Below are 72,089 nucleotides of genomic sequence, written 5' to 3' on the forward strand. Positions count from 1 at the left end.
CTAACTAAGGGACCAAGAGGTTACCTTCACTCAAGAAGGGGTGATGCCATCTGGAACCGCTGGGTCCGTGGGGAAGGCACGAGGCTCGTGTCTGCTGGTCCTTGTTCTTGATCTGCAGTTTCAGCTTCTGATGCCGAGGTTTCCTCTCTACACATCTGTAGCTTCATGTAGTTCCTCCAGGACACAACTCTAGGTTCTGACTTGCTTAGACTCTCATGGGAAGGCACATGGCCATGTCCGCTGGGCTCTGCCCATGTCTGGGCATCTGTTTTCTCTGTCAGTACTCCAAGCATCCCCAAACATCTGTGTCTCTGTCAGCTCTGAAGCAATTATTCTCCAAGCATCTGCATTGGCTCTGAGTTTTTCTCAAAATGTTTCTTCTTTTAAAGGACTCCAGTAAACTAATCAAGACACACGGTGAACAGGCCAAGTCAAATCTCCATCTAATCAAAAGACCATACCCACAACTGGGTGTTCCATGTCTTCATGGAGATAATCTTATCAAAAGGTCATGCCCACAGCTGGGAGCGGAGATAATCTAATTAAAAGGTTTCCAACCTACAACATTGAATCAGGGTTAAAGGGCATGGTTTTTCTGGAGTACACAACATTTTCAGACCAGCACAAACAGTAACAGATGTACCACATCAGTGCTAGGGGTCAATGATGAGGGAATAAGGGATATAGGATGTAGGTTTTCTGTCTCTCTCTTTGGTTTTTTTGGAGTAATGAAAATTTTCTAAAATTTATTGTGATGATGAATGCACAACCATGTGATGATACTGTGAACCACTGATTGTATATCTTGGATGGGTTGTATGGTATATGAATATATCTCAATAAAATTACATTTAAATATATATCTGAGTTTCTGATTTTTATGTGTCTAACTTTCTATTTGTTCCTTTGCTTGTTCAATGTGTATTTTTATACCTCCAGATGGCAATAGCAAATTAACTAAAAAAAATTCTTAAAAGAACTTTATTCAAATTGCTTAAAGATGAATAAACATGTATATCAATTAGTACTCCTGGAGTCCCTGAGAAAAAGGAAAAAAAAAGTAAAAACCCATTAGCCACCAGGGTTCAAGGCCTTAGTACCTGCAATTACTGTAAACAAACCTGGAAATTGGAAAGAAACTGCTGCCTGGAATTTCCCGGAGGCAGCAGATGACTGACTCAGGAACTGGCAGACTTTTCCAACTGTCCAGGTCATACATAGCTTTAGATGAAATAGGGATAATAACTAGAAATACTTAAAAGAAGGGCATAGGAACTCTCACCAATACTAAAGCCACCTTAGTATTAAATCCCACCAGTCTTAAATCTCCACTGCCCTCATTTAAAACTTTTAAGATCAAATGCAACAGACCAGGCCTCATGCTTTCGGTCTCCTGTATTCCTGCCTCCAGGGCCTCTTAAACCTTGGCTGACTATGCAGGAACCAGTCAGGGCAGCTATAGGAGAAGGGCTGGGTACAGAAAAGATGGGGGAGTGGGAGGTTTGACTTAAAAATTCTTTCTACCAGGCTCAGAGATTAGAAGTGATAGAGACAGAAAGAATGTTACAGAATAGACTACGTTTTGCATAGTTTGTCCTGTAATTCCCCAATTTAAAATTCTTTTTCTTCCTAAGAATATCTCTGTAACAGTAGTCACAGAAGATAAATCATTATTTAAATTTGGGATGAAGGTAATAGAATAAAATCCAATTACCAAATTTAAAAGCTCTAATAAGAAAAGAAAAATGTCCTTGAGAACTATGGAAATGTTTTCCTGGATTAATGCTTGGGCCAAATTAAACAATTGTAATATATTTTCCAGACCTAGACAGTCAATATGCTTTTGAGTTTGTTCATAATTTTAGAATACTATGAAAACAGAGTTTTCTTTAACCTCCAATAGAAGGGAAAAAACCCAAATACAATTGCAAGAAATGCAGGGACAAAGTCATTCTATTCTTGTTTTTAATAATGACTTGAACCAAACAAACAATTTTATCTTACTTAGGTATGTTCTCCCTAAATTTATACAAGTTTACTGATAAAATAAGCTAGCATTATACCTATTAGATCTTTAAGATGGTGAAAAATGTAAGTCTATGTTCAATGAAATTGTTATTTTGACAAACCTTATTTTAAGAATAATTATGTTTTCTAGGATGTTTAAAGACAGTAAGAAAGGTCTTTTTAGTAATTTAAGATATGTGGGTATGTAAAGTATACAGAAAATGCTTTGTTAAGGAAAGGAGTGTAGTTCAGTCCTTGAAAATGTATGGGACAAAGCCTGGGTGAATATGGAAAGTTGTGGAAGTTTGTGGAAGTGAATTTTGTTTAGTCAATGCTGATTGAAATTTGATAAGCTTGTTGAAAGGAGTATGGTTTTGTCCCAAACATAAAATGGCAGATTCTAACATGCAAGTGAGACCTGAATGGATATGGAAAATTGTAGAAAGCTTTTGAAAATGAATTTTGTTTGTAATAGTCAATGCAGACCAAAATTTTGATAGGCTTCTTTATAGTTTTTTTTATATTAAGAGCTTTTGTGTCAAACTGTGTATTCACACAAAACTAGAGTTTGGTTTTTTCTGTTAAAATAAGCCCAATTTTTCAAAGGTTATAAAGTTTTTCTTCATCATCTGAGTATTGTTTAGAAGACAAAGATTCTATGTCATATCAGAATAATATCTTTGTTGATGTTTATGTTGACCTTATCATCCTTTATTTTAGAGGACATCTTTTTAAAGGAACTAAGTCTTTTTCTTAAAATCATATTAACTTTTAAAGGAACTAAATTTTCTTATAATTATATTAACTCTTATTTTACTTTTTGTTGTTAATTTGGTTAAATAAGGAACCACATTGTTTCATGGTAGCCAATTTTCCTGTTTAACATAATGTTCAAACTTAACAACTTTTGACATTTTACCCTCACAAAATCAAACAATAAAAGATATTGTTTTATTTTGAATTGCTGAAAAGAATTTGTTCTTTCACCTTGTAAAAGTGATGTGCTATAAATAGTTTGATGTATTATATGGAAAGTGCTATAATAATTAAAAGGGATTTTCTAAACTTCTATTGGTTAAATTTGTATGAGTGATATGTTATTCATATATTTAGAGATTTTATAAAATTCCTAGAAACTTGACAATATTTTCACTATCCATTTATATCCTGATACTGATCTGCATGATGTTAGACAACAATATGGTATTGTTAGTCATGGTTTTAGTTATTCTTAGTAGAATGTTACAGATCATGGAAATGACCAAACTTCTTTGTCAGCTGCATTATTTTGCTCTAATGCTTCTCCAAGATTACATGTGGTTAGTTACAAGTCAAAACTTTATCTTTAACAAAAAGAGACTGTAATAGAGAAACAATTGTATAAATTATGTTCTACTTATTGAATAACATAACCCTGGTAAACATGTAAAAGTGAGACAGGACAAAACTTCTCCTATGGTTTGTTGCTGATGACCCCGATATAAGTCAATTGTGTTTATTTCTGAAGATAGCTTCATCTAGGAAATGCTTATAAGAAAATCAAGGCCTAGATTGTAAGCTCTTATAGCAGCCACATTTATTCCCTCCCTTTAACTGTTATTTCTAAATTCTGAGATGCTTTGTTCTTTGTGTATAACCTGGTAGTTTCCTGGAACTTTGGTTGTCTGTGTGGCACCTGTGACTAAGACTCAGAATTTTCCAGCTCTGGAAGTACTAAAGGAGCAACATTACTCCATACAGCAACTGTTAAAGAAGCTGAAGAAGACTAGACTTCAGTTAGGAATGTGAATGAGGCAAAGCTGGCTAGGAATAAGGTAAATTTGAATAGAAGATAAAAGTTGATTCTGTCTGTATTTTTAAGACTTTAAATTCTGTGTGAGACCAAAGGAGGAGAGATTTATTTTGTTCAAAATTTAAATTTTCTGTAGCACACTATGTGATTTAACCTGCCTGGTCAGTTTATTTAAACAACCTAATTCTGCTTTATTTGACATAGAACCTAAAATAAGGAATGAAATCTTGATGTTATGTACAGGTTGATGTAATACCTTGAAGCATTTCAGAGTGTTTTGGGCAGAAAATGAAAAAGTATTTACAAATTCCCTTGAGAGACTAGAGACTGAACACATGGAATTATTAAACATCCCCACCTGGGGAATTCCTGCTATTCTCTCAAGCAATAGGGGCTCCCAAGTTAATAAGCCAAGTCCTCAATATTTTTTTAAATACTTTTTTGACACATCTTTGCACACATACAGTCCATACATGGTATACAATCAAAGGCTCACAGTATCATTGCATAGCTGTGTATTCATCACCATGATCACTTTTTTGGGGGGCGGTTTATGGTCTGGGAATCAAATCCAGGTCTCTTGCATAAAAGGAAAGCATTATACCACTAAACCACCCCTGCACCCCCACCATGATAATTTTTTAGAACATTTGCATCACTCCAGATAAAGAAATAAAAAGAAAAAACCCATATATCCCATATTCCTTACCCATCTCTCTTTTTAACCACTAATATTTCCATCTACCTAATTCATTTTTATCCCCCCTATTATTTATTTATTTTTATCCACACTTTTTTTTTACTCATCTGGCCATGTCATGGATAAAAAGAGCATCAGACACAAGGTTTTCACAATCACACAGTCACATTGTAAAAGTTATATTTTTATACAATCATATTCAAGAATCAAGGCTACTGGAATAGAGCTCAACAGCTTCAGGTACATCCCTCTAGCCACTCCAATGCTAGAGTGGCTAGCATAAACTAAAATAGAATAGCTATATAATGCATAAGAATAACCTCCAGAATAACTTCTTAACTTTGTCTGAAATCTCTCAGCCACTGAAACTTTTTTGGTCTCATTTCTCTCTTCCCCGCTTTGGTCAGGAAGGCTTTCTCAACCCCATGATTGAGTGGCTCATCCCCAAGAGTCAGATCTCACATTGGCAGGGAAATTTATACCCATAGGAGTCATGTCACACATAGGGAGGAGGGCAGTGAGTTCAGCTGTCAAGCTGGCTTAGAGAGAAGCCACATCTGAGCAACAAAAGAGGTTATCTGGGGGTGACTCTTAGGCCTAATTTTCAGTAGGTTTAGCCTATCCTTTGCAGGAAGATTAAGAGCTTGGTCTATTGATTTTGTTGTCCCCACTGCTTGGGAGAATATCAGAAATTCTCCAAATGGGGAGGTTGAATATTTCCTCCTTTCTCCCCAGTCCTGCCAATACTTTATTCAGTGGCTTTGCAAATACTTTATTCACTGCCCAAATTACTCTGGGATATATCAGGGCATCACACTAACCTGGACAAACCATCAAAATTTCAGACTCAAGATTTCATGTAATCGTGGTGTTCAACTAATCTGACTGTACAGGTTTAGTTAGGTCATGTGCTACCCAAAATATAAATTTTACACCAAATAAACATCTGTCCCTTTTGTCTCACACAGAAGTTGATGTTTTAAAATATGGATGCTGTCATTCTTTACTCTGTATTCTGATCTACCTTAGTCCTATCCATATCAGCTTCCTTCATATCTCTAGTCGATGTCTGATCCATTTTTCAACTTTTTAAACAGTTTCTATATGGGGTAGTGCTGACTTTCATAGCTTCAGAGTTTCATGTGCACATAAGTCCTCTGAGTCTCATGTGTCACATAAATACCCGATGTTTCTAGGAATGACTAGGTTATATACAAATAACCCAGTATCTCAGAATTTAGAAAAAACAGTTACAACTCCTGAATATATGTGACTAAGAACTTATAATCTAGGACCCTCTACGATAGACCCCAATCTGATAACCCATGTTCTTGATTTCAGTACACTAAGTTTTTATATTATAGTTAGTCCATATGAGTGAGGCATGATAATATTTGTCTCTTAAGGTTCAACACACAGTCCTTAAGGTTCATTCACCTAGTTGCATGCCTCACAACTTATTCCTTCTTGCAGCCACTCAAGAGTCCATTGTATGCATACACCACAGTTCCCCCTTCCATTCCTCAGTTGTTGTACCCTTAGGCCACCTCCATCCATTATGAATCATGAACACTGCTGCCATAGACACCAGTGTGTAACTCTCCATTCATATCCACACATTCAGTTTCTCCAGATATATATTGAGTACCGGGATTTCAGGGTCATATGGCAATGCCACCCCCAGCGTCCTGTGGAACTACCACATTGCCATAGAAGGGGCTGCACTTCTTAGTTTCCCTACTGACAGTGAATAGGTACAGCTCTTTCTCTACCTTTTCTCTAGCACTTGTTTCTCTGTGTTCATTTTTAAACAGTTTTATTCATACACCATACAATCTAACCTAAGTATATAGACATGACTTCATCAACATAATCTATATGAAGACTTTCTTTCCTTCCGCAAAGAATCCATACTCCTCCCCCATGCCTGCCCCCACCCCCCCACCAGTTGACATTTAGTTTTTCAAGCTCTCAGTCTTAAGGCTTGCACTTATGAAACTCGTTTTTGTAATGGCAAAGCTAAATCCAGTTATAATTAATGCTAAAAGTTACTCCCTGAAAACCTCTTCTGTTGTTCAGATGTGGCTTCTAAGTCAAACTCTGCAAGTTAACGCCTACCTTCACCCCTGCATGGGGCATGGCTTCTAGGGGTGCAAGTCTTTCCGGCAACATGGAATATGACTCCCAGGGATGAGCTCTGCCCTGGCACCGTGGGACTGGCAATGCTTTCTTGAATAAAATGGGGAAAATAAATAAAACAAAATAAAGTTTTATGGCTAAAAGACTTCAAATAGAGTTGAAAAGTCATTCTGGAGGTTATTCTTATGCAGATTTCAGCCAGATATTGCAAATTGTCACAGTATACCAAGCCCCAACCAACAGTGTTCCTGAAAACCCTAAAGAATACCCCAGGCTCTAAGGTTTACTTACTAAGTTTATTTTTCAGAGAGTTAACGCCTCTGCTCCTATACCAGTTAAGCCTTGACATTTCTCCAGAGTGTCTCCAGATAAGAGTTTCATTCCTCTACCTATATAGTTGACACCCCTTTTCAGCATAAAGAAGTTAGAATGGTCATTGCCCAAGTACTCCTTAAGATTGAAGAATGAGCAAAAAAAAAGAGAGAGAGAAACTGTAAATAATAAATTAAGAATTAACAAATAATTTTGATGAGTGAATCATTATACAGATGCTCTTCCTACTCTCTAGTCTATTGGAATTGCCAGAAGGAAATATATGAAATTAATGAACTGCAACCCAGCTGTCTCAGTCTTTGGTAATGATTGTATAACTATATAACCTTTATTTCGTGATTGCAAAAACCTCGTGACTGGCATACTTGTACTCCTGATCTTGTTTTTCAACTTTAGAGTCTGATGATCACAAAAGACGGCCCTAATGTTTATTAATGAAAGAACCCGAGTCAGCCTAGAATGCACCCAGCCCAGTTCCTAAACTATCTTGTAAGACAAAGCTGGATCTAACCAAAATTGCTTAAATGGAAACTTGTAAGTGACATATACCTCCTTATGACACTAAAAATCACACCTGTGATTATATTAAAGCCTCCAACTTCTTACATATGTTCTGTGACTAAGCTTGTAATCAATCTGCACATGCTCAATAATTAGATCATCTTTAACTTTGTCATCTTGAGCCACTGTTCTCATTATCCTAAAACCTGCCCATCTTCTGATACTATAAAACTATCAGGGATACCGCAGTTCGGCGAGGGGGAGTGGCAGGGGTCAGATCTTTAGGCCAATAGGCCATCTGATCTCCTAGGAAAAAGCTTTTTCTCTCTTTGAAAAACTGTCGTCTCAAGAATTGGTCATTTGAGCACATTGGGCAGGGAATACCCTGCCTTTGATTGGTATCAAAGCCTTGGGGCAGTGATGGTGCAGAGGTAGGGCAAGAATCCATATATATTGATGTGAGAGGTGCAAAAGTGAGCCTGTGATGCAGATTTGGGGTGCAGAGCCACCCCTTACATCCGTGGGGAGAAAGCTGGCAGAATGCTTTGGGCCAGAGAAGGCTGGCTTTCCCTCAAGTGTGAGGCAAAACAAAGAAACCTCCAGGATCAAATGGAAACTCAGCTCTTTTTCTGGCAGTGGCTGAGAGACACCTTTAATTGTAAAATTGAAGACTGGCCTTTGAAATTGCTGCAAGGCCAGGCCATATGGGAACATTTCTTACATTTTTTTCCTTTCCTGGCTGGAAAAACAGGCATCTGCAAATGACCCTTAATTGCACCTTCTGAGGGAGCTGTCCCTGGGCAGGAAGTGGTTCCCAGCTCAGTGCCCACAGGCGTAATCTGACCTGGTTCCAGATCACCCCCAGAGGAGGCAGCCTGGAAAGGACATTGCCTGCTCCTGGGCAGAGTGACCCCAGGACAGCTTGTGCCCTCTGTTGATGTTCTCCTTTGTTTACTCAGGCCTAGAGAAGGGCTAAATTCCTAAATTTCTCCTAGGGTCCAGGGTCCTGCGCAGGGCATTCTCGATTCATTTAATCTGTGCAGTTTCCCCACACTCATGGGGTCCCCTGTTAAATGGATAAGAAAGGGTGGGCCACGGTGTCTCAGCAGGCAGGAATGCTTGCCTGCGATGCAGGTTCGATTCCCAGTGCCTGCCCATGTTAAAAAAAAAAAAAAAAAAAAAGGACAAGAAAACAAAGCCTCTGGGAATTTATGCAGTGTGTCCCACATGTCATATGGTGAGACTGAGATTCACACCCAGGCTGTGCAGATTGAAAAGCCTGAGGTGCAATGCCCTGCGGTGTCCTCTACTATTACTGAATGCCTGTGCCCCTCTTTAACAAACACCCCATCCCCTGATTCTGTCTGCCTAACTCTACCCTTGGTTCTCTCTCTCTTTGGTCACTTTTCTCTCCTATGAGTAGCCGAGTAAAGAGGGTCTGGATGGGAAAGGGCTATTTTTTCATAATTTACAAATAGTTTTGTTTCCAAAAACATATTAGAGGTGTCCTGCAACAAAAAGCACTTATAATAGTACTGTGAATATGAAAATAAAAACGAAAAACCATTTAGCGGACCCAGCCATTCCCTGCAGGGAGCAGAGGGATTGAGTTACCCCAGGGGGGCTGCTGTCACCTTCATCTTCATTGTGGTGGCCGTCGTCACCTTCGTCTTCATCGTAGCCTTCAGCATCACCACCCCCACCAGCATCTTGGGGATTGATGGTGGCCTATAGCGTCGGCTTGCTGGTACTTTGCTCTTCTCAGGAGCACTGGGAGGGAGCTGAACCGGGCGGAGGCACAGGTTGACTTTCTCCTCTGGGCTCCCCTTCACTTCTGTGAAACGGGGATAACACTTCCTGCCTCATGTGTTTTTGCTCTGAGAGTGAATGTTCTTCGTGGGGCACCTGGCCCGTAGCAGGCACTAGTCCCCACAGCTGTCATTACTTTTTGAGCTCTCCCTGCTAAGTGTGTCGTGATCTGAGAATGTACCAGGGGTGAGGCGTGGGTCCTGCTCTTGCTTCTTCACCCAGACACACAGGGGCAGGCCTTTACCTTTTCTACCTTTCAGCTGAGCTAAAGCCTTCTGAAAAATTGTCTGATGTTATGGGGGTCATTTAACATCTTGGATTTGCCAGAGCAGGGTCGGTTTCTTAGACTGCATCCTCTCTGCCTTATCTCCATGCTCAATAAACCCATGTCAAAATGAAAGAGATCCTTTTCTACAAAGTCGGAAAAGAACGCCTCGTTTCTAGGATTAGTGTCCCTTTTGAAAGAGATTGCATTCTAGGAAAGCCCCTTGTGCACACACTGAGTGTCTTGTGCAAGTGTGCATTGTTCTTGAACACACTGTTCTCTGTGCTAATGAGCATTGTCTGTAAGCCCAGACGGCCCTGCTTCTGCTTTGATGAAGCCAGAGGGAGTAGGAGGAGGATGAGGAAGAACAGAGAGGAAGGGGAGCAGTGTCCTCATAGGGGGAAGGGGAGGCGGACCTGACGCTGGGGGCCCGTGTCTACTCAGAGCCTGCAGCTGGCTCCCAGAACATGCAGACCCGCCTGGCGTGGTGCTCAGGAATGACCTGCCAGGGGTAGGGGGCAAGGAATTGCTAGTAGCAAAGCTCTTCCTTTGCATAACTGCCTTCAAGCTTGTGGGACTTTCCTAGGAAAGCTCTTCCCTGTATCTGTGGGGGAAACCATTGGCCAGCTGTCAAATGGGAACATGCCAGAAGAAGGGCCTCTGTAGCAGACACTGTCCACCTCTCCAGCTCCACCTTACCTGCCACATTGTGCTGAGGTCACTGCCCACCCGACCTGGGATTCTGCTTTGAGGTCTTCCTGGAGGTGGCACCCAGGGAGTGGTGATGGTGGTGTTGGAGGTTGTGGGCTGAGCAACCGCCTGACTTGTTTACTCTGAGGAAGAGAGTAGCCCTGCTCTACAGATGAAGACAACTGAGGCTCAGATCACACAGCTAGGAATTTGAGCCTGAATCTATCTGAGGGCAGTCTGGGCTATTTTCTCTGAACACAATCCAGCATTACCAGCTTTCAGATCCTCCGGTTTGTACTGTTTTCTCAGGTTCTAACTTCATGGATGAAAACCACCCACAGAGTTAATGCAAGCTCACAGGGATCCTTCAGGCTGTCTGAGCACGTGGATTCTAAGCATTGCACTCCCCAGCCCCAGAAAGTAGAGAGTTAGTAAAACGTGGAGTCTGTGAAACAAGTGAGTTCCAGTTAGATTGAGTGCTGATTTCTCATCAGAAAACACGGAGGCACACAAATGTTTGCAGCCAAGATGCTCTCCCATAGATGAATGGATTAACACACTGTGGTACACCCATATGTACAATGGAATATTACTCAGCCATAAAAGCAAATGAGCTCTCAAGCCATGAAAAGATATAGAGAAACTTAAACGCATATTGCTAAGTGAAAGAAGTTAGTCTGAAAAATCTTCATGTTGTATGATTCCAACTATATGGCACTTTAGAAAAGGCAAAACTGTAGAGACATAAAAAATATCCACAGTTACCAGAGGTTCAGGAAGGTAGGGGAGGGACAAACAGGAGGAACATAGGGGGATTTTTAGGGCAGTGAAACTATTCTGCATTGTATTGTAACGACAAAATGAAAATATGCATTTATCAAAACCCACAGAACCATACAGGACACAAACAGCCCTAAGGTAAACTAGTGCCTTATGTTTAAGTGAATAACATAGTGAATAATGTTTCACTATGGGTTCACCAATTGTGGCTGTCAAGACCCCCTCCAAATGGCCCATAACAAACCTGCTTTACCCAAGGACAAAAGTCAAGAAAGTAAACAATCTCCCCAGAGGGGGTAGAATGTACATGGCTATAAAAGTGGATTGAGTGTATCGTAAACATTAATCTTAGTAAAACATAAGGTCTTAGGCCCCTTTAGTGATTAAACTATAGAAATCACATAATGCCCTCCCCTGCACTCCTTTTCCTTGTGGAGCACTAGATGTCTGGAGTGCTAAATGTCCAGAGCGGTCACCATTGGTGAACCTCTCCTGTTTGTAAGTCCCAAAAAATCTATGTCTGCTTCTGTACCTGGTGTGTTTTTCTGTTTTGCAGCACAACAGTCTGTGCTCTGCATGAACTTGGTCTGGGCCAGAACAATCAATTGTAATAAATGTACCACACTAGTGCAAGATGTTAAAAACAGGGGAACCCATGTGAAGTGGGGGAGAGAAGACGTATATAGGAACTCTGTGTTTTCTGCTCAATTGTTCTGTAAACCTAAAACTGCTCTAAAAAATAAGCTCTATTAATTTTTAAAATGTCATGGAAGTATATTTGTTTACATAGTGTAGAGAAAAATTTGTGCCTCACTGGAAAAGTAGACATCATATAGGACATTGTATGGGGGTTGCTGATTCATATTCTCTGGGGGCTCTTGCATAGCCTTTGGCTCATGCTTTTAGTCCATTCTGCCAATCTGTGTCATTTGACTGGAGTGTTTAACAGCCTTTGAGCTATTTTACAATAATGCAAATAGTAATGAACTGAGAGCACTGTAACTAATTCCTTACATATATATATATATATATATATATATAAATACTGCTGGTGGAGCCTCATTTGACTTCCTTCCCCAAAGAAGCTATTTTTATGTCCATTTCGGTATTCCTGATGTATAAATTTCTCTGCCTTTTTTTAAATTTCTCCTTTGAATGAGTTGTAACATCTTACTGTTTACCTCATTAATAATAAGTTAAATAAAAATCTTTCACATCTGTTCTTTTCATAGCTTTAGGAGAGTCATAACTCCCCTCCCCTTTTAGGGGAGTTATTTTTTAACATAGAAAGGAACTTGTGACGATTACTAAATGACAAAAGTAAGTTACAAATAGTATGTTCTGTGCCACATTTAAAGAAAAATGGCACATGTATCAGTTGGTGCACAGAAATAAAAAGTTCAGTGGAGCGTACACCAACATGTTAGGAGTATATATCTAAGGATGGGTTTAAAGACAAATTTAATTGTCTTCATGCTTATCTGTACCACTTAGGCTTAACCTGCATTACTAGTGAATAATAATATTTAACTCCCTTCACTCCAACCCCCGCTGCCCCCCCCCCCGCCCCCGCCAAAAGAAAAGGAACACCGGAGAATCTGGAGACATGACATCCTTTCAAATCAAATTCCTGTAGAATCCAGATCCTTCTTCCTTCCAATCTGTCAGGCTTAAAATCCCAGAGATGACTTTTCTGGAATAATCCTGCTTTGCTATTGGGGAGGACGATGCCACTAGCAATTGGGGGCGTTTAAGTGTCTTTGGGGTAGGGCCCCTGGCTGGGTTCTGGCAGGCTTGGAGTGGTCTGTCTGGGTGGCTGAAGCTTTTTCTAGGCTGTGGCTACACAAAAAGGAACCCCTGGTTTGTATGGAGAGGCTTTGAAAGAGTAAGATTTTAAAAATAGTGAATGACTTACACATGCCTGAATCTCTGGTTGCTGGGGTACCAGATAGCCAGTCTTTCGGGAAATACTTATGGTCGGTGGGAGCCACGGGATGGTTCGAGCTGACAACGGTTCAAAGTTCACATGCTCATGGGAAGAAGCCAGTGGGCCCCCGAGAGGGGTGGGTGGCTCCCTGAAGACGGGGGCGAGGTCACAGCAAGTGCCTCCAGGAGCTCCCTCAGCCCAGGAACCCAGCTATTCGAAGCCCCTTTGTTTTGGGGAGAGGGCAGGAGAGGTACCATATTGTTCCGAAAAGCTGCTCTATCCTCTGAGAACCAGGGTTCCCCGAACTGGGCAGCCTCTGCCAAGAATGAAATGCATATCGTTTGCCCTTCAACTCCTGTTCTATTTCCAGACCGATTCATAACTAAAACACGAAACATGAAGTGGAAGCATTTAGCATTGTCAGACACTTGCTCAGCACACGTTCTTTTCCTCCCTCCCTTCTCCTTTTCTTCTCCAGAATCTCTTCAGGGCCGGACAGTAGGCGCTGACTCTCAGACTGTCTTGTTAGAGGACTTGCTTTTGCAGGTAATTGCAGAGGCAGCCTGCTCCAGGTCCAGGTCCCGGCGAGGGTCAGCCCGGGACGCTCCCCGGCCGGCCGTGCTGCGGCCCGAGAGGGTCCGCACGTGACCCGCGCGCCCTCTAGCGGCCAGAGCCCCCGCACGTTCTCAAAGGGCGAAGGGTCTCTCCCACGTGCGTTCAGCCCATCCGTGTCCGCTGGGGAGCTTTCCATGTGGGTCCAAAGGTTAGCAGTGCCTCAACGTCACTTGCTAAGGCAGTCAGTAAGAAAGGAGGGCGTGTGGAGCAGGAGAGGGATGGGGAAGCCTTTTCGGACTTTCTTATAACACGAGAAAGACTCTTGCTCCTTTCCCCCTAGCTGTCTAATTTTTAAAATTTGTTTTTACTGTGCTAACACACACACATATATATAACATAAACTATGCCCCCCTTTTATTTTTCTTTCTTTTTTTTTCTTTTTACCATTTTGAGGGTACAATTCAATGCTATTAACTGCATTCACCATGTTGTGCTAGCATCACCACCATCCATTACCAAACAGGAACTCTCCCCATTAAGCAAAAATTCCCCCACTGCTCCTTTGTGGGTTCACACGATATTTCCCCAAAAATATAATGACAATTTTCAAAGATATTAAAAGTTTGAGGAATTCATCATCTAGATTCTTCCACTAATATTTTTCTTACTTGGGTATTTTTTTTGTATGCTGTATAGCTGGAGTCACATTTAGTTATTTTTCCACTGAGTATCCCATTATTGCAGCACCGTTTGTTGAATTTTGTTTGTTTGTTTGTTTGCTTGTTTGTTTTGGGAAGTGCGTGGGCTGAGAATCGAACCCACATCTCCCACATGGCAGGTGAGAAATTCAACTGCTGAACTACCCTTGCACCCCCTTGCTTGCTCTGTTATTTTTTTTATTGCATATCTGTCCGTCTAATCATCCTCCTCTTTGCATCCATCAAGCTATTTTATTTTTCTGCTGAATTTCAAAGTAAGTTGCAGACATAAGGACACCTCCCTCTGAACACATCAGCACGCACAGCAACCCTCAGCTTTTAAAGAAATGTGCTGAAGAGGTAGGTAACATTTTTTTTGTCACCCAGTTTACAATTCTATTTTCAAGATTTGTTCTTATAATCCTATGAGGCATGTATTTTTAAGTTCATTTTTCAGATGAAGAAAGTGAGGCTAATTTGATGGAATTGTGATTTAATCCATGCCTGCCTTCAAACAGGTGTCCTCTCCTCCTTTCTTTCTGTAGAATAAAAGCCAAATACCCACCCAGGGACCAGGGGCCCTGCTTCACCTCTCCCCTTCCTACCTTACCAAAGACATTATTCTCCTTGGAGATACATTCCCAGACCTCCCTACTCAAGGTCACTTCCACTGATGATGCTGTGTTATCACTTTTCACACTCTGGAATTACCTTGTTTATTTATTTGCTTGCTAATTATCTGATTCTGCCCAAGCAGTGTAAGGATTTCCAATACCTAGCACTGGGTCCAGAACAGCACTGAAGAAATACAACTACTGAATGGATGAATATAGCACATTTACTTCTCTTGGTAGCTTGCCTTCAGGGTGAAATGGCTAGATGAAAACTTTTGGCTAAAATAATCATTGTGGTCATCCACCTGGTAAGTGTTGAAGAAAAAAATGGGGGTGGGGGGTGGGGACAGGAAGGAAAGGTGACTAGTTCCTATTTTGCTCCTCTGGAAATGAGTCTTATGAGGTTCCTGAATGTATTAAGTTGTGTTGAGGTCCTCTAGTTACCATTTGTAGTAAATACTGCTGTCTCCCTAACATCCATTCCACTCTTGTTATTGTTTCACAGCCACCATGGTGTGGAGTACTCCCAGCTCCGGGCGGGGCTGGTCTGAGCCAATCATGAGACACATCCCTTACCACGGCAGAGGCTCAGGGCACAGCAGGTCTGAGCCAGCCAGTGCATGGCCTTGTCTTGGACACATGGATTCTTTCAGGAAAGGGCCTGGAACATGGTTCATGTAGCCTGTGGGACAGGAAGAGATGCTTGGGTGGTTCTGTAATGGAAGCTTCCAGTTCTTTTGAGACCTTTTGGAAGTCACCCTCTCTTTTTCTAGGAACATTGAGGTACACAGATGTTAGACCCAGGTGTGCAGCAACCATCTTGCTTCCTGTCTGAGGAAAGGGCCAGTCCAGAGAAGGGAGGAGCCGAAAACCTCTGAGGAATGTAGCAAGTACCCCGACTGGACCTCCTGGTTCCCCACTCTCCTTCAGGAATCCTCTCTCTTGTATCAACCCAGCACCATTAAAGGATTAACCTTGCCCAAAGAAAGATTGGGACTTTGCTCCCAACTCCTGGGAGGTAACCTCTAAGCCCTTGGGAGGTCCTGTCTGATCAGACTTTGTTTTCCTGGAGACTTTGGGTCATGCCAGATAGTCTGTGCCCACAGAGATTTACGGTAGAGGCCTGGGCCCATGCAGTATCAGCTTGACCCCTGGAGGGCTGGAATTAAGGTCAGCTACCTGGGCGGTCAGTCATTCCATGTGACTAACCTTCCAAAAAGCTCTGGACCTTTGCCATGCTAAACCATATGCCGGGGCATAAAATAAGTCTCAATAAAATTCAAAAGACTGCAAAAGATAACAACTTAGCAGTGCAGATTGCTGCACTCATTGGGTCATGATCTCAAAGCAAATATGGTAGAGACGTATGGCTGGAAATGGACATTGAAGTGTCAGCAGTTGTTTCAGGTAGCATTTTGCATAAGAAATGAGTGGACATCTGGATTCATGGAAGCTGGATTTGCAATAAATCCCTCATGTCCCACCTGTCTCAGTGCTGAAAATATTTCTCATAATTTATTTATCCCTGATTTGGGAACAAAGGGCTTCTAATTTCCAGCTCTAGACTTTCAGCAACTGGGAAGATACTAAGCACTTGTAACGTAAACAATCGTGTTGAGAAACAAAATTAAATAATATATGTTTTATTAAAGGAGCTCACTGGTTTATAAAATGTGACACTGAGTATTTCTCGATATGTAGGCCTTCAAACCTGTGTCTGTAATTAGACCCTGTGCTGAAGACTCATTTAACCATCTGAATGAATTCTAGTTTCTATCCAGACACTGACTGATACATTCAGGATGAGGGATATTTCTTCCATTTTAACTAGAGAGAGAGAGAGAGGCAAATGATGGAGATGCAGATATGTTTGGTGGCAGGTTCAGGCCACCATCCGGACATGGCTCCTTTTTGCTGAAGTCAGGGTGTTCTAGTTTGCTAGCTGCGGGAATGCAACACACCAGAGACGGATTGGCTTTTAATAAAAGGGGATTTATTTTGTTAGTTCTTCAGAGGAAAGGCAGCTAACTTTCATCTGAGGTTCTTTCTTACATGGGAAGGCACAGGGTGATCTCTGCTGGCCTTCTCTCCAGGCCTCTGGATTCCAACAACTTTCCCTGGGGTGATTTCTTTCTGTACCTCCAAAGGCCTGGGCTGAGCTATGAATGCTGAGATGAGGTATGCTGAGCTGCTTGGGCTGTGCTACGTTGTGCTCTCTCATTTAAGCACCAGCCAATTAAGTCAAACGTCATTCATTGCAGCAGGCATACCTCCTAGCCGACTGCAGATGTAATCAACAGCAGATGAGGTTCACGTACCATTGGCTCATGTCCACAGCAACAGAATTAGGTGCCTTCACCTGGCCAAGTTGACAATTGAATCTAACTACCACACAGGGCTAGGTGCTTTACTCAGATTGTTAAGGTGTTTTTATCCCATTTTACAGATCGGAAAATGGAGACTCAGTGAATTTAAGTAATTTAAAATATCTCACGTAGTAAGTTAGTCATCAAGTTATTGAGACTCCCTGCTCTATCTACCTTACTCTGCTATCTCTAAGTGCCCCGACCCGCGGGACAGACGAACCTGGACCTGAGGGAGGGAGTGAGAATTGGGGGGACAAGAGACACAGAGAATGAAGACAAGACAGGATTCTGATCAAGTCTCGTTTATTGAGGGCGAATCCAGGGTAATTATACAGCAAGAAAGGGGAAGTGACTTGTATTGGGTGTTAGCAGAGGTTGGGTGTTATTCTGCGGTTAAGCAACTTAATCGCAGAGGCTAAGCTGGGAAAGACAGTTGGGAAAGGCAGATTAGCCAAGGCTCGTCAGCCGATTTTGGGGAATGGGCAGAGCAGAAGTGAGAGAAGAAGGGACTTAACTTGAGATAATACTTAAGGTGGCGTCAGACAACAAGATAACCGGCACACTGCCGGTGCCATAAGCAGTTTTTCCCCACATCTAAGCAGTAAAACGGAAGTTTGTAAGTTTGTTGATTACAGAAGTCAGTTGACTTGGCCTTTGATTAATTATGACTCGTTAATTCCTGGCAATTGTGACAATCCAAGCCACAATAGGCCCCAAGAAAAGATATGAGTCTGTAGGGCCCTTACTTTGCACTGTTTGTGCATTTGATCATCTTTGAGGTATCCAGTGTTGTTAACCCCATTGTTACCAATACAATAAACCCTAGTCCATCTATAAACTCGTACTGCCATATATATATATATTCATGTTTGATTATTTTTGCAAAGTGTTTAAAATGGATGTGATCTGATTCAGCTGCTCAAAGCCATACAAATAAGCAGAATGTATGCTCTAAAAACTCTAAAAATTCAGAGTTTCCAAGCTTAAGGGTGCTTCTTCCTTACTGTGGTGTATTGAATTGTGTAGTCTAGTGTGGGCATGTTCTTGGGCTTGGTCTGTATTCTGGTGGGTGTGGACCCATTGAAAATAGGATCTCTTGAAGACAGTACTTCAGTAAAGTGGCCCAACTGAATCAGGCTGGCCTTTAATCTGATTACTGGAATTATTTATATGCAGAATGCAATTCAGACAAGGAGAGAAAAAGCCACAGGAAGAAGCCAAAGAGGCCGGAAGTCAATGGAACCTGAAGAGAAAGGAGAAGACATCGCCATATGTAGTGTCATTTGACAGAAAAGCCAAGGACCAAGGATCATCAGCAGCCAGCTCCATAATGCCTTCAGGGAGTCTTCAAGGAGAAAGCATCACCTTTCAGACATCTCAGTTTTGGACTTCTGGCTTCAAAGTATAAGGCAATAAATTCCCACTGTTTAAGCCAACTGTTGTATGGGTTTTTTTTTGTTTTTGTTTTTTTTTAGCAGAAGGGAAAATGAGACACTTACCTTATACTACCTGTCTTAAAACTTCCCTGTCTTGATTCTACTTTAGCATTTATTCTTGCATCGTTCTTCATAAAGAAAATACAAGGTAACAGTTGTGATCTGCCCCTACTTCCCATCCATTTCATCACTATCTAAAACATATCTGCATCTCCATCATTTGCCTCTCTCTCTCTCTCTAGTTAAAATGGAAGAAATATCCTTCATCCTGAATGTATCAGTCAGGGTCTGGACAGGAACTAGAATTCATTCAGATGGTTAAATGAGTCTTCAGCACAGGGTCTAATTACAGAGGTGTGGACAGGGTTTAAAGGAACAAACAAAAGATGCTGAAACACCAGAGCTAGCATATGAAGGCTATAACCACCATAGGGTTGAAGAGACAAGGGGAGGAACTACTATCAACAAAGTCCCTGAGAGCTGGAGGTATGGGAAGGGATTATGGCCATAGAAGGACAGGGCTGTTGTCAGGGGAGTGGGCCTGAGGCAGGTCCAGGCCACTGTCTTGACAGCCCATGTGGTACAGTCTGCAGGGACCTATCTGCAGGGAGCCTGGGCAGGGCAGGGGTGGGATGGGGTGGAGAATAGATGGAGAATAACTAGTATAACTGGTTTACTAACTGGAGGGAAATCTGTAGGAAAAACCAGGAAACTGGTTTATTTTTTCCCCTTCACTACCTTCAATTACACTCTGACTGATTTTGGGCAAAGCCCACTCTTTCTCAGCCACTTAGGGGCCTCATTTTCCTCTTTTTCAGGTATTAATACCTGAGCCAATCCAATCTACAAGACATAAATTCTCAGCCAATTCAGACATTCTTCCCACCCCGTCCAGCTCAGGATTTGTCAGCCACCAGCAGGACATGGGCATATGGCCAGTTCTTTCACTCTCCTTGACCCATGTCACAACCTCTGCTCCATTTCTGGCTTTTTCAAGAGGGTGAGGCAGCAGGAGGGATGAAGGAACCCTGGTGCACAGGTCTTTTTATTTAGCTGGCACTTTTCCCTTGGCTGTTGAATGTCTTCTCCTTGGCACATATGCAAAGGCTGCCTCTTCTGTGGGGCATGCTACCTGGTTCCTCTGAGACACCCCCACGGACACTCTGTATTTCATTTCCAGAACTAAATGACTGATGCTGAATGATCTCTTCTGATGCTCCCCGATCTTCTGTCCCCCTCACAGCCGCCTCTGTTGGGGTTCCCTCTCTGCAGCCAGTTAACTTGCTTAGGGTCTCTTTAGGGCAGCTCTAGCCCAGTTCTTCTCTCCAGTCTCCACCTGGCCTGGGGGAACCCGAGTACCCTTGTCTCCCAGATGGTAGAGCTGTAGGTGACCCTTCTACTGTCCTCTTCCTCAACCTTTCCTTTCCTTAGTGGAATGCTCCAGACAGGTGAGCATCAGACTCGACTCTCTGGACCCCCCAGATGCCAGGGAACAAAATGCCACGCACTCCTCTCTACTCCTGCAAGTTTCTTTAAAAATTTCTTTCCCACTTGAAGGAAACCATCTTTGGATTTCTGGTCTTGTTTCACATAGACCACTGAGGGCGAACCTGGAGAGCTGACGTTTGCTCTCTTAAACACGTGGGGTGGGAGACCACGCCCCTCGGAGGGCGTGGCCAGCAGCTGCCGCTTCCGCTTCCGGCAGCTGGAACTGAGCGGGGCAGGACAGAAGAGGCGGTGGCCTGGTGGGGACTGCGGTCCCACGGACCTGGGCGGTGTGGGAAGTCGCCTCGCCCCTGGGAGTTTAAAATCGCAGACACTTCTCAATTCACAAGTTCCTGAGAGCACGGAACAGGCACAGGGACTCGCAGAGGTCTTCGTGGAAACTTAAAATCACACAGTCCTTTTCAGTCAGTCCAGAAGCAGGGTCGGTGGCTTGTTGCTCCAGAATCAGCCCCGTAAGCTCAAGACGGCCTGTCTGGACAACCTTTGCCCAGAGATCCAGGCTCTGATTCCAAGCCCAAGGACGGTTTGAAGATGGGGAGCTTGAGAAAGGGCATCTTTCAGTATTGACCTCCACACCTCACTGCAGCTTGCAGGAGGACGTTCACAGCTCAGGGCTCGGGCAGAAGCTTCCAGAAACCACACGGGCTTCCTGGGGATCGACAGGCAGCCGGGTCTAACCTGACTCTCGGGCCCTGGGGACCCTGTCGCCTCGCAGCGCCCAGCAGCGGCTGCCCGGGGCTTCTCCAGCCCCCCGGAGGGCTGAAGTGGGATGACTTGAGTATAACCTCCACTCTTGACTGCTTCACACCGTGGGGTTTGGGCCCTCAGGGATTGTGTTTCATGTCCGAACTTCAGAGCGTTTACAGTTTTGAAGCTGGCAGAGGAGAGAAACCAGACTTACCTGGCTGGAAGAAGAAAAGGCCCTCCCGACCAGTGTGTTGTGAGAGGCCTTGGCAGCGGGCTGACCCCGAGGTCCAGCGGGAGCTGCGGCCGCGCGAAGCCCGGAGGTGGGCGGGCAGGCCGGCGCGGCGCTGCGGAGGGACGAGGACTCGGAGTAAGCGGGCCCGGCGCGCTCCTCTGGTTACCCCCAAGTAAGGTTTCTCCGTCTTGGGCCAGACCTTGTAGGTGTGAACACCCCGGCGTCGCCCCGGCGCGCGCTGGGCCCCTGCCGGGCTCAGGGCTCCTCAGAGGGGCGTTTGGACGGCGGCGAGTCTCACCTGCCGCGGCCGGCGCGGGGTGAAGCCGCTTTGGTTTTTCTGAAGGGAAATGGCCGGTTTTCTTCACGATTTGGGGGTTTTTCTTTGGGGTACGTGCTAGCTGTACGTGAATTCATGACCCGGGCCTCTCTGGGTCAGGCTGGGGAAAGAACACAGCTGGCTTTTAAAAGTCATGACAGTTTTGTGTCGGCAGCTGGCTCAGGTAGACATATTCTTATTTTCTTTCAGAAATAACTATTCCTGGTCAGTGTTTAGAGGAAATGATCTTTTTTTTTTTCCCTTGGGTGACTTCACTTTTTGAGCCTGAGTGCTCTCGATTGGGAGGTGTGGATACAGAACCTACCCGCCTCATGGGTTTTTTTTTTTTTTGAGAAGATTTAATGAGAAAATTATTATAAAGAGCCTGGTGGTGTCTGACACATAGTATGCCTTCCAGTAAGTCAGCTGGTATTAGTAGCGCAGTCAGATGAACAGGTGCAGATGGTTCCTCAGGCTGCTTCTCTAGAAACGACTACAGAAACTTAGTCCTGCGGCCACTGATGCTGGTAGTTCAGGAACCAAGGAGCTTCCTAAGTCATCAGAATTGCTATCATGTTTTTCTCCAATTAAGAGTGTCCTTGATGAAGTGGTAAGAATTATTAGTTATATTAAATCTTGACCTTTGACTACATGCTGTTTCCCCCTAACCTTTTAAAAAACTTTATTATAGGTAAAAACATACAGCATAAAATGACCCATATTAACCACGTTAAAGTATACAATTCAGTAGTACTCATTACTTTCACAACATTGTGTTATCATCACCAATATGCATCACCTCTACTTTTTTATCACCTCAGTAGAAAACTCTGTACCTATGAAAAATATATGTATATGTATTCTAGAAGCAGGACCAGGGCTAGGGTGGGGTGAGTAAGGCACTGGCCTGGATGCAAATTTTAAGGGGGTGCCAAAAAAACCCTAGTAATCAAGATAAATAAATTTTAATGCAATATTCAAAAATTGAAATTAATGCAAAGAATCCATGGTGAACAAAATATCAAATTTTAAAATAAAGACAGAGTTGGAATGGCTGACTTTTCCCTTTCCCCTTCAATTTTGCCATAGGTTCAGTGCCTCACTTACCTAACCCTAGTCTCTGCTCTGTGCAGAAGACACCCATCACCACTGTGCTGGAGTTTGATTCTTTAGCCAAATAACTGGAAAACAGTTAAATTAGCCAACCCCCCTTTAGAGTTGGGCCACAGTTCAATTTTCCAGACTGTACTTCCTATGCCCTTGGTCTGGCTATGCAGTGTTGTTTATATTGCCTGGACACACTCTGCCCTTTCTTGCCTCAGTGTCTTTGTCAATGCTTTCCACACTGTCTGGAATGCTTTCTTAAACTTCTCAGCTTTTAAAATTTTTCTTTATTTTTTTACTCATCTGTCCATACCCTGGCTAAAGGGAGTGTCAGATACTAAGTTTTTGCAGTCACACAGTCACATTGTAAAAGCTGTATAGTTATACAGTCTTCTTCAAGAATCAAGGCTACTGGAACACAGTTCAGCAGTTTCAGGTACTTCCCTCCAGCCACTCCAATACACCATAAACTAAAAGTGATATCTATATAATGCTTAGGAATAACCTCCAGGATAACCTCTCGACTCTGTTTGAAATCTCTCAGCCACTGAAACCTTATTTTGTCTCATTTCTCTCTTTCCACATTTGGTCAAAAAGACTTTCTCATTCCCATGATGCCAGGTCCCATCTCATCCCGGGATTTCTGTCCCACATTGCCAGGTGGATGTACGCTCCTCGGAGTCATGCCCCATGTAGTGGGGGAAGGGCAGTGAGTTCACCTGCCTACCTAACTAGGAGAGAGAGGCCACATCTGAGCGACAAAAGATGATCTCTGGGGGTGACTCTTAGGTATGATTATAAGTAGGCTTAGCTTCTCCTTTGAGGGGTAAGTATCATAGGTCAAGCCCCAAGATTGGGGGCTCAGCCTATTAAATTGGTTGTCCCCACTGCTTGTGAGAATATCAGGAATTCCCCAGATGGGGAAGTTTAATATTCCTCCTCAGTGCCACAACGGGACTTTGCAAGTACTTCATTCATGTCCAGATTACTTTGGGATATGTCGGGGCATCACACTCATCCGTACAAACCAATAAGATTGGATGCCCTGTCCAAGATTCCATGTAATTATGGTGTTCAAATAAACTGACCAAAAAGTTAAGTTAGATAGTGAACTACTGAAAATATAAGTTTTGCACCAAATGAACATCTCTCTCTCTTTGGTCTCACACAGAAGTTGAAGATTTAAAATATGGACCATAACATCCTTTGCCCTGTCTTCCAATTTACCTTAGTCCTATCCAGATCAGCTTCATTCATCTCTCTAATCAAAGTCTAATCCCTTTTTTCAGCTTTTTAACAGTTGCTGTATGTTCCCCTCAGCTTTTAAGAATGGCTCCATCACCTCCTTTGTAAGGCCTTCCATGATCACAGTCAGAATTAATCCTTGCCCCACTGGACACCCAGTGACCCTGATTAATACCTCTATTTGTCAGTGTTGACATTGTGGAGATGTATGTTGTTAGGTAGTTAGGACTACCTATTCATTTTTTGTGGCTGCTGTAACAAATTACCACAAATTTAGTGGCTTAACACATTTTTCCTTGTGGTTCTGGAGGTCAGAAGTCTAAAATCAAGATGTTAGCAGGGCTGTGTTCTGCTCTGGAAGCTTTAGAGGATAATCTGCTTCCTTGCCTTGTCAGTTTATAGAGGCCAGGTTGCCTGCGTTCCTTGGCTGCTGGCCTCTTTCTCTCATTACTCCAAGCTCTTGTTTCCATTGCCACATCTTCTACAACTGACCGATCCACCTGTGTTCCTCTTACGAAGACCTATAATTTCATTGGACCCTCTCGGATCCTCCACGATAACCTCCCCATTTCAGGAGCCTTAACTTAATCACACCTGCAAGGTCCCTTTTACCAGGTAAGGTAACATTCACAGGCTCTGGGAATTAGGATGTGGACATCCTTGGGGGCCATTATTTAGCTTGCCACAGTTGATCTATCCTGTCATGATGGCTGGGTCAGGATTTTATTCATTGTTTCATTCTCGTTGCTAGCATAAGGCTGAACATGAAGTTGGTTCCACAAGAGTCCCTGCTGAGTGGAATGGAATTTGCATAGCCACTCAAGCCTTCTTCCTTAGAAGAAATTCTCAGATCGCAGGTTTGGAGCTCCCTGGAGGCCAGAGTTGGTTTTTCTGGTGAATGTGGACTTGAATAGCATCCATTGCTGAAATCTCTCCCCACCTGGGGTGGGAGTGAGGCGAATATTGCAGACTGCCCTGTCTCCTCCATCTTATTTCAGTTTCTTTTCCTGGATTTAATCATGTTCATTAAAATCCACCTCATGTTTCCAGGGTGTTAAAAATATGTTTGGTTTTATGCTATGCATGTCTTCAAAAACTGAGGGGACAAACCTCACACTAAACAACTCTGAATCAATAATATGGTTTTACATTCACACAGGAAATAGAGTTCTGAGGAGCTCAGGCTGACTTACCCAGCCCTATAGAATAGACAAATTCCGTAATATCCCCATGCCACTCATCATCCCCCTGTCTCTCCAAATTGATTCAGCATATGTTTACAACAAAGGAGGGCAGCTTCGCCTGTGATTTCTGGGTGGGCTGGGAGGGCAGGAGCCTGCTAACTTGGGCAGAGGGTGATTCCAGCCCCTGGTCCAGGCAAGGCCCTTCTGGGTTTTGGGTCTAGCCTTCCTTGGTCAATGCTGAAGAAATGTGGAAATGGAAGCCACATTAAGTGGTTGAGGGTGATTAATGTTCATGGAAATATTTGCATGCAATGCCAAATTAATGGTTTTTAAAAGATTTATGTATCAGCTAAATATTTTGACAGAGAAGTGAAAATAACTGTGAAGACCACTCCATCTGGCTGATTTTATTTTTTTATTGCTTGAATATTTATACTGCTGCATTGGAAATTTCACTGATTTGAGAATTAATGTACAGAAAAAAATTCTGCCTCCTTACCAGGGTAGGAGGCAACTTTTTGCTCTGTGAGTTGAGGATGAGAAGACTGCAGCACAACTTCACTTCGTCCTTGGTTCACTCCCAGAACTACTGCAGTCCCCCATTCCCCAAGCCCTATAAGAATGTGCTATTCTTATTTTTGTCAGTTGTAGATGTGGCTGTGGGAATAGTGGCTGGCTGCGATTGAAAAACCTTGAACAGGTGCCAGCAGACAGTACAAAAGAGAGAGAAGACATTGTTCACAATGTCTTCTGTGGTTTGAGGGAAAACATACAGGATATTTATTGAATGTCAGTGTAATACAAATAAGGGAGGGGAAGCAGTCAGGGAAGTCTTCCTGCAAAGGGAGTTTTGAGGCAAGCTTAATAATGTTTAAGAGTGAAGAATCTGTTTGAACACTTCCAAGCACTCTGAACTAGTAGAGGCTTCCCAGCATACCTGCTGGCCCTCACCTGTGTCCTTGTGCTTGCCCTCCATAATCTGAAATGCCCCACCTGGCGAGCTGGCAGCTCCCCCTTACCCAGTATCAGCTCAGATGCCTCCTTTGTGAAGCCCCCTGATGTCCTCAGGCCTACTGAAGAGTTCCTTCTCTGCGTTTTGAATGCACAGGTCTGCAGACTATCTACAATCCTTAAGCCACAAAAGTCCCGAAAAATGAGAATATTTCCCTTTTTGGTTCTAAAAGTCATTTAGGGGAGATCCTGCCTGAACGTGCATCAGGCTTTTGATTGTCTCTATTTCACTTTACTTATAATTTTACTGCAGATGTGTGGGTGTGATGGATTAATGGGTACTGCCCCAGGCACTACCAGAAATATTATGAAATATATAACTTATAGACCATTTACCTTCATCAAGTCCAGCAAATTCCATAACCCATCTGGCCCAAGGGTTTGGATATGTCTCCCTTACAGCAGTTGTTTCCTGCATTCCTGTGCTCTGTTGACAAATCTGTCTCCCTAGAATACTGTGAACTTAAGAGGAGTCTACATTTGTATCTTTATATACCATAACCTTCAAATAGGTCATGCTCAGAAGCACGATGAATAGGAAGTGGTAGAATAGTATTTGGAGAAATTTTCTGAGGGTTTCCCTGTTTGACTTGTATCACCTGGCAGTCATCGTTTCAAGGGAGGGCAATCGGGCTGAACAGTAGGGGGTGGCTCTGGCCTGAAGAGGCCCTATGCTTGCAGATGGATGTTCCAGCATTCTGCCCCAGGGTCTTGGCCCTTGAGGAGCAAGAAGGAGGACTTGTCTGCACAGGGAAGTGTAGACAGATAAGGACATTGAGGATGAGCTGCTTCCCAACCCATTCTGCCTGTCTTAGTTTACCAAAGCTACTATAACAAAATACTACAGTTTGGTTGGTTATAAAAACAGGAATTTATTGGCTTACAGTTCTGGAGGCTAGAAATCCAAAATGAAGGTATTGGCAGGTTTTGCTTTCTCTGAAGTCTGGAGCATTTTGGTGTTGGCTTGCTGGTAATCAATTTCTCCCTCCATCCTATGGCCATCGATTTCCTTGGTCTAATCCTGTGGCTTACTTCTATGTCCAAATGTCCTTTGCTTTTAAGGATTCTAGTCATACTGGGTTAAGACCCACCCTGTTTCAGTTGGCCTCATCTTAATATCCCATTTACAATTGAATTCACACACACAGAACTGTGGGTTAAAACTTGAATATGTCTTTGTGGGGGACATGAGTCAATCTACAGACTCAGCACCACATGAGACCTCTGGTATTTGAATTAAGGAAGGGAACGATATCTCAAATTTACTGATGTTAACTTTCTGCTACATGATAGAATGGGTTAAAAGTCCACTTATAGAAAATAAACCTACTTCTTGCACATTGAAATTTGTGGACTAGAAACCATGCTGGCTGAATGAATGAATCAAATTATAAAGGAGGATGTTTTAGTTTCCTTGGCTGCGCAAGCACATACTGTGCAATGGGTTGGTTTAGCAATGGGAATTTAATTGCTCACAGTTTTGAGGCTGGGAAAATGTCCAAATTAAGATGTCATCAAGGCGATGCTTTCTCCCCAAATACTGTAGTGTTCTGGGGCTGGCTGCTGGCAACTGTTGGTCCTGTATTTGTCACATGGCAATGCACATGATGCTGCTTCTGATCTCTCCCTTCTTTTCCAGAGTCTGTTAAATTTCAGCCTCTAGCTTCCTGTGGCTTTTTCTCTGTCTGAATTTCAATCTGCTTATAAAGGACTCCAATAATAGGATTAAGAACCATCTTGATTGAGGTGGGCCACATCTTAACTGAAGTAACTTCATCAGAAAGTTCTCCTTACAATGGGTTCACACCCACAGGAATGAATGAATTTTAAGAACATGTTTTCTGGGGTACATATGTGTAGCTTCAAACCACCAGAGGACTTCAATTATTTCTTATCCCTGAGCAGTATTATTCTCCTACTTCGCAGGTGATGGTTTTTTATCGTAGTCTGTGATATCTAAGGGACCCTGTAGTTCTTGCCTTATTTAGAGCTAAGTATAGATACTGAGGCAGAACATATAGAAAATGAGATGGGCCATCATTGTCAGATCTTATGCTGGACTGTATCTCTGCATCTGAGAAGGAGCCTCAGAGGATTTGGTGGAAGTAGATACTGCTGGACAGATCCCTAGAAATACTGAGATAGAGAACTAGATAACTATCAAAGAAGTAAGCATCCCTTGCCATCCAACATCCTGTCGTTTGGGGAAGGCAGGATAATCAATGCCCCACTAGGTGGCACTGCTCATCCATACTTGTGTACCCATTGCCTGTCTCTATGGTAACAATTTTATAAATTTATGGAGAGAATTGACCTTGTCCTCTGGGTGTGTGTGTGTGTATGTGTGTATGAAGGAGTTTTAGTATTAAGCAAAGTCTGCTCTGTGCAACAGGGACTGTTGATATGCAGCCATCAACGAGACAGAGAATCAAGGAAACATTATCTTACAGTGCTAGGAAATAAGGAATGGGAGAACAGAAAAATCACTACTCCTTGTACAGTAACAAGTTATCTTTGCCTGGTGACTTGGACTCGAATGTTCTCAAATGCATGTTGCTAGGAAGCAGTCTGGATTTGCTGTTGTGCAGGAAATCATTACAGGAGCTCAGCCTGAGCGAAGTTGGGGCTGTTTGAATTGTGGGTGTTCTAGGGGATGTGTTGATGGAAAATATTACATATGCCTAGACCTCAAGTTCTGCTTGTTGCTATATGTCTAGACATTTATGTTAGTTCTCTTTCGTATGTGAATGCCCCACCCACTTTGCATAAAATATGTTTCTAGAATGTGGTTCTGCCAGCCCTTGATTTCTTTCTTGCTTGATCAAAAGCCCAGCCTTCCTGGCTTTCTTTCATGTTGTCTCGCTGCAAGGGGCTGAGTGTTCCATATTTACTCTGTACTGCTATTCACTATGATTTTGCGGATTTTGGACCAGGTGGGAGATATTTTCCACACTTGCAGGGATCCAGTGGTGCCTTACTGTGCTGACAGTGAGTCAGCGTCTCTTGGGGCAAAATGGCCTCCCTTGAATTTCATTTTTCAGCTTCAGGGGAGTCCTTTGGGAAAACTTTTATGTGTGCCCCGACTGATACCCTGGGTCCACCTAGAGTTAACCCGGTACCCCACAGGTGAACAGGTTACCTTATCTCTGTTTAGAATTTGGGGCCAAATCATTCTTTAATTTTAGTTTTAATATAGAGAAGGGAAAGAGAGAAAATGAAAAAAGGATCTGAGAAATATTTTTACAAGAAAGAGTTTTGCAAAAAGAAGCTTATCATTGAATTTTTACCTAAAGAGCTGTTGTGGATATTTCCTGGAATATGAAAAAAATTTAATTAAAAAATAATTTCAGACTTACAGAAAAGTTGCAAAAATAGTACAACGAATTGCCAAATATGCTTCACCCATTATCCGTATGGTAGATTGAATTATGTACTTCAACAAACAGTCTTAATCCACATTCTGTGGGTGTGACCCCATTATAAATAGTACTTTTGAAGATGTCATTTTTGGTAAACATGTGGCCAGTTGAATCAAGGTCTTAATCCATGTTAGTGGAGGCCTTAAAAGAACAACGCGGATGTCACAGAAGGCAGAAAGCCGAGGTTATTCCCATGTGACGAGAGGCAGAGATATAAACCAAGGAACCCGGGGATTATCAGGAGTCAGCACCAAATGCTACAGACTCCTGGAGAAAGCATGCCTGGGGCTGATATCTTGATTTTGGACTTCTTGCTAGCCTAAAAATCATAAGCCAGTACATTCCTGCTATTGAAGCCAGTCCATTGTGTGATATTTGCTATAGCAGCCTGGCAAACTAAGACAAATCCCCAAATGTTAATATTTACCCCTCTTTTTCTCTCTATACTAGATAGAGATATAGCTATAATAGATAAAGATATATTGATATATAAATATGTAATGTTCTCTAACACTTTTGAGAATAAGTTACAGGCATATTACTTTTACTTCTAAATACTTCATTCAGTATTTCCTAAAAATAAGGACATTTTCTTATATAGCCATAGTATAATTACTAAACACAGAAAATTAACATTGATAAAGTGCTTTTCTCTAATCTGTGGACTTTATTTGAATTTCATCAATTATCCTATGGGTGTCCATGCTATAAGGGAAACCATTTTCTGGTCCAGGACCCAAAACAGAATCAAACATTGCATTTAGTTGTCATACATTTTTGCATCTCTATAAATTAAGTTTGTTTTTACTTGATAGTGGCTTTTGCTTTTTATATTTCCTTTCTTGGTATTGTGAGTCAGTGTTTACAGTTGATGGGTTTTCTATTCATGTGAGCCATGAGTGTCTCTTAAATGACTAGTAGGTCTGGTAATAGAAAATGCAGAGGTTCAGACAAACCTGGATTCAGATCCCAAACCTGCCAGTCTTAGCTGTGGGGTCTGGGAATGTTGCTTCACCTCTGTAAAATGTAGATCATCATTGAATCTTGAAAAGTTGGTATGAGGATAAATGAGACAATAGCACAATAAAGGCTTACCTCCACAGGGCCTGGAAGTGGATGAAGTTGCCCCCATTCATAGAGGAAATGCCTCTAAAGTGCCAAAATATTCAAATGTTCTTCTCAATTTCTTATGTTAGAACCACAAAGTGGCTTTTAAGCAAAATTATTAAAGATTGTTCATTTTCTAAACTTTTTCAGTCAATCATTGTAAAAATCCAAGAGGTCTCTATTTTTTTTTTAAACTAAACTTTTTATTTTGAAATAGTTGTAGATTCATATGCAGTTGGATGACATAATACAGAGAGATCTCAGTACTCTTTACCCAGGTTCTCTTAATGGTAGCATCTTGTGAAAACATAGGACAAATTGTAACCATGATACTAACAGTGATGCTGTCAGTATTCAGAGCACTTCCATCACCCAAGGCTCCCTTCCTTTGGCCTTTTATAGCCACGGCTGCTTCTCTCCTTTTGCCTGCTCCCTTCACCACTGTCAACCACTAGTCTGTTCTCCAGTTCTATAATTTTGACGTTACAAGAATGTTATATAAATGGGCCTATGCAGTATGTAATCATTGGTATTCGTTGTTTGTTTTTTCTGCTTGGCACAAGTCTCTAGAGGTTCATCCAGGTTGATGCACATGTAAATAGTTGTGTTTCTTTTTATTGCTGAATAGTGTTCCATATCCTGGATTACCACTTTATAGCTTTTGGCACACTTATTACTAAGCATCTTAGTGTACTCTTTTAGTGTATTGGTGACACAGGTACGTAAGCTTCTCTGGGCCAGAAGCCCAGCCCTGTGTTTCCACAAAAAGTTTGATACCTGAAAAAAAAATTGCCTTTGAAAATCTTCACACTGATTAGAGATCAGAAGTTACAGCTTTTATTTTTAAATAATGAGGTAATTGAAAATGAAAACAATTATCAAAAATATTGAATTTTCTCAAGAAGTTTTGGGAATCATTCTGTTGTGGCCTTTATTAACAGTATATGAGGTAGAGGCATTATTTTTCTAAATTCTTGATTCTATAAAATTAAGAAAAACTCACAAAAATAGAACTATTTTGAAAAAACCATGCATCTATTTTAGATTTTTCAATTTCTGCACTAAAATCTTGCATTTCTTTCTGTTAGAAAGTCAGAAACTAAGAAAGATGCCATCAAACCCAAGTCCTAGTGAGTGTAAAGGAAACTGTGATTAGTAGATGGATATGGCTCTAGTTTCTGACCTATACATTGCATGATGGAAAAATTCAGGTTATGCCAGTGCAAAACACTTAGCATCTAAGTGAATAAGTGAAATGTTTATCAGTACATATCAGACTCTTTCTTCCACATGCCTTGAAAGTTTGCATATTTGAGTTGACCCAAAACTCTTATTTTTTAAACATTTACTCATTAAGAAAATGGGAGATCACTTTACATTTGGCTCTGGGTGAAGGCTTTCTTCCTTCCCTGCTCTGGAATAAAAATTTATTTCTCCTATAACCATTTAACTTCCTACAGCACAGGTGGTGCACGGAAACAGGACAGCAGGTTGTCAGCTATTTTACATTAGAATTTCTCTGAACACCTTGAGTTTGCAATTTTTAGGATGCTCTGAGTTGTTCTGCATGAAGGTAATTTGACTGCAGACTGCTACACATTCAAACCTCTGGCACATCTAAGTTATACTTTTTCTCATTAGGATTCAAATAATTATAATTTATTCCCTACTAATTTTCACTCATGAATGCTAATCCTGACACCACCCTTCCCACCCTGGGAAAAATTGGAGTGATTGAGAGCAGAGGTTTTGGGAGCAGAATCCTGGCCTTTCCACTTATTACCATAGTGGCCTGGGTCTTTGTGATCTTCAATTTTCTCGTTTGTAAGAATGTAGATAACAGTACCTCCTCACTTGTGGAATGAGTTGATACAAGTGCACCTGGTATAACTTTAGCCTGCAGAGTCCCCAGGGGCTAGATGCTTGCCTACCTTTTGCTGAGGACCCTGTCCAGCTCAGCTTCCTGCTGATGTGGCTCTCTTGGCACATGGGGAAAGAACCTGCATTTCTGAAGACTAGCTCTTTCCAGAAGGTTCCCAGCAGCGTGTTCTGTGCCTGCTAGTGGTAGAGTCCTTTGCTCAACCAGCACTCTTCTCCCAGATTCTCAGACTCTGTGTGTGCAGCAGGCGACAGTGATGGTTAGGGCAGTCCCTCCCTGTCTCTGGACCTGCCCTCTCCAGCTTCCTGGCTCTGCTGTCAGCCTGGTCCACTCACCCTGACATCCTGTGTGCTGAGCTCAGGCCTTCCCATTGAGGAATCCTCAGATCAGTGGAAGATATGTTCATGTCTGATGCCCACATGTGAGGCAGGACCAAGTCTTTCCCACAGAGCCCCGGAAAATCAAGCACATCAAGGAAAATGGCTGTACCTTTGCCTTAGGTCTCCAATACTGAGTGACATTTCTCAGCCTTCCCCTAGGGGGTAGCATTGTCTAACTCCTCAGATTGCCTTGCTTGGTGGTCCCCCAAACTCTGAGTGCTAAACACGTTCTGCAGCACCTGCTGAGCCTTCAATGGTTTGTTGCGGATACAGGACAATAGCCCTGCTGCAACTGCTTTAGTTACAGTTTCCTTCTTCCCCTCTATTGTGATCACAGGTCAGAATTACCTTCCTATACTAAGGAAGTGGTCTCCACCTCATGGAACTTGGCACTTAGCATCTGAAACTCTTGCTTGCCATTTGACATATTCTACCTTCTCTTGCAGTTTTAATTTTTAATATGACTAGACTTTACATTTAATTTTAAGTCTCTGGAGAAAAGGAATGTGTTTTAATTTTTGATTTATCACTATCTCTGCTCACTCCTAATGATGGTTGATTTGGTGCTAGGTACAGAACAGGGTCTCAATATGTATTTGCTGATGATGGGGAATGGAAAAGGGATGTAGAAACCATAAGTGAGACTCAGAGGCTGCCCTTTGCCCAGATGTGGCTGGATGCCTAACCATTCCAGACTTTTGAGATGGCTTCAGGGATGTGTTTGGACCCCTAGCTGCTTAAAGCGTAGTTCCTGGACGAGCAGCTGTGATATCACCTAGAGGGTATTAGAGACAGTCTCGCCTCCACCCCAGGCCTGCTGCCTCTTGGGGTGTTTATTTCCATTTCTTCATAAGATCTGTGTCACAGAGCTGTCCCTGTTCAGTGTCCACAAGGCATGTTTGTCAGTAGACAAAGACTTTCCATCCCCAGGCACTCCATGATAGATGTGGGGACCCCAGGTAAGCAGCCCATCCTCTGAGCTGCCTGACAAATCTCACCAGCACTTCTTCTAGCCTCACAGAGCAGACTTAGGGTTCACCTGGGAGGCACTGAAACCCCTTGGGGTGCATGGCCCTGAAATGGGTTCCTCTGTGTCATTTGGCCTCCAAGCCATTCACAAGGCCGCCTTTGACCCTCTATTCATTTGTTGATCTCTTCCCTAGCTGATCAGTCTTGCCTAGGGCTGAATCAAGCCAGACACTCAACTGAAAGTCTAGTCATTTTCCTTAATGGGGAGAGAAAGAAACTTGCTTTATTAATAACATAAATCCAAGAGCAGCTTCATCTTCAGACTTCTGAGCACTGAAAGGCTGAGTATCCATAAAGACACTCTCCAAATTTGCCAGGAGCCCCTAGAACATCAGGATGGCAGCCTCTCGTAAACACACATGTGTCCACAATTGGAAGGGACCATCTGAGAGAAAGTGATACCAGCTTGAACCTAACTGAATTTGGCCTTATCCAGAATTCACGCCAATGAGGCACCATTGAAAAGCAGTTTATTTATTTTCACTTTTAAAACTTTTTATTTTGAGATAATTTCAAACTTACAGGGCAGTTGCAAAAATAATACAAAATCCGTACAGAGAACTCTAACATAGGCCCTACCCCTAAACCCCGATCCCCCAGCTTCTAAAATTTTGCAACATTAGCTGTATCAGTCTCTCTTTCTCTCATCTGCTAACCTATCATCTATCAATCAATCAATCATCTGTTATCTGTCACCTGTCTATCTATCATCTTTCTATCTATCCATATCTATCTAATTTTTAAACGTTTGAGTGTAGGTTGTATACATCATATACAACTGTATATGAACTGTGAACTGTTTTTTTTTTTTTTTTCTTTTTAAAAGAAATTGTTGGTTTACAGGAAAATCATGCAGGAAGTAGAGTTCCCATATTAACCATCCCTCCCCCAAGTTTTCCCTACTAATACTTTGCTTTAGTGTGGTACCTTTGTTATAACTGATGAAACAATATATTATAATTATACCATTAACTATAGTCCATAGTTTACTTTAGGTTTCATAGTTTGTGTTGTATAGTCTTACGTTTTTTAAAAAAGTTTTATTCTGATAGCATATGTAAAACCAAAAATTTCTCCTTTTAACCACATCCAAATATATGATTCAGTGGTGTTAATTATGTTCACAATGTCATGTTACCATCACAACTTTTCTGTCACCCCAAACCAAAACTCTGCATCCATTAACCATCAACTCCCTGTTTCCTACACTCATCTCAGCAGCCCCTGGTAACCTGTATTTTAGTTTCTGACTCTATGAATATGCTTATTCTAATTATTTTATGTCTGTGAGATCATGCAATATTTGTATCTGGCTCATTTCATTCAATAGGATATCTTCAGGTTCATCCATGTTGTTGCATATACCAGAACTTCATTCCTTTTTAAGGTGGATATTTCTTTGTATGTGTATACCTCGTTTTGTTTATCCATTCATCTGATGATGGGCACTTGAGTTGTTCTCATCTTTCAGTAATTGTGAATAATGCCACTATGAAGATCACTGTGCAAATATCTGAGTCTCTGCATTCTTTTGAGTATATACCTATACATAGGATTGCCAGTCATTTGGTAATTCTATACGTAACTTTCTGAGGAACCACCAAACTATTTTCCACAATGGTTGTACGATTTTACATTCCCACTAATAATGAACAAGTGCTTCTATTTCTCCACATCCTCTCCAACATTTGTTATTTTCTATTTTTTCAATAGTAGCCATTCTAGTGGGCATGGAAAGTTATTTCATTGTGTTTTTTATTTGCATTTCCTCATGGCTAATGATGTTGAGCATCTTTTCATGTGTTTATTGGCCATTTGTATATATTCTTTGGAGAAATGTCTATTCAAGCCTTTTGTCTGATTTTTAATTGGGTAGTTTGTCTTTTTGTTGTTGAGCTCCAGGATTTCTTTATATATTCAGGATATTAAATCCTTATCAGATATGTAGTTTCCAAATATTTTCCCCCACTATGTAGATTACCTTTGTACTTTCATGTTGAAGTTCTTTGATGCACAAGAGTTTAAATTTTGATGTAGTCCCATTTATCTGTTTTTTAATTTTATTGCTCATGCTTTTGGTATAATTTAAGAAACCATTACCTAACACAAGGCCCTGAAGATTCTTCCCTATGTTTTCTTTCCTAGGAATTTTATGGTTTCAGCTCCTATATTTATGTCTCTGATCCATTTTGAGTTAATTTTTGTGTGTGGTGTGAGGTGGGGGTCCTGTATCATCTTTTGCATATGGATGTTCTGTTTTCCCAGCACCATTTGTTGAACAGACTGTTCTATCCCCATTGAGTGGACTAAGCACACTTGTCAAAGGTCAATTAACTATTATTACTGAACTCTAAATTTTATTCCATTTATATGTCTGTTTTTGTGCTATAACCATGTGGTTTTGACCATTGTGGCTCTGTAATAAAGTTTAAAATTGTGAAAATGTCAGTGGCCAACTTTGGTCTTCTTTTTCAGGATGTTTTTGATTAGTAAGGGCCCCTTACCCTTCCATGTGTATTCATTGATTGGCTTTCCCATTTCTATAAAGAAGGCTGTTGGAATTTTAATTGGGGTTGCATTTAATCTATAAATTGCTTTGGGTAGAATTGACATTTTAACAGTATTTAATCTTCCAATCCATGAACACGGAATGTCCTCCCATTTGTTTAGGTCTTCTTTGATTTCTTTTAGCAATGTTTTCCATGTACAAGTCTTTTTAATCTTTGGTTAAATGTATTATTAGTTGATTCTTTCAGTTGTTATTATAAATGGATTTTTTCTTGATTTTCTCTTCAAATTGTTCATTACTAGTGTATAGAATCACTGCTGATTCTTGGGTGTTGATCCTATGCCCAGCCACATTGCTGGATTGTAGATTAGTAGTGTTTTGTGGATTTTTTTAGGATTTTCTGTATATAGGATTATATCATCTGCAAATAAGGAAAGTTTTACTTCTTCCTTTCCAATTTAGATCTCTTTTTTTGTTTTCTTTCCTCATTGCTCCGGCTAAAATTTCTAATACAGTGTTGAGTAACAGTGGTGACAGTGGACATCCTTTCCTTGTTCTTAGAGAGAAAGCTTTCAGTCTTTTACCATGCGGTATGGTGTTAGCTGTAGGTTTTCACATATGCCCTTTATCATGTTGAGGAAGTTTCCTTCTATTCCTAGTATTCTAAATGTTTTTATCAAAACGGGGTCCTGAACTTTGTCAGATGCCTTTTTTTTTCTTTTTTTTTTTTTTTGCCTCAATTGGGTTGTGTATGTGTTTTTTCCCCTCATCCTATTAATGTGGTGTATTACATTAATTGGTTTTTTTATGTTGAACCCTTGCATACCTAGGATAAATCGCACTTGATCATAGTGTGCTGTTGGATTTGGTTTGCAGCATTTTGTTGGAGATTTTTGTATCTATATTCCTAAGCAATACTGGAATTTTCTTCTCTTGTGGTGTCTTTATCTGGCTTTGGTATAATGGTGATGGCCTTTTAGAATGAGTTAGGAAGTATTATCAATTTTGTGGAAGAGTTTGTTAATTCTTGGAATGTTTAGTAAAATTCACCAGTGAAACCATCTGGTCCTGCGCTTTTTCTTTTTAAGGTTTTTTATGATTTGTTATTGGTCTGTTGAAATCTATTTCTTCTTGAGTAGTTGGTTTCCAGGAATCGGTCCGTTTTACCTAGGTTGTCTAATTTGTTGGTGTATAGCTTTTCATTATAAACTCTTATGATCCTTTTTATTTTTATAGAGTTGGTAGTAATGCCGTCCTTTTCATTTCTGATTTTAGTTATTTGTGTCCTCTCTTTTTTTCCTTTGTCAGTCTAGTGGAAGGTTGTCGATTTTGTCTTTTCAAAGATAAAACTTTCAATTTCATTGATTCTATTAATTTTTTATTCTATTTCATTTATCTCTGCTCTGATCTTTGTTATTTTTCTTCCTTCTGCTTGCTTTTGGTTTAGATTCCTTCTCTTTCTAGATCTTCCAGGTAGGAGTTTAAGTCTTTGAGCTCTTCCTTTTAATGAAAACATTTAATGCTGTAAGTTTGCATTCTCAGTACTATCTTTGCTGCATCTCATAAATTGTGGTATGCTGTGTTTTACTTTCATTACCCTCAAGATATTTCCTAATTACACTAGTGATTTCTTCTTTCACCTGTTGGTCAGTTAGGAGTTTGCTGTTTAGTTTCCACATATTTGTGAAGTTTCCACTTCTTCCTCTGTTAGTGATTTCTAGCTTCATTCCATTGTGGTTGGAGAATTTATATTATTTGTTTTCAATATTTTTACATTTATTGTGACTTGTTTTGTGATCTAACCTGTGGTCTTTCTTGGAGATTGAGCTGTATTTGCATTAGAAAAGAATGTGTATTTGGCTTTTGGGTGCAGTGTTTTATATATGTCTGTTAGGTCCATTTGGCTTATAGTATCATTCACGTCTTCTATTTCCTTATTAATTTTCTGACTAGATAATGTATCCATTATTGAAAGTGATGTATTGACATCTCCTACTATTAATGTAAAACTGTCTATTTCTCCCTTCAAATCTGTCAACATTTGCTGCATTTATTTTGGGGCTCTGGCCATAAGGGGTATATATATTTATAATTGTTATGTCTTCTTGTTAAATTGACCCCTTTATCTGTGTATAGAGACCTGTGTTGTCCCTTATAACAGTTTTTTTTAAAGTCTATTTTACTTTATATTAGTATAGCTACCGCAGTTCTCCTTTGGTACTCTTTGCATGGTATATTTTTTTCCCCATCCTTTCACTTTCAACCTATTTGTTGAATTTAAGGTCAGTCTCTTGTAAATAGCATATAGTTGCTATTTATCTGTTCTTCCATGCCAATACATGTTCACAGCCTAGACTCAAGGTTTAAGAAAATGGATTGATAAATAGATAGACAAACATATAGATGGGTAGATGGTTGGATGGATGGATGGATAGATAGAATGATATGGCAAATGTGGCAAAATGTTAAAATTGATGGATCTGGGTTTCTGGGGAGAGGGATGGGACTATGTTGGAGTTCTCTGTATGGGGGTTTGTTGTTTTGTAACTGTCCTATAAGTTTTAAGTATTTCAAAATAAAAAGTTAAAGAAAAAAAAAACAAAAACAAATACTTTACACAGAAGTGCAGGTCCTGTCTGGCTTTTCACAGCCTGTGTCTTGTCCTGGGCTTGTGCTCCCTCTTGGCCTTAGGAATTTTTCCATTTACAGGAATCTGAATATCCTCTCTGTTCCCTATGAAATAGACATTACTCCCTGTTCTAGTTTGCTAGCTGCTGGAGTGCAATATACCAGAAATGGAATGGCTTTTAAAAAGGGGAATTTAATAAATTGCTAGTTTACAGTTCTAAGGCCGAGAAAATGTCCCAATTACAACAAGTCTATAGAAATGTCCAATCAGAGGCATCTGGGGAAAGATACCTTGTTTCAAGAGGGCCGATGAAGTTCAGGGTTTCTCTCTCAAGTGAGACGGCACATGCGAACACAGTCAGGGCTTCTCTCTCAGCTGGAAGGGTACATGGTGAACACAGAGTCATCTGCTAGCTTTCTCTCTTGGCTTCCTATTTCATGAAGCTCCCCGGGAGGCGTTTTCCTTCTTCATCTCCAAAGGTCGCTGGCTGGTGGACTCTCTGCTTCGTGGTGCTGCAGCATTCTCTGCTCTCTTTGAATCTCTCATTCTCCAAAATATTTCCTCTTTTATAGGACTTCAGAAACTAATCAAGACTTACTCAAATGGCTGGAGATATGTCATCCCCTAATCCAGTTTAACAACCATTGTTGACTAAATCACATCAACCAGGGAGATGATCTCATTACAGTTTCAAATATACAGTATTGAATAGGGATTATTCTACCTTTATGAAATGGGATTTTTATCAAAACATGGCTTTTCTTAGGGGGCATACTTCCTTTCAAACCAGCACACTCCCCTCCTGGGAGTTTATTGTATATCTTAAAGAAGGTAATCCTTTGCCCCAGGCTGCTTTGACTGAATTGTTTCTTATGCTGCTTTAGCTGTCCAGAAGCTGCTTCTGCCTGCAGGGCAAGTATTGGGAAGATGAGCCAGAGACGACTTTCCTGATTCAGTATTTCAGGCTGCCATCTGATAGCTAGGTACTGACATATAGATGCATCAGTATGTTATTCTGCTCCCTCCAGAAAGAGCCAGGGATCCACAATGGGAGGGCAGGCTGACTCCACACTGAGCTGGGGAGGGGGTGGGGGGTTCAAAGCTGCATATTCTTGATCCAGCACTCGCCAAGTTACTGCAAGCCCTTAAATGCTTTTCAGAGTGCCGTTGAAAGATGGTTCTGCTAGTTTTTGCTAGTTGTTCAAAAAATCTGTGAGGGAAAGGCATGTCTTATGCTGCCATCTTGGGTGACTGGACATTTGGACTTTACCTGTAGTTAACTGCTTTTAATAGGTAGAATTCTATAAAACTGATGAGATGTCCCACGAAAGGTGTCTTTTTAGCACTCTGTTTCTCTCTTTGGCACTCTCGCTTGCTCAATCTGATGATACCAGCTGCCATGTTGTGAGCTGCCCCACCAAGAGCTTCACATGGCAAGGAAGAGAGGAAGGCCTCTGGCTCCCAGTCCAACAGACTGCAAGAAATCTAATCCTACCAGCAACCACTTGAGCAAGGCTGGAAGCTGATCCAACCCTGAGTGGAGCCTTGAAGTGATTACAGCCCCGGCCGACGCCTTGGTTTCAGCCTCTGAGAGACACTGAGCCAATGACCCAGTTCAAGTCACCCGCGGATTCCTGACCCACAGAAACTGTGAGATAATAAATGTTGTTTTAAGCCACAACTTTGGGATGATTAGTTACGCAGCTGTGGATAACTAATACAGTAGCCATTAGAATATGTTTACTATGTTAAAAAGCCGAACCCAGGTTACTGATATTAGCTGAGGGGCACACCAAAATCATGGGAAAAGAAACCTCTAAATTAGTGATTCTCAGCCTCCCATACTGATCTTTCAGGGCCTGAGTTGAGCCCCAGATGAAGCTGATATGCATCACCAGCAGAGAAACTTTATTGTAGGCCACTGGCTGATTACAAAAGTTGGAATTAAGCAGTCAACTTTTAAAGTATGCAGAGCCCTGGACCCCATTGAAAAAAATTCTGATCCAGTAGGTTAAAAGACAGGCCAGGCATTTGAATTTCTAAATCTGCCTTAGGTGATTCTGATGTACAGTTTGATTTAGGAACTACTGGCTTAGGTTATGTTTGCACTATTTAGAGAATGCCCACATTTTCTGAAGTGCTGCCTATTAGTAAAGTGGTGGTTTCATCCCTTACTGTATGTTTTAATTACTGAGGGAGCTTTTAAAAAAATAGTTATCTGGGCCCCACCTCAGACTCATTAAATCAGAGTCTATGAGGAGTGGGCCTTAGCACTAGTAGTTTTAAAATCTCCCCAGTTGAATTTAATATACATCTATACAGTTGAAAACTTTTGTGCTAAATCTTTAAAGCACAGATAGAATTTGCTCATGAGCTGCATCTGGAGAGTGCATTTGATTATTGCTTGTTTTTAGCCTTTCATAGAGCCAATTTGTCATTAAAAATGAAAACCTATGTGGCCAGATCAGTGTAAACCACATTGAATTTATATCATCCTTTGATCTGAATGCTAGATTTCGATAAATGTGATTGAAAATAACACTAGCTTCCCCCACCCCTTTCTTTCTAGTAGCCTCATCATACTGTTGGATAATTGGGCTTACAAAATAACTAACTTTTATGTCTTTTTCATATAAGCTGAGAAGTGCGGCTTTGGGATAGAGGTGAAAATTCTAGTGAGTAAGTTAAAGGCATGGATGTGTGTCACCTGAATTACTTGATCTGATTTTCATGCCCATTCCAGGCTACATGGGGAAGGGGTGGGACCTCAACCTAGTGGTGGTAGGGTGTTAGGCATTTCTTCTAAAGGGCAGTGTATTAGCTTCTTAGGGCTACTGGAACAAATTATCACTGACTGCAAGTGGGGGCTGGGATGGGCTTACAACAACGGAAATTTATTATCTCACGGTTCTGGAGACTGGGAGTCTGAAATTAAGATGTCTTCAGTTCCATGCTTCCTCTGCAGGCTCTAGTGGAGAATCCTTCCTCGCCTCTCGCAGTGTCTGGTGGTTCCTCGTATTCCTTGGTTTGTGACAGTATGCCTCCAACCTCTTTCCATCTTCACACTCTCTGTGTGTCTCTCTGTGCATTCCTTCCCCTTATAAGGACACTCTTATTTGATTTAGAGCCCACAATTATCCAGTATGATCTCCTTTTAATCCTTACTTTAATGACATCTGCAAAGACCTTATTTCCAAATAATTCTAGGAGGATTCTAGGAGGAGAAGAAATTTGGGGGACACTATTCATCCCACTTTGTTGGTAAGTGCTTTCAGGAAGAACTTTGCTGCATGTTCTTGGGGATAGCCTCAGTCTCAGAAATGCTTGTATCTGTTCAAAGGTTGGTGCAGGGGTAGGTAGGATAGAGTCAAGAGAGCTGATAGGCAGACATGTTATTGATTGTCACTACTTGCCAGGTGCTGACCGTATATTTATTATGTCATTTAATCCTGAAAACAGTGCATCTCAAAGTATGGTAACAAGCCAGAATCACCTGGAAACTTGTTAGAAATGCAAATTCTCAGGTCACCCCAGACCTAGACGATCAGATACTCTGGAGTGGGGTCTGGAGATCTATGCTTTAACCCTCCTGGTCATTCTGGTACATGCTTGCGTTTGAGAACCACTGCTTTAAAACGTCCTTGATCCTTTAAACAGTCCTATGGGTTATTGTCACTATTGTGCTGAAGAACCCATAGGGAAGGTGCCCTGTCCAAGCTGCCCCAAGCAGGACATGGCATAGCAAAGTAGAAAGGTAAATTCGAGTACACCTAGCTTTAAAGCCCTCAGTACATCTACCATATCCATCCTGCATTCACAGAAATCTATAATTAATTTTTATTTCCAACTACTCTTAACACTCTCTTTTTTTTCTGGAAGGTTGTCTACCTCCTTCTACTTCTCACCCTTCCAGACATGCTGTCTAAGTTTTGTCTGTGAACTGGTGATAAGTTTGAAAAGACGATATCAAAAGTGTCCAGTATTATTTTTATTAACCTTCATGAATAAGAAAACAATGCCAACAAGTCAATATTATGTGCAAATGGCAGTAAAATCCCACTAAATGGCTCCCTGGCTCTAGTTTTGTAGAGTAAAATCAATGAAAGTCCTGTTAGGCCTAATAATGTTAAACGCAAAAGACTCTGCCAGCCAGGGAACCTGCTGAAGGATGCAGGCAGTCTTTTACTGTTACTCAATCTAAAGAAAGTTAACAAATGTACTTAAACCTCTAACCCCCAGTGTGCGACTGATCCGGCCCCTGAGGGTAACTGATTAGCATATAGTAACCCTGGGTGTCTGGCATCCCCTTTACAGGACCCTGACATCCACAAGATGGCAGTAGCCTCTAGAGTATCATGCACAATGTTTCTGCTGCTTTTGGAATTTCCAAATTAAAAAAATTTAATTGTCAGTCTAGAAGACACTATGCAAGATCATCCTTTCTAGTCCTGTCCCGCTCCCCCGCCCACCCTAACTTCTAGAACTATCCACACCAGAAGCAGTGTGAACAAAAGTGTTTAAAGGCTTTTGGGGAAAGAAGCTCCCTAAATTTTATGGGTTCGCTATCTATCTACATTTTTGCTTATTTTATCTACTTATTTTCTATCCTCCCAAATTTTTGTTCTGAAAAACTTTAAACCTAAATAAAACTTGGAAAATGATACTCATTTGCTTTTCACTTGGATCTACCCACTGTTAACCCTTTATATCCATTCTGTCCCTCTTCTTTCCCTTTTTTTGGTGTGTGGATGATTTGAAAATGAGCTGTAGACATCGTGAGACTTCATCTCTCAATAATTCAGTATATGTCTCCTAAGAACAAAGACGTTTTTCACATAGCCACAGTGGATTATCACACTGAGAAATTTAACATTGACACAGTAACATTATCTAATATGCACTCCATATTTAAATTTCCCCAGTAGTCCCCTAATATTCTTTATAGTTTTTTCCGCTCCCCCCTTCCAGAGTCTATTCAAGAATCACACATTGCATCTATTTGTCATATTTCCTTAATCACCTCTTATTTAGCTTGTTTTTTTGTCCTTTAGAACGTTGACATTTCTTAAAAGTCCAGTCCATTTGTTTTATAGAATGCCTGATACTCTGGATTTATCTTACCAGATTTGGGTTAATTATTTTGGTAAGAATTCTACCTGGACAATCTGATGTTCTTCCTGTTGCATCACTTCAGGAATCACATGATATCATTTGGTCCCATAATTGGTGATGCTAAGATTGACACCTGGCTAAGGTACTAAAACTTATGGCAAGAACTCATTCTTGTCCTGTAACTACTGACCTTATCATGTCTCCCTAGTCCCTTTCTTGACTTTCTACAATCTGTTCTCTCCCCACAGCACACAGGAGAAGGTTATTAAAGTGTCAGTTAGATTAGGCCATTCCTTTGCTTAAAGCCCTCCTATGGTTTTCCATCACGCCAAACTCTATGCCATGGCTTTCGTGGTCTTGCATGATCTGGCCCCTGCCTACCTTCTTACCTTCTTTTGCACTGTTTCCCTCCTTGCTTCTGTGCTGCTGTCTTTTCTGTGATTTTGGAGAATCCAAATTCTGTGCTATTTCTGTTCCCTCTGTTCTAAATGCTCTGTGCTGGCATCTTGGCCTAACTGGCTACTTTTTACCATTCAGGTGTCTCATGTCACACTTCTATCCCTCTCTCATTCTTTTATTTGTTTTTTTGCTAAGCACTGATCACATCCTGAAATGATCTATTCACTGATGAATTCATCAACTAATTTATGTATGCCCATCATCCCATAGGCATATAAGCTTCATGAAGGCCAGTGCTTGGGTTGTTTGTTCATCACTGAATCATCAGCCCCAGAATAAAGCCTGGTATAGAGTAAATGCTCAGTGAATGTTTCTGAGTGAATGAGTGAATGAATGAAGTCAACTCAATGCTCTATTGTGCCATTGTTTTAGGCTCTGAGATAGAAAAGCTAAGGACTTATAATTCTTGTACCCATGTAGCTCATAGTTTGATGGGGACAACTTACATGTAAGAGGACAACTAGAGTCCAACATGGTAAGTGCTGGTTGCTCTGGGTATACAAAGGAGAGGGGCCGGGAATCTTCCTTTGAAGAAGAAAAGGTTTGTAAGAGTAGAGCTCATCTCATTTATTTATTTTTGGTGCAGATTCCCACTTCAGAAGCTCTGGAGGCAGCACTGAAACAGTATCCTGAGTGATGAAACACCCAAATTTCCAGTCCAGCTGTAGGATGTCAGATCAGACACAAAACCCCCATAGGCCTCACTTCCCTTGTTTGTAAAGTAAATGGTTTGGGATTGATGACTCTTGACTCCCTTCAATTCCAGTATATATATAATCTGAGATTAAGTTCTACTCTTTGTGGGAAGGTGACTCCAGGTATACCTCTTAGCTCTTTATGCAGAATTTCCTCGTATGTAAAATGGAACTAGCAACATCTGTCCCATGCAGTTGCTGTGAGAAGCGATGGGATGGTGATCGGTGATCAAACCCTGCATGCTCTCCAAATGTGAGGGGTTATTGTTTTTCAGGGGCAGTCCCTGGAATCATAGAAATTCCAGCTGTCAGTGCATTCAGAACTGTCTTTCTGCAGCTGCCATAGCAAGAAAAACTAAAATTTTTAGTGCAAATTGCTTTCCTGGAAATCTTGGTTCTGAAATCAAGGGTTATTAGAAGAGCAGATGGCAGAGAAGCCTTAGATTACTGTTTCCAGGAGCTCTATGGTTCAGTGAGAAAGCCCAGTGCCCTGGTAGTGTCCTGCAGAAAGGAAGATCAGTATCGCCATTGGCAATCTCTGCTTCTTGCACTCTTCACTTCAGCAGCCCCTCCTGTCCTAGGTACAGGTGCCCAACTGCAGCTTCAGAAAGGAGGGGCAGAAACAAGCTTGGTTATGTCACATACCGCCATGACAGCTGCACATATGTATCCCAGCCACCTGCCAGCCACAGGGCAAGGGGGATACTAGGAGCCTATGAAAGTGGGAAAATAGAGCAGCAGGGAAGTCTGGGTCAGCTGTGGGAAGGACGGGGTGGGGACTAGAGGAAAAACTTTGCCCTCCTTTTATTTCTTTTTAAAAATTGAGATATAATCCACATACAATAAAATATACCCCTGTAAAATAACATTTAGTACAATTCAGTGTATTCACGAGGTTGTGCAACCGTCACCACTATCTGACTCCAGAACATTTTCATCATCCCTTAAAGAAATCCCATATCCATTAAGAAATGCCATATACCCTAGTCCCCCCTTCCTCCAGCCCTATATAAAGTATTAATCTACCTTATGTATCTATAGATTTACCTAAACTGAAGTTTCATGTAAATGGAACATGTGGTCCTTTGTGCCTGGCTCCTTTCACTTAACATAATGTTCTCAAGGTTCATCCATGTTGTAGCAAGTGTCAATACTTTATTCCTTTTTATGGCTGAATAATATTTTATTGGGTGTATATACCATATTTTGTTTATCCATTCATCTCTTGATGAATGTATTTTTTCCCACTTTGGAGCTGTTTTGAAAAAGGCTGCTATGAACATTCATGTACAAGTTTTAGTGTGAATATCTGCTTTCAGTTTCCTTAGTAGATACTTAGAAGTGGAATTGCTTGGTTGTCTTCCTTTTATTTCTGCCACTTGCATGGTATTCTTATGTTGTAATCTAAATATGTAAAGGGTGTGTGGGATAAAGGGGTCATTTGGATTCTCTGATATTAGAGGGTCCTGCTTCTATAACTAATGAATGCTATAGGCAGAGACAGGCTAGAACATCAGCAAACAACACATTTCCTGTTATTTGGTGCACAGCTAGCTAACTTTATTTCCCAGTCTCCATTGCAGTTAGATTCAGTCATGCAACTGTATTCCAGTAGTGACATGTGGGAGGCAGTAATGACAACGATTTCCAGGCTTGGACCATAAAACCTCGTGTGTAGCCTGTGTGCCCTCTCTCCTCTTGTGTCTGCTGAATGCAGAGGATTGAGGGGGAGATGCTGAGGCCCTTAGGGGGTGCCAGGTCATTTGCTGGGAGGGGCCCACATGCTTGAATACTTTTGCAGAAGGAAGCCTCTCTGCCAACCTGTATTAATTTGTGATTTGAACATGAAATAAACCTTTATTACCTTAAGCCACTGAAATTTTGAGGTTGTTTGTTACCTTAATTATGTTTCTTTATGTAAAAAATGACTGTTCAATCTCCAGAACTGTCTGCAGATCTTCTGGCCCTGCCTCCGGCTTCCTTTGCCCAGTGTTGAGATCTTATAATGACAACTCCTCTGATAAGGCCTAGAGAGAATCCAAGAGTTGCTTCTGGTACAAGAGGGACTCGTACCTGTCACCCAATGGTTAAAGCTCAAAGCCAGCATATGGAGATGGCAAGTGTGGTCCTTGTATGTGCTAGTGTACATTGGTGCAATACTCACCTCAGCCTCAACCCAAAACCCAGGCCACCATCTCATCAGTACCTACCTTTGGTTATGGGGGAGTCCATAGAATGGGGTGGACCAGCACCACCCATCACCACCATCAGAAAGCCCTTTCATGCTCTTCTGATTACAAGCCAGTGATACTGTCTTTGGGATGAAGGTTAGGATCTATTGTAAGCCAGCAGGTAAGAGTATCAAAGCACTCATTAAGGGCCTCCGGTGATGGAGACAAGCTCCCTCACTGGTCATTCACCATTAAAAACGAATAAGGGGTGGGCCACGGTGGCTCAGCAGGTAAAAGTGCTTGCCTGCCATGCCCGAGGACCCGGGTTCGATTCCCGGTGCCTGCCCATGTAAAAAAAACAAACAACAAAAAAAAAAACGAATAAGACTATCGTTAGATATTAGGTTTGAGTTCCTGTTCCTAAGTGCAAGAGGGATTTTTCCTGGATCATGAAAAATACATGCCCATTTCTCTTCAATCAGGTGAGCACAATGGACCTGGAGAGCAGAGGCTTGCTACTCTCAAAACAGAAGATGTGCTGTGTTTTCCACAGCTGAATCTTTCCAGAGTTGGAAAGACATTGCAGCCAGTGACAGGATATTGGGGTGCTCTGTTGAGAGGCCCCTTTTTTTTCATTGGGTGAGTGCTGGTAGGTAAAGGAAATAGGCCAGGATGGATGGGTTGGGGGTGGGGGACACATACTAGCACTGATTATTACTTTGTATATGTGCCAGGAACTGTGCCAATAATTTCAAATGTCTTATTTCATTTTCATTCTCCTAACAGCCCTGTGGGGCATTTTTCAAATGAGGAGACTATGACTCAGAAAATTAAGTGACTGGCTCCCCAAAACAGCCCTGGAATTCAAACATGGTTCTGTCTGGTTCCTAATAGTAGCTTTGGAATTCTGAATGCCACCATATTCTGCCTTTTTGCTGTGGGATATTGAGGTAGCAAAAAGGGATACTTTCCAGAAGCTGTCCAATGGGGTCCAGCTCAAGCTGGACTTGAGCTGAGAAACAGGAGAGAGACCAGAGAATGAGTCCAGTGGAAGGGGCCAGCCATGGGGATAGAATAGGCTAAGGCACAGGAAGCAAGGTTCTGGTCTTAAGCATTCATTGCTTCAGAGACCCCAGTCAATGACAGTGGGAAAGCAATAGTCCCTTAGTGGAGAAGACTGGAAATGGTGAAGCTGGGTGTCACAGCACTAGCTAAGAGGATTCTGAGCTGGGCTCCCTTTCCAGTGGGGAATGAGAATGCTAACCATGAAACTGAGACAGAAGTTTAGGTGAATGTACTTGTCAACTGGGCAGGGCTTATTAACGTAGGAAGTCAAGGCTGCATGAAAGGGTTCAACCTTGTCTTTCCAGACACTGGGTCTATGACTGCATGATTTATTCCAAATAATATTTGATTTTCCCTCCCCTGACTCCTGTCCTGAGAAGACAGGGCAGGGGCTAAGTGACTGAGGACAGGGTTGGTTTTTTTCCCAGTGCATTGAGAGCCAGCAGTCCTGACCTTTGGCCTGCTTGGTAGGATCTGCCATGAATAAGTCCTCAGACTCTCTGCTGTAAGGATGCCCTCCTTTAGTCCTCTGGCCCCTTCCACATCAGTTCATGAACTTAGATCCATAAAACTGATTGGAGACTGAGCGGGCTCTGACACATATTTAACTCTGTGACTTTGGATAAGTCATTCTGTCATCTTAAAAATAGTTGCTAGGTTTGTCTATAGAAATTGACAAGCTGATCAAAAAATTTATATGGAAAGCAAAAGAACTGGAATAGCCAAAACAAACTTGGAAAAATAACCCGAATTTGGAGTATTTCCACTGCCTGATTTTGATACTACAAAGCTGCAGTAATCAAGATATGGAAGTGGAAAAAGTAGACACATAGAGCAATGGAACAGAGTAATCTAGAAATAGACTGACATATATATGATCAATCAATTTTTGATAAGGATATCAAGGCAGTTCAGTGGAGAAGGATGGTATTTTCAACAAATGATGCTGGAAAAATTGGATATCCATAATTAAAAAATAAAAACAAAAAGAATTTTGACCTATACCTTGCGCTCTATAAAAAAATTAACTCAACATGGATTATAGACCTAAATGTAAAACCTAACACTATAAAACCTCTAGAAGAAGATATAGGAGAAAATCTTTGTGACTTTAGGTTACTTAAAGATTTTCTATAAAGGACCTAAAGAACATGGACCATAAGGAAAAATAATAAATTAGACTTCATCAAAATGAAATACTTATATTCTTCAAAAGACTGTTGAGGAAATGAAAGGACATCTGGGAGAAAGTATTTGCAAGACACATATTTGGTAAAATATTAGTAACCAGAATATATAAAGAACTCTCACAAGTCAATAAGAAAACAAAAAACTTAATTTTTAAAAGTAGGCAAAGGAGTTGAGCGTATACCTTCATTAAAAAAGATACAAGGTTAGATGCTCAACATCAGTAGTTATTAGGGAAGTGCAAACTAAACGCACTATCAGATATCACTATGTACCTATTAGAATAGCTAACCCCTTTCTTGCCCCGAATTTGACAAAACCTCTGTTGGCAAGGGTGGGAAACAAATGGAGCTCTCATGCACTGCTTTTGGGAATACAAAGTGAAACAATCATTCTGGAAAATAGCTTGGCCATTTATTTTAAAGTTAAATGTGTACCTTATGACCCAGCAATCCCACTCTTAGGTGTTTATCCAAGAGAAATGAAAGTATGTGCCCATGCAAAACCTGTAACAAATGTTTAGAGCAGCTTTATTCATAATCACACTAAATCAGAAACAACCCAAATGTCATTCACTGGTGAATAGATAAGCAAATTGTGGTGAGTCCATCCCATGAAATCTGCTTATCATTAAAATGGAGCAAATTGCTGATAGTTGCAACAACATGGATAAATCTCGAGTACATCATGCTAAGTGAAAGAAGCTAGATTCAGAAGGCTACGTACTGCATAATCCCATCTACATGGAATCCTGGAAAAGGCAAAACTATAGGGATGGAAAACAGATCAGTGGTTGCTAGGGGCTGGGTGTGGGGGGAGGGGATTGACCACACAGGGGTGTGAGGGCACTTTTTGAGGGTTAGGGAAATGCTCTACATCTTAATTGTGGTGGTGGTTACACAGTGTGTGCATTTGCCAAAATTCAAAGAACTATATCCCAGAGGCTTGAATTTTTTTTTCTGTGTATAAACCTGACTCAAAAATATTAGGACTTTTTTGGTTGAACCTAATGTTGCAATTTTTGTAGGTTTAAACCAGTCAAAATACCTGCAGTTTCATATGTTCTAAATTATAATGTTATAAGTCACACTAGGGTGTGGTAAGGCTTGTGGAAACTAAAGTATATGAAAGTGTTTTGTAATCCATAATATAAGGAGGAGGACCCAGTGGCATAAGGCCAACAAGCTGGAAGGAAATTCACTGTTCACCAAAGTGAGGAGGAGGTGCTGCTCAGGGCTGATTTCCCCAGTACTGAACCTGAGTATACAAACACACCTTCCAGGCTTCCCTCCTAAAACTGGCCCCTCTCCTGGAGGTGATCAGCTCTCACTGGAATTGAGGCATGAGTGAATTCTGGACATTCCCTCTGGGCTTCAGGCTTCACATTTCAGTGCCCTTTTGTCTGTCTGCCACCTTGGCTGCCAGTGGCATCGGGTAGACGGCTTCTCTGAGCTGACAAGGAAAAAACCAATAATTCTCTGTCAGCTGTGAGCCTGCTCTCACAGCAAACCATTGAATGGTCATTTCAAAGGGGCAAAGAATAGAAACCATCCTTAAAGCTTCCCTGACAGGAGAGATTTAAGAACACAGAAGGGTATTATTGGGCTCTGCTATCACTGGCTGAACATTCAGTGACAGGCATAACATGGCTTGTGATAAAATCCCTAATATGTTTGTACTTTACCTCCTAGTGGATTTGAGTCTTCCCTTGCAGACAAAGTCCTTATCAAGAACCATTTCCTTTCATGAGAATAGGTGGCTGCAGAGAGGGGACTTTTGTCTTGAGAAAAATAGGTACCCTTTTGAGCTACTTTCTTCAACATTGATTTAAAAAAAAGCCCTTTTATCTCCCTTGAAGGCCTTCTGTTTTGAGCTCAAGTTAGATTTGCAACACTCACCACTCCAACAAAACCAGGCTGAAGAGTCTCTAATAGAAACTTCATATAAGGCAAAGGATACACACAAGCAAAGAAGTTCTCCCTGTCTTGAAGGAGTCTTTCTTTGTAGGCTCATGAAAGTGTCTGGAGGGTGTGGTCTTGGCAAGTAGAAGAGAAATCCCTATTTTGGAAGAACATTTGTTTTATCAAATTTTAGGGGAAAATAGGGGAAAGAAGGCATTGTTCATTGCTTTTTCTTTCTACAGCTCCATTAATTTTCTGTGAGGGACCTACAACTTGGAATCAGTATCTTCCAGTTTTTATTCTACAAGACTGGATGTTTCTTGAGGGTTTGAGGTTTATTCATCTCTGCATTCTCAACATTTAGCACAGTTCTAGAATGCAATAGGGAGGAAGAAAGAACTTACTATTTATTGATCAACTACTATATACTTGGTTCTATGAATGATGCTTTCTCTGTGTGTGCATTTGTGTTTAAATATAAATGTATTGGTAAGCTGTTGCCACAATAATGCTGCATAACAAACTACTTCCAAGTTTAAGTAAATTAAAAAGAACCTCATTTATTCTTGTTCCCATGTTTGTCTGGGATTTGGCTGATTTAGGTTGAGCAGGACTGGGCTTGGTTGGGTGGCTCTTTTTCTCATTGTAGGTCTGTAAGCTAGTGGGGACAACTCTGTTTCAGGATCTAGTTGCTAGGGAGGCTCTGCTCCATGTGTCTTTCATTCTCCCCCCACTAGCGTCTAGCAGAGGCTTTCTCTTCTCTTGGCTGTGGCAGAGGCGTAAGAAAAACAGCCTGTGCTAGGAACTGGTACACTGACATGTCCACCTCATTCATTTGATCAAAGCAAGTTGGATGGTCAAACCCAAAGTAAAGGATAAGGAAACACATGGTAGGTGGGGTGGGGATGTTCGCATATGCATATGGCATAGCATATGGGAGAAATGAAGAATGGGCCAATAATGCTATAGTATGTTTAATCCTGACAATAACCCTATGTGTTGGATGTGGTATTATTCCTCTTCTTATTGATGAGAGACCTGAAATAGAGGGAGGTTAAACCCAGGTTTTCAACCTTGCTCTCTTTTCAGGATATCGTATTCTTACTCTGTGCTCAATAAATACAGGTTAATGATTTTAAAAAGGCCAGGTCTAATTGAAAGTTAAAGAAAACCTCAACTATGGATCTACTATTCCAGTGTTTCTGAAATTTTCCTCATGTAATTATTTGGGCTCTGTGTAATTTCCACATCCAGTTACTGTTTAGGGTTTCCCTTCTGGGCTGTAATAGCTCCTTGATCACACCCTGCTTTGCTAGGAACAATTGGATAATAAACCACACAGACCAGGGACCCCAAAGCAGGAGGGGCACTCCATATACTCCTTTTCTCAAAATGCCCCTCTGTTTGCTAGAAGGCCCAGGTATGGTGACTTCCAGTCTGCCATGGACGGATTTCTTGATCAAAATTAATCACACCTTCATAAAGGACAAGTGTCCTTCTAGATTAGCTTCCAAAATATTCCCAAATTATTTTACTTACCTAAAATGGTCAAGAAAATTGTCAAAACTACTTGTGTCTGTCAATACAGACTCATTTTGGGAATTAATGATAAAGCATGAATCTAAAAGATTGACATGTCTCTTGGCAGCCTTGGATGGTGGGCTCACTGAATAGCTTGTCAGGGTCTAAGGAGTAGATTTTGGGGAGAAACAGAGCCACCTGGCCAGAGCAGTATTGGTGACTCAGAAAGTGACATTCTCTTCTCTGAGCCAATACAGGCTCTGGGAGGCATCCTGTGGGAAGCTGTGTTTTTCCAGATGTAGACGTGTTTTTTTCTGTCAGTACAGTTGTTTTTCTGCCTGTATGGGGTCACCAGAAAGCTTTTTTCAGTGTAGGTGTCCGCAGAAATGTTAGCTGAGGCAAATGGTTCACACAACAATCCTTTTAAGGATCTCAGCTCAGACCTGTGGGATAGAAGCACCTGGAAGTTGGGGGATGAAGGTACCTGGCAGGGAGTTTGGGAACTTCTAGCATATGTCACTAAAACCATTGCCAAAATTTTGTACAGCATCTTGGCTAGAGCCAAGGAAAATCATCATGTCCCACCTCTCTGTCCCTTTTAGAATTTGTGCGAACTTAGATTTCTGTATTTCTGAGACAGCTAAGTGGACACTATTACTCATGGGTGTATGCGGGGGTGGGTGAAATCATCATTTTCAGAGATGGGTGAAATGCCTGTTTTGTGTGTTTGTGTGTGGAGCGGGGGACAAAATAGGGTTTTGGAACCTGTTTGAGCAACGTTGAAAATGTTAGTGGATGAGCGGGACTATTGAAATGGTAATATTTATATACTTATAACTGCTGTCACCTGAATAATTTCCCAGACGCTGAGGATGAAATTAGTGTCTTAGTGACCTTTTGTTTCAACCTGGATAGTTCCTACAGAATTATTTGCAAGTACTCATATCCGTGTCAGAGTTCATTGGTGACAACCTTCTGGAGGAGAGTCGGTTTATTGGAATGAAGCAGGGAAATGAAGGGCAGAAAGAAACAGCTCTTCTTCAGCACTGACCAGGCACTTGCTACTTTCATGGCTGTCAGATCACTTTACTCTCCCAACACTCCTTGGTGGGGGTGGTTTGAATCCCATTTGACAGATGAGGAAACTGGGTTACATAGATTGACCTAGTCACTTGTGGTAAAAACAAAAGTAGGGATTCAAATCCAAGTCTTTCTAATAACAAACCTGACCCTGGTTTGGAACAGACTTGTAGAACACCATTCCTCCTTACCAGCCTCCCTGGACAATGCTTTTCTCCTTTTGACCATTTAAACAACAACTGGTTAGCTGCCACTTCCTTTAAGACGGATGGCCATACTTCTCTATTTCTCATCTGTGCTTTTCAATGTTCAATTCCCCAGATTTCCCTTGTTAGGCTTGGCCTTTGAGCACAGGAAAAGCCATGGTTTTTTTCACTGCTGGTGGCCAAGGGATGCTATGCTCTTAACTAGCGTCTTTCCAGCCCACAAGATCATTCCTTCAGCAGCTCCCAGCCCTTTATTAGCAAAATAAAAATGATACAGCCCAGCTCATTGGCTGTAATGGGCACACACACAGTAATTTAACTGACAGAGCTGAGTACCTGACCTTCGAGAGTTTACCACCTGGAGCAGCATTGATCCTGAGCACAGGCAACAGCTATCCTGACAACCAAATCAAGGACTGCAAAAATACATTTGGTAAATAAAATATTTACTCAGTGTTCAAGCAAAGAAGTGAACTGCATAGAGTTTATTCTGAAAAAAAGTCCCCAGAACAGCTGCTCGGTCAGCCCTTTCTCACAGGGCTATGCAGCAAGAACAAAATGAAAACCTTTCTTTAGAATGCACATATTTAAGTCCTTTTACAAACTGGCTTTCAACCTGGCTTATTTTTTTTAACATGCTTCACATCAGATATGCCCTTCCCTGTTCTCTTTCTCTCTGTGTCTTTTAAATAAATAGCCTCTGCTTTCTTTTTCAAATGTTTTTAATTGTATAATATATATACCAAGCAAAGAAAGAAAGAAACAATGATTTTCAAAGCACACTTGTAGTTACAGAACAGATCTCAGAGTTTATCATGGGCTACCTACCATTCCATCATCTCAGATTTTTCCTTCAAGCTGCTCCAAAACTGGAGGCTAGAAAGAATATTAATGTAGTGATTCAGCAGCCATACTCATTCTTTAAATCCCATTTTCTCGTTATACCTCCTCCTTTTCCTTTAATCTTTCTCCCAATCTCTAGTGATCTTTGGGAAATTCCTATTCTGACTTTTTCATGTTGAGAAGGGGTATCCACACTAAAGGATAGGGGTATATAATTAATTGATAATCCTGGAGAGGCTGGTCCTTCTGAGTTTCAGGATTTATCTGACCTAGGAACCCTCCTCCAAGTTCTGTTGTTCCAGCTGTTTCCATAATTAGTGTGTTCATAATTAGTGTGATCTAATTCCTGAGCTAGCTCTTATTGAGGGACAGAGAGACCCCAAATTGTTTCTAACTCCTCTTCTCATGAATTACCTTTAGGGCCAGCACCTCTGTTCTCTGATTTGCATGGATACCAACTCTGCCTCTCCCCTCTTCATGCTGACATATCAATGCTTATCTTTCCCTCTGTACCAGCTTTCTATTTTTTCTAACTTCCTTCCACCACTCCTTTCTTTCTTTTTTGCCCCCCCCCCCCCCCAGGTTGTGGAATCATGAGTTTTATTTATTTTTAAAATATTTTTATTGAGATATCTTTGCATATGTATAGTCCATCCAAAATATACAATCAATGGTTCATAATGTCATCACATGGTTGTGCATTCATCACTATGATAATTTCTAGAACATTTGCATCACTCCAGAAGAAGAAATAAAAAAAGGAAAAAAAAACCTATGCATCCCATATCCCTTATCCCTCCCTTTCATTGACCACTAGAATTTCAGTCTACCCAATTTTTTTTTTTTGCCCCTTATCTTCTTCCCTATTATTTATTTATTTTTTGTCCTTATTTTTTTACTCATCTGTCCTTACACTGGATAAAGGAATTGTCAGCCACAGGCTTTCACAATCACATGGTCACATTGTCAAAGCTATAAAGTTGTATGATTGACTTCAAGAATCAAGGCTACTGAATTACAGTTCAAGTTCCAGGTACTTCCCGCCAACCACTCCAATACACCACAGACTAAGAAGGGATAGCTATATAATGCCTAAGATTAACTTCCAGGATAACCTTTCGACTCTGGAGACTCCACCTGGTGGTTAGATTACATTTCTCAACTTTCTGCTTTCGCCTGGGCTGTGGTTTACCTGTACACTAATATGGAAGGACTATTACTAAATGCAGTGACCTCCGATCACCTCAGATCTGAAACTTGGGAGTCCCTGGGCCAGTGGGAAAGCCTGCATTCTGGGGCTGATGGCTGTGGGTAGAAGCTGACAGTTGGGGAAGTGTGTCAGGAGACTGGAGTAGCCTGAGACTTGGTGGCAAAGGCTAAAGTTCTGGGTCTCTTTCCAAGCCCCAATCAGGATACATTGCTTGATATTCCTCCAAGCTACTTTCCTCCAAAATGCATAAGCTGTACCCTAAATTACTGCTTCTCAGATTTTAATGTTCATCAGAATCACCTGTATGGCTCACTAAAGCAGTTTGCTGAGCTCCAACCACTCCCCCTCCCCCCACCTCCCAGAGGTCTGTGGTGAGGCCTGAGAATTTGCATTTCTGAAAATTCTCTGTGATGCTGCTGCTGCTGTTCTGGGAGCCATACTTTGGGAACTACCGTCCCAGACTAGCATGTCTCAAATTATAATGTGCATAGGAATCACCTGGGATCTTGTTAGGCTGCAGATTCTGACTCAGTAGGTTTGGGATAGGGTCTGATAATTTGCATTTGATAAGCTGCCAGGGGATGCTGATACTTTTCATATAAGGACTACCTTTTGAGTAGCACAGCCCCGAATTATACTGTCTTCAGCCTCTTACTGGCTGGAGGTCAAGTGTCTTTTATTCCCCCAGGACCAAATACTTCCACCCCAGGCTGGAACTCTCAACTGCTCTGCAGGGGCCTAGTTGTTTCTTAGTCCTTGTGTGACTGCAAATTCCTGCTCAGTCTGCCCCATTCCACATCCCTGCTAGGAGTTGAGCTGCCCAATCAGCTGTGGGGAACACCTGTTCATCCAAACAACGGTTCTATTGGGACAGTTAAGCCTTGTCAGGCTCTGGCTCTTTCTGATTGCAGGAGAGCTATAGCCAGACGTCTGCTCTCTCTTTCCCTTGGGCCTGATTTGCCCTCTGGATGCTGGCAGTGGTTGCTTGAAAATCAGCTGTTCCTCTGCCCTTGAAACAGCCCAACTCAGCGTCTCTCCTGATGTCCCTGCTGTTCCTGGCCACTCCTGAATGACTCCATAGTCCAAAAACAAACCTGCTACAACCTGGGCCAGCAGCTGTTCTAGCAAAAGGGCAGTGGGAACTTGGAGATGGTTTGAAATAAAGAGGAGCTGAAAAGACAGGAATAAGGGGAAGAAGGAAAGAGGAATGGGAGTTAATTTATACCTCATATGAGGTTAATTATTTCCAGGATTCAAATATATAAGAAGGGAATCTACCTAATATGCAACATGAGGTGCTTAGGGAAGTGGGATAGTAGAAAGGGAAATGGCTTGGGCTACAGGAGATCTAGTCCTTATTCTGACACTGATTCACCTAAGATCTTTGGCAAATCATTAATCATGGAGTCCTGGGCCTCAGTGTGCTCATCTGTAGGGGTGGGAATGGGGGGGATTAAACCACCTTTGAGACCACGTATCTCAAAAAGTTGCTAATTTTCAGAGAGATTATTAAGGGTGGCAGGGTGTTAAACAGGCTTTAGAAGTGGAAAGACCTGATTTAAATTCCTGCTTCCCCTACTTGATACCTAAGAAGCTTTGGGGGTTATGCTTAGAATCCCTGAATCACCATTGTGGATGAAATGCATTAAATAAGAAGATCCTAAAATACTTGCTGGTACGTAGTAGTCACTCATGGAAGAGAAGCTAATATTAAAACAATCATGAAAAATGCTAAAAACTATACCTTTTCACTGTGTCTCGTTTATTGTGGTTAGACACAAATAATCAAAAGTGTATTGTTTTTATGTGCAATGACTTCACTTCTGTGCTGCCCACAGTAGCCCCTTAGGTAACCTGTGCTTGCTCAACTTAGCCTCTGAGAATATGTGTTCCAGAATCTTGGAACAAGAGAGTAACAGCAATCAAAGCAGCATGCTACCATACTTAGTAATTTTTAGGGAATTATTTAATACCAAATCAGAGGAAAGATGATAAATGTAACTTGTGCCAGTAGCTCCTGTGGACCAAGTAAATGGAACGAGATGTTTAAGAACAGTGTAGATAGAAAAGGAGAGAATAATTTTTTCCTTCTCTTTTTCACTGAAAATTGTTGTCATGGGGGGCCAAACATAGTGGATTCTCACTTAATGATTGTTGACTGAAAAAAGAATATTCTTGAGGCTTAGATATTCAGCCCTCAAGACCATAATAAATCCTGAATGTGACTGGGACGCCCATTTACAGCTTGGTGATTTGTTTATTCAGTTCTCTTTTGGGGTCCCTAGGATATAGAGTGCTTGGTTGCTAGCAAAAAAACTGAATCGAGCTCGTAGAGGAGGAATTTATTGGATGGCTTTCAGACGGCTTTCAGGGCTGAAAGACAAAAGGAATCCAGGACAACTGATAGGGCACTTCTGCTGGGATGAATCAGTCCCAATGAACCAAGCCATCGACATATTTCTTATCAATATGAAAGGCCAAGCAATTTCCAGAGGCCTTGTATCATGCTCTGCTCCCAATTATGACATATCCCTTGGGGGCCCTGATAGCAGCATCTCACAAGAGGCAGTGGTGTCATATCAGAAGGGGTCCCGTTGTCACTCCCATGCCCACTGTTACTTTATCCTGTTATTTTGCTTCCGAGATATCACAGGTATAAGGTCATACATAGGGCTCATATGTTCAGTGTCCAGCCCATAGGATGGTATAAACCTAGAAGACGATCATTGCGTTTTGGTTTGTTAATTTGCTATTACATGTGGTGTTATTGTTTAGCTGCTTTATGTTCAATATATTTGAGTTTTGTGAATAAATACTTAGCACAGTGTGTTTAAAGATAACCACCTATCTTCTATATAACGACCCCAGGGGATCACATTGGCCAAACAACTCCATCCAATAGCAACATTATTTCCATGGTGTGCCACACCCATTTCGGAATACAACCTGGGAAATATGGTACTGTTGCCCCTTGTACTTCATTTCCACATTTGCATTCTGAAATGGGCATAATAGTATCTATCTGGTGAGTTTGTTACTTTAAATGGTGTAATACATACATAGTTCCTGACATATGCTAGGAAAGAATATAAAAGGCAAGGATTGTAGTTTTCATTTCTCTTCTCAGTCTCTCCCCACCCCTACGTAATATTCAGCTAAGTCCTTCTTGGTTTATATCAAAAGTTTTAAGACAGGAGGAGGGTGGAAGAAGGGAAAGTGTGGTCATATTTCCTAGTCCTAAGTCCTCTCCATGGTAAAGAATTTGTAATATTTGGTATACTGGAACTCTTCTCACCTCCCTCTTTTCCACATTTTGGCTACTTACAGTACTAGTAACACTTCCACTTCCCAATTAGGAGTGATGTGGAATTGCTGCTTTCTTTTTTTATGGTAATGGATTACTTTGAGAATAATGAAGCAGGTGATTATTTATAATAAAGCACTGATAATTTCTTTTTTTGAGCAGAATCACTCTGCTCAAGATACAAAGTCCTGAAAGAGAGACAAGAAGATTGAGAGTGAGAATGAGTGGGTGGGTGGGTGGGGGAAGGGGGAGAGAGAGAGAGAGAGAGAGAGAGAGTGTTTTGGTTTGCAACTTGCAATATATCATAAATGGATTAGCTTTTAACAATGGGGATTTATTAGTTTACACATTTATAGTTCTAAGGCCATGAAAATGTCCCAGTTAAGGCATCAACAGAACCTGAAGAAAGATTTCTGGCATCTGGTGTTTCTCCATCAGATAGCTAAGCACATGGCCAGTGTCTGCTGTCCTTCACTCCTAGATTTCATGCTTTCAGGTCCTGGTTCCAGTGGCCTCCTCTCTGAGCTCCTGTGGGTGGGTCTTCTCTTAGCATCTCTGGGACTTTTCTCTCTCTAAGCTCTCTCCAAACTTCTCTGGGTGTTTCTGTCTGAGTTCTCTCAGCTTTTTATGCTTTTTATCCTCATAAAGGACTCCAGTAAAGGATTAAGACCCACCTTGAATTAGGTGGGTCACATTTCAATTGAAACAACCTCATCTAAAGGTCCTATCCACAATAGGTCTGTACAGATGGAAATGGATTAAAAATATATGGCATTTTCTGGGGGTACATAACAACTTCAAACTAGCACAGTGAGTTAGTTAAATTTGTTTGTCCTTGATGATATACCATACACCTCAGATGGAGGAGGGCATGTCACTCTGGTTCATGGTACTACCCAACAAATTAGGACAAGTTAATTTCCCTATTAGGGAATTGGGTCCCTATTGCCAGAAGTACATGGAGTGGATACAGGGGGTGGCATAAAACCCTATAGTATCCTCTACTGAGGTCTTAGCGTATATTTCTATAAAAATATAGAAAGTCCAGGAGGTGCATGGCTAGTTCAGTGGTAGAATTCTTGCCTGCCATGTGGGAGACCGGGTTCGATTCCTGCCATGCACTTTCCCCCAAAAAACAAACAAACAAGTGAACAAACAAAAAACCAACCAAACAAATAAATCAACAAATGGTGCTGCAATAATGGGATACTCACATGGAAAAAGAATGAAATATGACCCCTGCCATACATCATACACAAAAAAAAATAATAAAGTCCAATAAGTAAAACACTCCCAAACTGCAGTTAATGTTGGACCAAAAAAAAAGAAATTACCTAGTTTAATATTTTGCCAAGTCCCCAAAGTACCTTTTTTTGTAACTAATATTTCCTAATTGGGGATCAGAAGGAAATATATAAATATTTAGCTATAGAGTAGAATAATTTATGTAGACATGATTCATTAAAGTTTGATGTCCAATACTAATGGACAGTAAGTTGTTGGCATAATTTGTTTGAGTCTCTAACCCTCCTGCCCTGCTCCTTCCTTCTTGTTTCCAAGTCTGTCAGTCAGTCTGTCTTTTAGTCCATTACATAACAGGCCTTGTTCTAGGTTCTGACCTGAGGAGGGAGTCCAGGGAGAAGTCCAGGTAGTCCTTGTTCTCTGGGAGCCCCAGTTGAGAAAGGGAGACTGATGTGTTAAATAGATAAATTCCATTTGGCCTTTGGACTTGAGGAAGTCAGAAATGGGATTTGTGGGTACAGCCTGTGTCAGAACACCATGACTTCTGGCTCTCGGATTTGTTCCTGTAGCATTTATTGAATTTGGGCCTGCAGAATTCCTGAGGCTTTCCTTGTCCCTGGTACTTCATTTCCCTCTTTCAGAATCCTGTGTCTCACTTGTACAAATCTGGTGCCAACTGGCTGGATTTAATTCAGTGCCATGCGGAGCACTGTAGACAAGTGGTGAAGTCTGTTCTGTCCCCTTGGGTGCCTGTCTGCTGGCCAGCTCCCTTCTGAGATGGAGGCTGAGTCTGCCAGGAGGGTCCTCAGTTCCACTCCCTCCCTTCACCTGCAAGTCCATTTTGCAAAAGGATGCCAGAAGGCTGGCTTCTCACCCCAACTTCTCCGGAAAGCTCTCCCTTTTCTCTGGGGTAGAAATTTTCTCTGGTCATTAACACTCTTAGTGACCAACAGTTGATCTGAGACCCACCTAGGAGGCTCTGTAGGGCAACTTGGTCACTGTTCAGTATAAAAGGGCAAGTATTTTCAATGCCCACCTCTTTCCATCTGCCTTTTTGGAGAGAGGCCAACTAGTGTACGTGGAAGGGATTTTATTTCATTTCATTTGTATTCATTTTAAAATCTCAAAGCAGTGAGATTGATTTCTCCACTTTTGGAATAAGCCGTTTACTCAAGAAGATAAGTCTTACTGATTCTAAAAAATGGGAAAGTATCTTCTAAATATCTGCTTTGATCTTGTCACCCTTTTGCTCAAAAGCCTCCACTCTCTCCTTCTTCCCTACGAGGCAATCCAAACCCTTCACCATGGCTTTTGAAGCCCTACTTGGGAAGTGTGCCAGTCTTTCCATCCATACCTCCCACAGTCCATCCCCTCCCCATCCTCTGCTTTAGTCATACTGGACTACTCTCCATTCCCCGAATACTCTTACCTTTTGCTTGGCTCATGCTGGGCCCTTTACCCAGAATGCTTATCCTCCATTTTCACAGTTCAGATGTCACTCCCATCATGAGGCCATCCAGTTCTTCTGGTTGAGTGATTCTCACTTCTTCACTTCTTTTTCCTCTCAGAGCATGCATGTGTGGCTGTCTCTCTTACTTTTCCCCATTCTAACTTGCATTATGGATTACTTATATATTTTTTTCACTACATTGTATGTCTTTTCTTGATTACCAGTGACTCAAATAAAAAATATCCAGGAGGCATTCAGAACTCTCTTTTCATTCACCTCATGCATCCAATCAATTAGCAGTGTTACTGATTTTACCCATTACATATTTCTTGAATCCATCCCTGCTTCCCTCTTGTAATTATCACCTCAGTGGTTGGGCTCTCATCGCTGCCTTCAGAGGTCACCACAGTGGCCTTCTGCTGATTCCCTGCTTTGGTCTGCTGGGCTCAAATTCATCCTCTTCATAGGCCAGCAGTTTTGTGTTTCTGTCTCCTTAGTCCATGATCTTCCTCAGTGGCAGCCACATCTTAGTTACTAAGGCCTGGTGTATAAGAGGTGCTTATAAATATGGAAATATGGAGTTTGAAAGCAGGATGAATAAATGATGAAGTTGGGGAGGCACCAAACAAACTCAGTTGGGAAGATGTTACATAACCCAAGGTTTCCTTTGACTTACACAAACAACCTACCCATTGGGTAAGAAGTGTGCCCTCTCATACCCACATCTGTAAAATGACAGGAATGATTTTATATCTAAATCTTTTATTTCTAAGGCCTCCACATTTTCTCCTGAATTCATTAGCATGTTTCAACAATTCAAGTAAGCAGCTGATATTGTAAGGATTTGGGCAGAACTTTGCAGGAGATAACTCTTTTCTCATTAAAAAATGTGTTTCCTTTCATTTTAGCTTGTCTCCTATATCAGCTAGATGTTGATTTTCTTTTGCAGTAGACATGTGCAATCGACAGTTCGACAGAATATAGCTGAAAAGCTTTCTGGCTTGTGTTTTTATTCCCCTTTCGCTATCTGAATGGGTCCCTTGTTCTCCTAAATCAGCAGACTGTGTGACCCTGGGCCTGTGAATCAGAATTTAGTTAAAAAGATATAAAAATCAATAACAGAAAAGGAAGTAAGAGTGATTTTGATCTACAAATTATATAATTCATGGGGCAAGTACACATGGCTTCCTCCTTTAAAGACTGTGACAGGTGAAAATCTGAAGCATTAATTCAACAGTTGAGGGAAATGAGGCAATTTCTCCTCGGGCTGGAGTTAGGAAAATGTGCTCAGACAATAGGTGCAGTGGCCTTATTCTTTTTTTCTTTTCCAAAATGCTCCCTGAATTCAAATATTTTATCCTTTTGCTCCATATTCATGTTAGTTCAGTTTGGAAAATATGGTCATTATATCAACAGGTGTTTTAAGGTTTCAATAAATTTATATCAGGTTTATCTTACCCCTGAGAATAAAATAAATATAATATTAGGAATGGGTAGGATATCTTAAATTTCTTCTGCTTGTGTATTTCTAGTTTCATTGTAGAATCTACTTAAAAGTCTTCAAATTCCAAGTTCCAAAGTCATAATTTTCCTGGAAAAGAGAATCATACTCCTTGAGATTCCATTGTGTGTGTGTGTGTGTGTTGCCTTTAGTTGGAACTGGGCCTATTGGACGGTGAAAAGAATTATGGAATATTGAACTGTTGGTTGGAATAAAGCCTTGTGAAAGTGGATAAGATGCCATTTAACAAAGGAAATTCAACTAGTTATTTCTGTTAAATAGAAGAAGAGCAGAATTGTTTGAAACAGAAAAACAGCATGCTCGGGTCCAAATGATAGATTGTTATAGGGAAGAACATGAGTTTAATATGTGGGGATAAACCTTGAGAAGGCAAAAGGAAGAGGGATCCTGGAGTCTCTGCTTTTATTCTTTTGTAAGCATTAGTGTTTGCCTTCATTCACTTTCATTTGCCATAGTCGTTTTGTAGCTCTAGCTTCAGTGTATGATGCCTATCTTTCACCATTTAAAATCTCTTCTTACCATTTTGTTAATGGCTATGTCGTCGGGGGATATTGAGTAATCAATATGACACATAATAAAGATTTTCAACAGACAATCTCTGTCCAAGGTGAACTGTGTGAAGAAGTTGAGGACCAAGTAGATCAAATGAGTTGACTGAAGAAAAGCAGAGATTTTGATAAGGAAGGTGATCCATTTAGCCCACAATGTTTGGGGTCAGGGGTCAGTTTCAGGTATCTCTTTCTAGGTAGGTAGGAAGCCAGAAGATGACTGAGGTGTATCTAGGTTAGGAGGGTGTCAAGGCATCTCCCCTTTGGTCCAGGGGGTCAGTGCATGGCTGGGGCAAAGCTGTCTCTAAGGGGGCAGGCTGGGTTGGCTATCCAGAGACATGCTGTTGGGAGAGCACAGGGTGGGTCTTACAACCAACTAATTATAACAAAAATGGAAGAATCAAAGTTGGTGACTTTTTCAAGAAATTGAAGTAGATCTGAGATTCTTTCTCTGTGAAAGCATGTTCACTTGCGATCTGATATGCCTTCTTCTTTTTATTAAAGCACAAAAGTTTTATTTGGATAAAGTTGAATGGAAACAATCCTTATAATACAGAAAGCACAAATCATTAAGGGAATGGTTGATAAATTTGACTAACAAAATTATTTTATCAAAAGGCACCATAATGTTGTGCTTTCTTAAGTAGGAGAAAAAGGGTCAGGACTACAATTGCACACCAGGAGCTATAGGGACTACGTTACTTATGACACTTCCTATAATGAAAACTTCCTGTTAATAGCTTCAATAATTTAAATTGTGTAGCATTTTAATTACATGTAAATTTTTTATGGATTTCATCAAAATTGGAGGAGAATGTACATAAATGGCAGATGTACTTTGAAAGGAAAGAAGTTGAGAGCTTCCAATTTAGTGTCCTGAATAGTGGCAGTGGAGGCAGACATGGATAAGGGTGGGTAGAAAGCAGCTGCTTCTGCCATTGGCTCAGGATCTTGGAGGTCAGCCTCAGTTGACCTCTGGGTCATAGATCAGTCAGGAAGGTATATAGCTGCATCATTGTGCCTCTCTTCCAGAAAATAAATCTCTTATTTCTTTAACTCTTTCATGCTCCAGACACATATCAAGTCTTCAGGTTCTTCTAGACACACTAGTCTTCCGGTTCTATCATGCCTTCCTTCAGGATCATCTAAATTTTGCCTTTCATTGCTCCTTCCTACTATACCCTCCTGCTCAAGGCAAATCTGGAACCTGGTCCCATCCTCCTTTCAGTGGGCTTTCTCCTGCCAGCCTCTCCCAGCTCCTTTTGCCTTGTACCTTGCCACTCTCTTCCTAAACCATCATCTGCATCCTGGTGCTTCCCTGGTTAAAAAAATTCAGCAGGGCATGGTATGGTGGTAAGAGTACCACACCAGGTATGGGCCTGGTTTCTACCCTCTTTGCCCAATTTCATTGTGTTCTTGAGCAATTTGCTTACTATTTTAATGCCTCAGCTTTCTCCATGGTAATGTGAAATGATGTACCTCTCAGAACCTCTGCTTAAATGCTTTCCAAATATGTCCCACCTATCATTTTAATACTGTATTGAATGGTATATATTACAATGTTCATGTATTCATCAGAGAAATTTTGCAAACATGAAAGAGAACAAGGGAAAAAATGAGCCATTTTAGTTAGGAAGGAAACACTTAGGTAATTGTAATTAGTAGTTGTTTTTTTAAATGAAGATAGGACAATACTTCTTTGTATGTCTTTATCCCCTTCTTCTACCCTTATCCCATGCTGTAGCCCACCCTTTCTTCCCTTCTGCCTCTCCCTCTCCCTGAGCCTCTTGGAGGATGGCTAACATCCTGGGAGGTGGAATAATAATGTGGTAGTTAAGAGAACAGACCTTAGAATCAGGTAGATCTGGGGTGATGCTTGATTTCACCATGACCTCTGATAATTTGTAGGTTTTTAGGTATCATTTACTCATTTGTAAAATAGAGATAATAATAGTACCTTTCTCAAAGTACTCTGAGGAATTTAGCACACAGCCTGCCCCATAGTAATTACTAAATAAAGGTTAGCTCTAAATAAAGTCCAACTCAATCCTTACCTTCTTGTACATTTTACTAAAACTCTGGTCTACACTGATCTCCCAGTGATGTTATAGAAAGTGCTCATGGTTCAACATTTGTATTTGACCTAATCATGGGTCCTTTTTCCTGGCCAGCCAAATGAGAACTCTTTCAGTGATGGTGATCTTGTCTCTATTTGTATTCTTCATAGCACCTAGACTAAACGCTTGCCCAACACAGAATTGTAGAGCAATCAACTGCTAAAACAAGTTAGATGATACAATGGCATTTTCCCTCAAGATTGCCAAAAGCTTGGTCTAGTTGTTCTTCCTTGGCCATCACTCTACTTGCTGCTGTGCAGATACTTCACCCTTTCCTACGTGAGTGAGCCAGACATTCTCTGACACCTAAGGATCCTGATATTTGGGATTTGGTGACCTCTGGGACTAACAGCCTGCCCTGTCTGAGCCACCCAAGGTCCCTGAGTTTGGGAATAGCCATTCAGAGAGGCTCAGCAATGGTGGACCTGCCCTCAAAGAGGCAAGGTAGACTGACTTTGCAGCTTTGTCAACGTGTTTATTTGCTGTCAGTCTCAGTCAGTCTTCAGGCCCCAAGATGGGAGAACAAGCACTTCCACTCATTGTTCTCAGCTCTCTGCTGTGAGGAGTCACTGCATGCACTATGGGAAGATTTTTTCCCCTAGGCTTTAATCTTTGGATTAAAATTTCGAAAACAAATGTAAAGGGGCTGCAAGGGTAGTTCAATGGTAGAATTCTCGCCTGCCATGTGGGAGACCGGGGTTTGATTCCTGGTCCATGTACTTCCCAAAGAAACCAACAAAAACAACCAAAACAAACAAAAATTCAACAAATGGTGCTACCATAACGAGATACTCACATTGACAAAGAATGAAATGTGACCCCACTATAAAGCACACAAAAAACCCCCAAAAACAACAAATGTAAGGGGGAAATTGTTCTGTTAATCTTCCCTGCCATGATAAACAATGTAGCTAGTATTTATAGGGAGGGTAATTGATTTTGGAACTGATTCAAGAAGAAGGCAACCTTTAATTCCTTCCTGGTATATGAAAAAGAACTGGGAAGGGCCACCGTGGCAGCAGCCGTCTAAGCTCCCTCTGTAATGAACTCTGCCAGTCACAGGTTTTTGTCCTAAAATGAGGGGCAAACAAGGTGAGTCTTCATGTGTGAGGGGAGCTTTGGACCTGGTTTTGGTGGCCTTTGTCTGTACTCCATGTTTTCTCTGCCTCAGAGAAGCCTCATATTGCTGATTAGCCTGAGGATCAAAATCTCACCTTGAAGTTCCTCCACATGGCACTTGGGTGTCCTGGCTTAAGCAGACTTCAGGCTTGTTAGGACAGAAGGCTGCCTCCAACTCAGGTCTGGCCCTCTGCACAGTTTTGTTCCACTCTACCCGGGAGCCTGGAGGGAGCTGTGCAAGAGGTGCTGGGACAGAGACGCATCAGCAGCTGCCAGTGTTTCATTCCAGGTCATCAGATGGGCTCTATTTTCAGGGCCGATCCATCACTCCATCATTGTGGGACCTGGAGTTCTCTAAGTGCCTGGATCGCAGCTGTCACTGAGGTATTTTCAACCCTGCTCAGTGTGTGCCCAAAATCCGGGGAGAGAAGCTAACCAGAAACATTTGGAGAGCCACCAGAATGCAAATGGAATGATTAACATTTGAGGTGGAGGCGATGAGATCTTTACTCAGAATCTGAGCAGAACAGCATCAAGGGAACACAAATGGATCATGTGGTCTCCTAGAGACCCCTCCAGCTTTGTTATTTACTAAGTCTATTTCAGAATGATAACTTGGAGGGGCAAGACAAGGGTGTGGAAATTTACTTCTATTTATTGGAAATAATAGAAGTTCAGAATCATGAAAGTGGAAGGAATGTCCTCATCACAGTAGTTTGGCTCAGTCAGGTTGTGCTAGAGAAGGGGGGATGGAGAAACTGGAAGATTGTATAAGAACTGGGGGACAGCAGGGTGTTGGGGTGGCCCTGTTGAGGGGTTGGGTTGCAAACTAGAGCTTGACTCAAGACTGACATCACTAACAGATGCAGGCTTGTAAGCATTGAGAGTCATTCTAGACTCATCTTCTGGAAGTTTCAGGACCCCTTGTCTACCCACAGTGCTGCTGGGGCTTGGTCCAGAAGACTGGGGTTTCCAGGGGACACCATCAGAGATGGCTGCAGGCCCGCTGCTGCATTAGAATACAATGCTCTACTCCTCTGTCCCTAACAACCCCTCAATCCTCCTAGTTACCACTTTCAAGGTTTAATAAGATGCTCTTTTCCTGTTTTTCTCCTAACCTGAATCTCTTGGGTTTTCCTTGTCTGTGGAGAATGATCATGGGGTTATTTTTATGCCTCTTGATTGTACGCACTGCTAGCATATACTTGGTATGGGATATGAAGGTCATATTTCTTTTCCTCTATATTTTGCAGCAGTTGTGTTTGCCTCATACGATAAAGAAATTCCTAGAGAAGTGCTGTCAAGAGCAGTGCTTTCATGTGCCACCCCTGAAGATTTTCATATGCCCTGCTGAGCGAGGCAGTCCCTCCTCACATTGAGTTACAGTGCAGCACTCAGTCACTGTCATCATTGGACCAGTTTCTAAGCTACCAAGAGAGTTGGGGCAGGAGAAAACAGTACTGAGAAATATGTCACATTGTATAGTCATCTCTGGGGTTAACTGGGTGGAAGGCCAACCAGGCCTTGTTGCTGGAGCCTCTCTGCACCCACACTTCACTGTGTTTTTTAGAGCTACAAGGGTGAATGCACAGGGCTCCAGCTTCCAAATGAATGTGGATGTAGCCTAGTCAAGGATTTCTGTTCTGACATATTTTTATTTCATGAAGAGTAGGATGGCTTGAACTGGAGACATGGGTGTCTTGACTTTTTCAGTTCCTACCTCTCAAATTATTAAACATTATTTCACCCACATTTTGTGTATTTTTCCGTAATCCCTATAATATAGGGACAGGTATAATTTTGAGTAATCCTTATAAAATGTATGACAGGCAGAATCATCCTTATTTTCTGCATGGCAAAGCCTAGACTTAGAGCACAGAAATGACTCTTCCAAGTCACACATTCCATCACTAGCAGAGTCTGGGGCATGAAGTTCCATCTCCCAATTCCCAAGTACATGCTATTTCTGCTACAGAGCAAAAGTATTGAAGCACTGAGCCTTTTTATTTGGAAATAATGAGGAATTTAAAAAATAGCCTTAGCTGTGCTTAACAAATTTAAAAGAACAGAGAAACCGAAGCCAAAGAAGATTGAGATAGGTGAGCAGTTTTATTGTATAAATTCCCAATTCCTTTGTTAATTTATGCCAAATTTACATGTTTCTATATATTAATTAAAAGTACTTGAGATTTGATACAAGATCAAAACGACGCCCTTAATTGTCTTCCAAACTGTGTTAACCCCAAATGAAAATCTCATTGTGATCAGACTTTGCAAAAATTGATTAGATGAAAAAAATGCAATCAATTGTCAATGGCTGTGTTAGGAATGGTTGCTAATGAGCTCAGCCTCACAGAGCTGCCTGGCTGGGTGCACAGTAGGTGCTCAATAAATGCTGATGGCTGGTTGGATTGCTTGAAATTTCAGTTAGCCTTCCAGCCCAGGAAGCATGTTTTTATGTGCTAACTGAAATGATGTTCCAAAAGTGTATTGCCTATAAAATTAAAAACTCATTTGGAAAAATTTCAAACTTACAAAAGGTAGGGAGAATAGTATAAAAATCCTTTATGTAATAATCCTGTGCTGGTTTGAAACTGTTACGTATCCCAGAAAAGCCACGTTCTTTTAATCCATTCTTGTAGGCACATACCTATTTTGGGCGGGATCTTTTGGTTAGGTTGTTTCCATGGAGATGTGACCCACAAGATTCAAGGTGGGTCTTAATCCTTTTTATTGGAGTCACTTATGAGAGGATAAAAAGACAGTAAAAGCCGAGAGTGCCTAGAGATGTTTAAAGAGGAAAAGAAGATGCCTCAAGAGAAGCCTGAAAGACCCACAGGAGATAAGAGAGCCATTTTGAAACCAACAAGAAGAGAAGGACCAGCAGATGTTGCCATGTACCTTCCCATGTGACTGAGGAACCCTGGATACCAGCAGCCTTTCCTCAGAAAATGTATCTCCCTCTGATGCCTTAATTTGGACATTTTCATGGCCTTAGAACTGTGAATTTGTAACCTAACAAATCCCCTTTGTAAAAAGCATATTGCATTCTAGCAGCTTTAGCAAACTGAAACAGTACCCAACCCCAGTTTTGATATTTATCAGTATTCTACTAGTTTTGTTTCATCTGTTTCATCCTCCATTTTTTTGATCCCCCATTTTTTTTTGACAGGAATACTATAAAGGAAATTCCAAACATCATATCATTCACCTCTGAATCTGGAGATCTCTATGTATCTCCAGTATAGAAGTATTTAAAAATATATAATGACAGTATTATCACCCACAGAAGTGTAACAGCCATTCCTTAATTTTATAGAATACCCTCTTCCAGGTTTAATATTCCATGATTGACTCAAAATTATGTTCTTTTGGCTAAATTCTTCAAATCAGACTTCATATAAGGTCTGCATATTGCATTTGGTGGATCTTCTCTAATATCTCTTTCAATCTATGGTGGTAGCTCCTAATCCCTACAAAAAAAAGAGTTAGGGGTGGGCCACGGAGGCTCAGCAGGCAGGAATGCTTGCCTGCGATGCCAGAGGACCCGGGTTTGATTCCCAGTGCCTGCCCATGTTAAAAAAAAAAAAAAAAAAAAAAAAGAGTTAGGTCTAGGGGCTTGATTGGATTCATGTAGTATTTTTTTTGGAGAAAGTGTCACAGATGGAATTGTGCACTTCCTTTAGCCCATAACATTTTGAAAAAATTCTATTTCATAAAAATCCATTTTTCCATGTCCTAATTTTTGGAAAAAACAAACAAACAAAACCCTACAAAACCGCTAATTAGAGGAATGGCTTTGGGTAATAACATGGTCATTTACCGCAAAAGATCAGAGTTCAGACTTCCAACTGCTGATCAGGATACTGCTGCACAGAAATGAAAGGAGACCACTTTATAACTGAAATAACTGACACAAAATCCCTCATGAAGGATTTTAGGCCAGAGAGCCCAATCCAGAGCCTATTTTCTCTTGATTCTAAGAAGCTTCATTTTATTTTGGCAGCCCACAGAATTGAAACAAATAATTAGAATGGTGAAGAGGTATTATTTAGAGAGAGGCAGTCTGAAAACACAAGACAGGGCGGGGGACAGCTCCACGACAAGGCAGAAAACAGAAGAACACTGAGAACCAAATCAAGGCTTAGAGAAGGAACAGAGTCCAGGAGCAATTGACATCGAGGGCAAGAAACTTCCTCTTCCTCTTAATGAATGCAGCATCATGGTCTGTACATCTAGTTTAATTATCACAGCACCTTTGTGGGGTAGGTATTATTATGTTCTGTATTTTACAGACAAAGAGACATTAAGAAATATTCCTAAATGTTCCCCTAGCTGGGAAGAAAATCCCAAGGAATTTTGTTATTTTTCTCCATGATTAAGTACTGGGTGTGCATAAGAATAACTGTGACCTTGAGAGAAGGATAATTGAGGTCCTGCACCTCTTGGCTAAGTAGGCAAGAAACCACATGACACATTTTGAAAGA

Source organism: Tamandua tetradactyla, chromosome 12 (genome assembly GCF_023851605.1).
Source record: "Tamandua tetradactyla isolate mTamTet1 chromosome 12, mTamTet1.pri, whole genome shotgun sequence".
In the NCBI taxonomy this organism is placed as follows: domain Eukaryota; kingdom Metazoa; phylum Chordata; class Mammalia; order Pilosa; family Myrmecophagidae; genus Tamandua; species Tamandua tetradactyla.